Source organism: Anopheles darlingi, chromosome 2 (assembly GCF_943734745.1).
Source record: "Anopheles darlingi chromosome 2, idAnoDarlMG_H_01, whole genome shotgun sequence".
Classification (NCBI taxonomy): domain Eukaryota; kingdom Metazoa; phylum Arthropoda; class Insecta; order Diptera; family Culicidae; genus Anopheles; species Anopheles darlingi.
In genome coordinates this window covers 10,999,272-11,054,271 of record NC_064874.1, presented here as the reverse complement: position 1 = coordinate 11,054,271, position 55,000 = coordinate 10,999,272, and the positions used below count along the sequence as shown (strand labels likewise).

Below are 55,000 nucleotides of genomic sequence, written 5' to 3'. Positions count from 1 at the left end.
GGCCTTTTTCCTTCTCTTCGATGCCAGCTACCTTGATGAGCCACTGACCGATGTGCCGCGTGATGATGATGCTGATGATGGCGGCGGCCGCTATGCTGCTGGGGCTACCGTTGCCTCTGCTGTTACTTCACCGTTGCCGCTTTGACCCCGGCGGCGATGCGAGGGCTTCTACTTCTCCACACCACCATCAATCAGCGGCTCCGACGATGGCCGCCGTGGCTGCTTGATGGCTTGCGTTTGGCTTTGTTTTTCCGAGCAAAATGGGATTGGATAATTGGTGTACGAGCGCCGGTTTCGATTGGCAGGATATTATCATTAGCCATGCAAATGAGTGGCGCGGATCTGAAGGAGAGATAATAAAATTAGAAAAATGATCGTTCGTTTCTGTAACCTTTGACATCGTGTCACGAAGTGAAGGCGGACATTTTTATTGCAACGGAAATGCAGTGCCGTGCTTTGTGACAGAAAAATGCACTTCGGGGAGCCAGCCCCCCTTCCAGTGCTGGAGCCAGCCCCCCTTCCAGTGCTGGAGTTGCGGCATGCAGGATTTACGAGCCTTGGCCTGGAGCACGCGAGGGGGTTTGAGGGATCATTGGCATGTCAGTTCACTTGGCTGATGGCCGCCAGTGCCAGCAACCGATTTCCACCCCGTTCCGAATCGACATTTTTATGGCGTTGGAAATCGATTTACTGCCCAGCGTCGTCGGTGCAGCTTTCCCATCGGCACATCGGCCTGGGCTCTGGTGGGTGGAAAGTGAATTTTTGATTTATTGGCTCGATGGTATGTGCGCCAGCAAATGGGAAGAAGAAGAGGAAGGGAAGGAAACAAAAGAGGAAGAAAACCATGCACGCGTGCCGCATTTCGCGGTCGCGCACGTGATGGAGGAGCAGCAGGCAGCATTTACCTCACCAACATACGTCGCGTCATGGAGGAACTCATAAATTAGATCATGCTTTCCACCTCGACGTCGTCGTCGTCGTCGTCGGTTTTCTTGGTTGGTTGCAGGCAGCGCAAAGCATCAACCGATCATTCGAAACACCGGTCCGATGCTTCGCATGCGTCGTGTGCCAGTTATCGTCCACGCAGTCGGAAAGGGAGAGGAGATGGTGGAACACAACAACAACGTGCAACATATCGTCCAAGACATCGCGGTCATCACAACACACACACACACGCTATATAGCGGTCAACGTCTCGCAACACCACCACTACCACCAGGTGCGTGCGTTTTTGTTATTGGTTACCGGTTGGTCAAAGACCTTGAGAGTTTGAGTTCGCGGTTTCGCGGTATGTTCGCCACAGAAACAGTTTCCAAAAAAAATCGGAGATTCACCTTTGTGTTGGTGGGATGCTGAAGAGATTGAACCGATCTGGTGGTTGGTTGCAGCATCTTGGGCAGGGGATCGAGCCTCCATTAAGGTGCTACTTCATTAACACAATTTCTTCACCAGCAGTGCCTCCGATCGAAGGTCACCGAAGGTGGTGAACAATCCAAACACTTCCTTGTCACTCAGCGGGCAATGCTGAGGGTTCTATTTCCTGAGGCGACGTTAACCTTACCAAATTCGTTCCATTCGGTGTGCTGGTGCTTGGTTTTCTGATGATTTTCCGAAGTTTAGTGTCGGAAGCGATGAAGAGAAGGGAAACGTCGCCATTTGAAGCATTGGGTTGGACTTAAGTAGAACATCGTGCGCCCCCGGGGATGCCAATTGTTGTTGATCAGTTAGCATTCCCGTATTGCAGATGAGTTTATGGACGATTAGATAGACAGGATGCCCTACGGCCTCTCGGTGTATCAAGGAATTGGAACATCAACTATCTTCTGCTCCGCTGCAATTCATTTGATTGACAAATTTGTCCCTGAAAGTTGGATTATAAAGTCGTTTTCTGAGTAGGAATATAGAAAAAATCAGCCAAAAATCAATAAAAAAAAAGAATATAAAAAAAACCTTTATTATCTTTAAAAAAATGATCTAAAATATCGTTTTTCGCCCCTTTAACGAAACAATATTGGTTTTATGATAAATGATCGAGAGCATGTTTTTCAATGATATATCCCGAGAGTTGTTGGCATAGCAATTTCATGGCATTCGGTTGTTTCAAAAATGTTCCAAAGCCCTAGGTTGTTAATTTCCAAAAAGTACAGACACCGCACGCTCATTCCCAATTGCACGTACATCATATCGTTTGCATTGTATTTTCTGCCTTTTATGTTATTGCTACCATGTCGATAGTTTTTTTTTTCGTAAGAATTAATAACGATATCGTTTAATTCCCCCCCGGCTGGGTGGATTTACTCCGTCCGTTTGTTTGATGTCCTAGTATCCAAACGGCCACATATTCCCGATGAGCATTGTAATACTGTACGGTATTAATACGAACGCACGCACAAATTTAGCTACGCAAAAACAGATTACATTCAGCAAAGCATGCCGATATTTATTACTATCGCGCGCACCAATCAAGGCTGCTGCAATGTGCATGCTTTGATGTTGCATTTGCACCGATACCTGGGCGGTTTCATGGTTCATTCATATGCGATTTGCGACAACACCGGACATGGAAAAACACGAGTAGGCTTTTGACTAGTCCTGGAAGCAGTGCAAACCATTAGCCGTGGCCACACGGAGCGAAAATTTGCGCGCAAATTTACAAATTAATGCCAAATCGTTTACGCTTCGATATGTTTACGTGGCCGGGTTGAGGAAATTAAAATCGTTTTGTGGAAGAAAAGGATTGAACACACTAGCAATGATCACTCACTGTCGATGTAAACCACAAAAAGAACATATTGTGAGCCCTACCGTTTGCAAAAATCTTTTACGCTAGGTTTTACGCTCCACGGACCTATAATCGTTTGACAGCATGTAAACGGCAAGCATAAATGTTTTGGCATTAATTTTTTCGTTTGCGCTAGAGTTTTCGCCCCGTGTGGCCACGGCTATTATCTTTCTGGCGAAAAAATACGCTTTTCCCTGAAATCGCGATACCTTTCACGTACCAGGATATTTGTGGGGATACATTTTTGTGAAATATAAGCTCGTTATTGTTCTCCTTTTCGCGCAGCAGCCACGAGTTCGAGTGTGCAACGCATTCGCGTGCGATGAGAGGATAAGGATCCGCTTGTTTGTTGTTGTTGTTGGGAACGCGCTTGTGAACCGCGACGTATCCCCCCTATCTCTGCATCCGCTTGCAAAACTCTACGACGAACGAAATCATCCGAGTCGGCCAACTGACATGCTCGCCATTCTCAATAGAATAATCAGCAGCAGCAGCAGCAGCATCAGCAGCACTAGTGCGTCCATCATGGCTTACTCTTCGAAGCCTGCCACACTGCGGGAGAAGTTGAGCGAACGAACTGCAGTGACCGATAGGACAGCAAGCACCAGCGAACCATCCCTTCCCGTTCCTCCGTTGGCGGTCTCCTGCTTATCATCGGTTGTCACAGCTGCCCAGAACGTGTTCGTCCGGTACACAACGGCAACAACAACCGCAGCCACTGCGCCCGGCTGCGAACGATCAATCTGCTGTATGTGTGTGTGTGTGTGTTTGGTGTTGCCCCTCGGTTCCCTTTTCTCGCTGTAACGTGACACACACACACATGGCGTAGGTGGCGAAAATAAATATGTTTATTATTAGTGCAAATCAGTGCAGCATAGCACGCTCTAGCGCTGGACCCCCGGCCGTGGAGTGTGTCCCTCGCGTGTCCCTGACACACTGAGGCTCTCTCACATGCCGGAGAGACAAAACGTGTCGCGAAGTTATGTGGCCATTAGCAGACCAACCAGAAGCAGGCCAGACCGGAAGTACCGGCGCGAGCGGGATTTATGTTGCAGTTCACACCCGCCCGGCCAGGCCGAAGAGGAGACCGTGTATCTAATACAGATGATGAAGTTGATAGCAGGACACGTCGGTCCGTTGGTCGTTCCGTCGTTCCGTCGTCGTCGTCATCGTCGTTGTGGCATATGCACCATTCAAGGCTTGTAGCAGGCGCTGGCGCTTACGCACACACACACACACACACGCTGCACGTGATGGTTCCCGGATCACTTTATGGAACAGCTTCACTCGTCCCATTCGCCCGTCTGACCGTCCAACCGAATTGATACGGCCGGCTAATAACTATAACGAACATTGGGCCGGCTGCTCTACACAACGGCACACCACCACTACTGCCACCAGCTGCAGCTCCAGCCCTGCGTGTGGTCATCGTGGCCAGATTCGTCTCTCGAGCGCATCATACCGGCCCGGCCCGGCGGCAACGGGCAACATGCAAATCAAATCAAATTGGAGGACTAGTTTCGCGGTGCGCTAGTCGCCGGGCGATCATCATCATCATCCTTCTTCCTCTGCTCCTCCTCGTCCTCGTCCTCGGCCGCCGCTACTTCTGAAGGAATTATTTGCGTGCGCGCCCCTCGCCCCGATGCCTGGAGCGACCCCTTCGTAATACAACCGGGAATGAATTGAGCTAATTCTGGGCCATGGACTCGTACACGATCACGAGAGAGTGAGCGCGGTAGCGAGAGACAGGAAGAGAGAAGGAGGAGACCGGAACGTTCTCGTGGCGTGAGAGAGTTCCGTAACGTGCGTTCTACGTGTCTACGCCCCCTGGCGAAGTGGGGGACCTCGAAACTCGGGGATTCGGAACGGAAATTGGGTTAGGAAGGTTCTGATTGCATATGTTTTGAGCGAACAAGCGGACGGCGGGAAGCCTGCGCCAGCAAGAAGCCCTCTCCCCGCACACCGAGAACTACAATTTGACCAACCGGAACATCCTCTCGTATGCGCAGTTAGTCGTGCATGTCAGAGGCATTAGTATTGGGTATGATTTGTATGAGCAGCAGCAACAGCAGCAACAGCACCTGGAACACAGATTTTTCGGGAAAGCTCCGCTCTTTTACACACACACACATCCCGTAACGAGATTTGAGGGCCTTACGGTAAACACTGCGGGCGGTCCGTTGGGAATGATGGAAATGCCGCCCCCCCCCCCCCCCCCCCCCCGCCAATAACGAGCACATCATTTATCAGTGTTCCTCCCTCTCTCTCTCTCTCACACACACACATCAAGAGGAATATCGAACGGATTGGATAGAACTGACCGACGGGTTAAACGATTTGCGGTCATCCCGGACCGGGGTTCCCACGAACTTCCATCGCTTCCCGGTGTGCCCCCTGGGTGGTTGCCCTTTCATTTTCGCGGGTGGATCGCGTACCCCACCTGGGAGGTTTGTGATTTAATAATTTCGAAAACCAACCGCGATGAAGTCACGCGCGGAAGCGCATTCGCTGGTGGTGGGACCATTACGCCAGGTTCTGCGGTTCTTGTTTAAAGCAGTAACAGTAGCAGCAACAGTAGTGGCAGTCTTTAATTAAACGATCGTTGCCGAGAGTGACCCAATGGTAATTGTAAGGTTGATTAATTGCCGCGATCTTCTTAATGCCCGGTGCAGCATTATCGCGTTACCGTTCGGCGTGGAATGGTGTTGTGAAAGCTAACGATGGGACAGAGCGGCGCTTGCCACACGTCTGCTGTCGTCCAAGCTGATGGATTTCCCCGCGTAGAGAGGGAATGTTATTGTGTAATTGATTTCTGTTTTTTGGTGTGGGTTCGCGACATAAAACGTCATTCTGGAACAGTCATCGTCAAGGATCGCCCAGGGTACCCCTAGCATCTCGGACAGGATCATCTTCGTCTCCTGCACCCTGGGTATTCAAATTTATTCAATCCAATTAGGCCAACCATTTAAGACGAGTTTAACGAGCGTTCCGCCATAAAGATGTCTCACGAGATGAAAAATGTGCCAGCATATACCGCGCGAGACACCACAGCAGCAGCAGCAGCAAGCGATGGCAATTGTCGCGCGTTTTAAGATGCCTAATTGATGCGCCCACGGTATGCCATGGCCCAGCACGGCCCGCCCGGTTTGTTGCAGTGGCCTGGTGCGTCTTTTTGTTCGCTTAATCCCGGAAACACCTTCGCGAGTCAACCCCGGTACGTGCCGTGCTCCTCATCACCAGAAGTAGCAATAACTCTTCGTTAGACACAAACGTCTTAGGTCTCGACCTAACGGGGGGCGCCCCTGGCCGACTGGCTTATGGATGGACCGATGGATCATAAAATGTTCATATGTGGTGCTCGCTCGTAAACCCGCACCGTTGTGCGGACACGAACTGGTGCGAAATTGTAACAATATTGCTAAAAAGAACTCGTCGTATGCGCACCGCGTGTCTGCACACGTCCGGGCACTTAGCTCTGGCTGGAAGACATGAGGAAAAAAAAGGGAATCATTTCTCTGGACCAGGTGAGGCAGACTGGCTGCAAGAGGAGGTGGTTGTGTTCATGAGCTTGCATTAACACTTCATCTTTACCGACAACCGACGGAAGCGCCATGCTGAATGTGGAACCGCGACTCGGCCATTTGTCTCGGTTATCTTCTTCCCGGCTGTCTTAACCTTGGGCATTGCTAGTTTACGCTGGTCACGTTGTGGCCAGCGATTTTGCGTGACAGTCGCGCCCGCCAACCAACCACCGCGGAGCCCCATTTCCCACGCCAGGTGTTCGGCCCGTGGCCACAAACGATGAAGAAGCAACGCGATAGATGCGAATCGATTTAAAAATGTACTCGATTCGTTTTCGGTTAGAACACAGCAAAGCCGCCGCCGCCTTCGCCGCCACAGCCTGCTGTTTTTGAATTTGAAAAGAATTTCGAATTCAGACTGCAGCCAGCCTACTCTGTTGTTACGCCCGATGTCCGTGACATTCGCAGTTGGATTTGCTTTGCTGCCTGCGCCGGCGCATACGTCAAACAGTTGTTTTACGTGATAACATGAGAGAAGTCACCTTGATCAGAATCGAGATAGATGGATATCATACGCGACGCCCATGTGTGCGCGTGTCTGTGTGTGTGGTTATTCATTCCACTAGACAGCGATACACCGTCCACTAGTACAGCGATACACCGATTTTTTGAAGGACGGAATACCCCTCTGCTGGTCGCTGGACGCTAATATTAGAAAACCGGTTATTATAAACACGCGGCGTCTGTTTGCATGCCACTAGCGCCCATACCGAGGCTATGGCCTGACTATCCGGAACTGGATTCTCCTTCCCTCCCTACTGCTGCTGCTGCTGCTGCTGCTACTACTACTGCTGTTGTTGCAGTGTTTGTAGTGGATACGTGCCTTTTACGCGCGGTAAGGCGCACACTACTCCAGTACCACTAACCATCACATCTTGAAGTGGCTTGTGGGTTCTGTACCGGTTATAACCGATTGGCTAGTGCCCGTCATCGAAGCAACAGGTTCGCTTTTGACGTTTTACGTCCTGCTGCTGGCGCATTGGAATGCACAGAATGCAGCCCAGGTAGTGCGCGGTGTCGGTTTCGTTCCCGGGTGCGTGCCCGGAAAGGTAATCGCGGACAAAGACGTAGCCGCTCGACGCTCGACCACTTCCCATTTGATGATGATGATGATGATGACATCAGCGGCACGCCATCGAGAACAAGCGATCCAGTGATTTGAATTGTGAATTGTGTTGGCTACTTTAATTTGCGCGCAATCCCGCACGCAATCAGCCGGCATCACGATCGGTCGCCCATTTAGTTTGTGTGTGCGTGTGTGAGTATTGATGAGACAGCATCCGAATCTACTGATAACGTGGCTGCCTGCTGGGTGCATCGAGTGAGTTTTTATCGTCGATCGTGTCGGTCGCGTTACATACTATACAACAACTCCAGTTCGTCTACCAGCGATAGCAATCAACCTCTGGGTATTCGAACCTAGAAAACATATTCCGAAACCATCGCAATCGCAGCATTTCCGCCACTCAGCGACAGTGTGATGACGTGCATTGAAGCACACCACAACAACAACATTGTTGCACGTCAGAGGACCGACCAATCGGAACCAAACATGGCCGCAGACAGAATAAGGCTCAGCAAAGATATGGCTGATTGGCTGACGGGCGAATCACAATGTTCATGCGATCAACATTCTATCTGCCCGGGTCCGGCCAGGCCATCGGTCGGTCGGTCGATCCCCCCGATAGTCCGTCCCGGTCCGGAAACCAAAACTCAATCAATCATGAAAATCCAATTATTTCGTACCAGGCCTGGCCAGGATTCGCGCGCGATTCACGGAACTGTGTCCACCGCGCCGCGCCTTGGGTATGATACGCCAATGATACGCGAATTAACGGAAAAATAGTTTGCTCGACGAGAGCGACGAGAGTCCCGGCCACTACTCGGCAGCTGGCTGGCGCGTTGGAATAGATTCACCTAATGCCAGCCTCGGGGAGACTCGGGTTGACTGGTGAGAGCAGCCTAGCTGAGCGGCGCTGGGGATTTTGCTGGATGCAAAAATGTGCCCCAAACCGCGCGCACTGGCGTGTGGCGTGGCGTAGTGATGTGCAAGCTAATGCAATCAGCTATGATCCGTCCTCCTATCCGGACCACCAGCCACCGATTCTCACGAGGAATTCCGACTCGGTTCCGACGTCGTCGTTGCAATCCGAATTTCAAACTGGCTCTTAATTAGCCTTTTCCGGAGCCTTTTCGCCTATTCCGGTTCCGGACGATTCTGCCGTCACCACCACCACCACGGACACCGCGGAGTGACAAGATTCGCTCGCACGCGAAACGTGACTGAACCGATGTACGCGCGGATTTGGTTCTCGGGAGGATTTGTGGTTCGCACTCTCCACACATGCACACAGTAGAGTGCAGGTAACAGAGGAATGGATCAAGGACCCTGGGTGGGGACCCTTATCAGCCTTGAGAGTTGGCTACAGTTGCTGCGTTCGCGTTTGTTGATTTGTTCCTGGGGTTCCTGGGGGGCTTTCGCGCATCGGCCGCGACACGGTACACACGTGTCGGACCATAATCGGGGACGACCCTGGACCACAGACTCCGAGCATCGACGGCAATGGCGCGGTGTTATTGTTTATTCTGTGGCCAGTGACCACCGCTGCCTCCGGGAGTCAGGAAGGGAGGGATGTTCTGAGGTAATGACATTCCAATCTTCTCCGTTACCTACGTCCACACATTGGGTCGCTCGGGGCGAGGTGGTGGTGGTGGTGGTGGCGGTGCAAATAGTTCACCGAGAGTTGATTATGTCAATACGCGTGGCCGGTGTGGTGTGAGTGCCACGCGAGGACACTGCTGGCTTCTGGCTTCTCTGGAGATCATCGTGACCACGTGACGTGGAAGAGGTCCGAGTACGAAGGGTGCTGACAGGATCTGGTTGCGTTCGCGGTGCATATCCGTCCCCCAAACGATGGGGACGAAGTAAATTTGATTGGGCCTATTTGATTTGTAGATTGAGGCGAACGCGCGCGCAATGCAATGGCGGCTCCAATTTACTGGACTCTGGCGTCTGTGATGGCCGTTTGCGGGTTTTGCGGATCCTCTCGCGTGCCCGAGTGCCCGAGTGCCCGAGTGCGATTTAATTAGCGTCCTTTCGGGACAGCAGCGTGACCGGTGCGGTCTTGTTTGGTCATTGATTTAGCTCCGTCGTAGGGGATTTGCTACATGGCAGTTAGCATCTGGTTTGGTGTGACGGTGGCGGTGACGATACCGAAGCCCCCCGAGGGCGATATATTTGTTTTGAAATGCGTTTGCTTTGGATTTAACGCAATGACTAGGTTGCTGGTTGGTGTTTTTGGGAGGGGAACCATCTTCGAAATGGAGTGTGACAGGATGACTATTAATTTTCATTCTCCAAATTTGCTGCCCGGAAGCAACTGGGGAAGGAGGGGGTTTTGGGAGCCCGAGGACAAATCCATTTCAATTCAGTCACCAACCCGGCCCGGTAACAGTAGCAATAAGTCGCGACGAAGACAAATTGCGTTCGTAAACCATGTCTCTGGCTGTACTCTATCGTCATATCTCTTCCTCAAAAATTGCGTCATCGTGGTAGGAAGCATTTTTCCACCAATTTATACTCCATGCAACTACCGTCTCATGATCTCTTCGGTCAATGAATTGGTGCGATCCAGCGTCCAGTATGTGTCGGGGGGTGCGTCCAGTTTTTGGTACAACGTAACCTCGTGATTATGCCTCTGCGTGGTAGTTCGCTCTCTCCATTGTTTACATTCAGAGATAGTCGAATGAGTTACCAAAGCGAAGCATTAACGATGAATAGAGGATTTATAGTTTTGGGAGTGGATTATGTAGGGCGATTGTTGCGAAGATCGTAAATGCCCGGTTTCACTTTTAATTGGCGAAAATATCTCAAATGCTAAAAGTAGTTCCTTCATCTTTTTTTCCTTTGCAGATCTCGAGGCACGTGCTCTGATAACAAGCTACTGCTAATGACTTTGGCCAAATCGAGCTATTAAAAGGTGAGTAAAGTTTCATTCTCTAACTTTATGCACTGTTCGTTTATGTTTCTCATTAAAAATTATAATTAATAATAATTTGAGAAAGGGTAATCATACAGAGAATATTCTGGAACCATTTTAAATTTGCTGGATGCATAAAAACGATGCCAGAATGTGTATCACCTAGAAGATCCCTTAAAATAAACATATTTTGACTGAATTGACGTAAGCTATTCTTAGCTTCAATCTCAATCATTGTAACACACTGCCATGACCTTATACCGGACTTGAGGAAGTACAGCCACGACCTCCGGCGGCGTGAAGCCAATGTAACCTCCAAAAATTTCTCCACCCAGAATATGTACCAAAAACTCATGTGTCAATCGACAAAGCGTTACACTTCACGCTACTAACCTTGCTTCGCAGCGAAGCGCGATGCGATTCCCTGCAACAGAAGCGAGTGCGTGTGCGTGTGTGTCAGCTCGTGTTGCGCCCGAGCGATAACCTTGATCCGTTCGAATTCGAATCGACATCCATCGTTCCGGAACGATCGCTCCGCTTTGCGCTTTGCATGTTTCCCTCCCGCCCCCGGTCGTCGTGTGTCACGTGTCACAAGGGCAACCGAGCGTGCACCGTTTGCATGCGGTATTCCTCCCTATATTGCCAGCAGAAGCATCCATCATCCATCCTAACACCGATGGCACGCAACCCCCGCTAGAAACGGAAGTACCTGTTTAACCCTCATGCAGCAACAGCAGCAACAACAAACGATTTGAAGAGTTACATTATTATTCGCTTCAGGGTGGAGATCAAGTGCATTGCAAGGGGAAGGTGGATGGCGACGAGGAGGAGAAGCCGCGGCGTGTAGTGGGCGCCACGAGCTCCCTGAGTATGCTGGTGTGTGTGTGTGTAGGACGCTGAACACGATGTAAAACATCAGCCACGGGTCGTTGGCGTGGACTAACGTAGCAGAAACATGAGCCTCGCGCCCTGCAGCTCATGGCTGGATGACACTAATGCCCGGTGACACACTGTGTGTGCGCTGTGCCGTGGAACATTTTTCGGCCATTTGCATCGGCCGTGAGTGATTAGTGGTGGTGGTGGTGGCGTGGGTGTTCCGTTAGAATGTGGTTGATTGGTGGTGATGTAGCGACACGGTAATCATGTTGGACAGCCTGTTAGAATGACACGTGGCCGCGGTCTGAACCCGGAGGTGGTTATGGTCGCACTATGGTGGCATGCCAACTCCGGGGAAACAAGTTCCACGGAAAGCACTGCACTTCACAGTGCGACTTTCGTCAAATACGTACGTAGCCCGCACGCAGTCGATTGCAAGTTCTTGAGAAACAGGTTTCGTTGCACATGGGAAGCAGTACACTTCTGGTCAAAGGCCTATGAGTCCTGAACAGGTTTTGGGTTCTGTTCTCCAAATTATGACCAGCCTCTCGGCAGCTGGTTAAACAGGGTTTCTGCAACATATTCTCCTGGCCTGGAATGTTATCTGTAAATGCATGTCAATGACATCCAGGAAGACAGACATTCTACTCCGTCTTCGGGGCAGCAAAAATCTCCCTCCGAGAATACAGAATGAAAGTGAAGTACGTGGCACGAGGTGTCCAAAACCACGTTTTCCACGGGAAAACGGTCTGTTTGTGAAAACCAAAAATGATCATCCGGAATGATTTGTTACTGATCCAACCGCTGAACCGCCGCCACACGATTGGCACCCAATTTGTTGAACCGCGTGGCGAAAAAAAAGCGGGGGAAATGCTTTCCCTACCGGTTCCCCATGTGCCGGATGTCGGTGTCTGTATCCGCTACCGAATTATGGCGGACCTAATTTTACTGTCACCACAAACACTGACACGCCCTAGCCCTAAACTCGCTTCGCACCTGCAGACCACCGTATCGAAATCGTTGTTCGATTTCGGGCATACCGGAACACCTCCTCCCGGCTAGTCCAATTAAGCGATCCATTTTGCAACACTCTGCACAGAGAGAGAGGCAAGGGGATCGCGCGATCACTCAACCACGATTTTCGGTGGTTTTTCGGCGCATTACGCCATTTACGGTCAGATTGACAAAACGCAAAAGCCCCTAAAAACCAGTGTTTGAAGCCAGTGGTGGTTGAACGCGAATTTTCACTCGGGGTTTTCCCCCGGTGGTTTTTTCTTTTCACCCCCTCCAATCAGCACACGGCCACACGGGAATATATGGGGTAATTTGAGGGGTTGGGGGGTTGAGGGTGTGGCCCCAAGCTGATAAGCCACATTAAAGGTGCCCTGGTGCTGCAACAAGTTGCTGCTGGGCTGGCAGACGGAGATACTATCGCGAAATATGAATTTCTGCTGCCAAATATTGCGCCATAATGAGCAGCAGTGAGCCGAGCTGTGAATGGAATCCCGAAATGAGATGCAATATTGCACCGCCGCAATAAATCAAACTTAAAATGTTAATCAACGCGAACGCACTCGAGCGTGTCAAGTGTTATCATGGGGGGGAGGGTAACCCCACATCCATTGGTAGTGTTCTGGAGTATGTTCGCGGCCATACTCAACACACACGCGCGTGGTGCGATGCATACGGTGAGACGCCGTTATGGTTTCGATAATTAATTCTGATTTTTCTCATTTTCGACGGATCTGGCTCTGAACGGAGCAACAGAAACAGTTACATGGCGTAGTGGTGGTGGCGGCGGCGGCGGCGGCGGCATGGCCACGGATTGTTGGTACAGTTGGACCCCACGCGGGGTGGCCCGGGCGGGTTGGATGAAAGTTTTAATTGCATACTTTTTGATTGATATTATGGCACCTTCCCTCTGGTGGGTTCCCCGGCTAGCTCACCCGGGAATATAATGCACGATGGCTGGACGGATGGACGGCGGCAGTGTTCCCGTTGTGTTCTGCGCGAATGAAAATTACTTTTTTTTTCTCCTCACCTTTGCCGCGCGAGAAGTGTAGTGGTGCGTTGATGATACCAATTTGCCATTTGGACTGGTGATGATGGTGGTAACGTTGGTGGTAACCAGTTGTTCAACGAGCCGTACCAGCCGTACGGATGGAACCAGACGGAGGAGTTCAAGGTATTTAATTCGGAACAATTACCGCTGGTCCATATTCGTCCGTATTGCCGACGGTATTTACTCTCGATCTCCGTAGGATGAAACGAGTCGCACCATATAGGTTGCAACATATTGTTCGCATCTCTTGGGCGCCGGTACGACATCGAGACATAGAGACGACCCCTTCAATGCAGTTCAATTGTTGTCTTTACGGAGCACGTGGCCGAGGTGGGGTTCATCTTCAACCGTCAACGGTTTCACACCAACTTGCGATGGCGCTCAAGTGTTCGTAATCGTTACATAAACGAAGCCCTCTTCGGTCTTTGGGAACCGGCAACGCGATGTCCGTAGTGGCGCACTTGTGCCACTTGGTTTGACGGTAAACGGTTTATTTGTAATTGAAACATTAAAACCGATACTAGAAGTAGCTAGCAGCTCGCACCTGCAACTAGGTGGACCCACTATGCGTTGTGTAAGCTCTCACCGTTGGCATCATCGATTTCGTTAATGAAGCACACTCCTTCGTGACCATCGAGGTGAGGATCGTGGAGTTGGACTCATCCGGGGAGAGCCTTAAGAGTTGCGTCGATAAGTATGCACTCACCTTGAGATTGAGGAGCAGATCAGACCGACTGACCAGAGTCTGCGGCCTCAGAGCATCTTCCTCGCTAAGACTTCCCGTGTAGAGCCCAACTGACGCATCCGTGTGTGTGTGTGGCCACACAATATGGTCACAATGGCGTCGATCGTACCGCACATCTCGCTCACCACCGACGTCACTTTCTCCTTTCTTTTGCTTGCTTTTGGAGTAGCCGTTGCTTTTCCTCATTCGATGGCGGACCCTTTCTTGATGTGAGATACCGGTTTTTCGGGAGTTTGTTTTTGTTGTTGCCTCCCAGACCGAGCCCATCAGCTTTGACTAGACAACTCGGAAACCCACGACTTCCGGGGCAGGGTCTTCTTCCAGTTTTTCGATGGATCTTTCGTAATGCTGGGCCTCTTCGTTCAAACTGCGCAGCGCCTGGGTTTTGGGGTTGTTTCGACAGACACAAAACAATCGTATCGAATGCGGAATGAGGGACAGAAGAGGAGAAGGATGAGCAGCTTTCCGAGGTTGGCAGATTGGCGCGTAACACTTTCCCAGACCGCATTTTCCACACACACACAGACTTTTCCGCCTATTACTCTTGTGCGAAGTTCTGTTTTCCCATCATCTCCATAGTAGTAGTAATAACGCGTTGGTTACCATCCAAAAGACGCCTCTTCTTCCTTTCTTTATGCTGCGCTGCCGGTACGTGTGGTGTGTGGTGCGCGCGAATATGTGGTGCCGATGGAAACGATGAATCTCGTTGAGATAAATGGCAGACTTTCCAAATCTTCAGGCCTCTAACCTCTTCCTCTTCGACGTAGCGATGGATTTGGAGATGGTTTTGCATAGAGGCGATGCAGCATGGAGATTGAGCTCGACTGTGCCTACTTGTGCCAATTGTCTTAGTTTCGCTTCGGTTGTTCCAGCTTTTTCTACCGTTCGAGATGATGAGACCTCTATGATTCCCCATAACTGTCTCGATTCCCGGTTTTCATCGATTGTCAACTCGTAACAGTGCCACGTTTTGTGGCCTGGTGAGTAAGCCTCATATTCGGCCTAAATGTGGAGGAATAAGAGTATCTTTATGAACGTATTGCTTACCTAGTTCCCTGGAACAGTTGAATGATTGTTCATCGATAGTAGTCGATGCCGACTTGATCAACTCAACACAACACTTGACAGCTGTGCTGACACACGTTGCACCGTTGATCGGTGTAAACAGCTTTCTGTTTGTTTCCCCACCAATGTTAATAAGTTCAACGTTTTCCCAAACTCTGCTCTGCTCTGTTTGACCATATTTTTTTATGAATAAACGGGGTGTTAAAATTTGTGCGAAGCCACAAATTGAACGTCTACAATTTTGATCGCAAATACCGTGAACTAAATGCAATTTCAATCTGTTGTCAGTTTCTATCAAAACCACTAACAGCAACAGCAGCAGTAGCAGCAGCAGCAGCAACAGCGATGGTTTCCATGCAAATTCCCAACAATATATACATCCCTATGGCCACAGCAATCATGAATAAAATATTTTCCAGCCTTCGGTGCTGCATCACAGCATCACCGGTTCGGTTTTATAGTGCAAAAACAGCCAGTGGCCGTACCGGAATAGCAAACAAATTAATCATATTTCCTCACGAAGTGGATGGGATGGTAGTACGCGCATCTACGGGGACTAGATGGACCGGACGCAGTAAGTGCACATTCCTCCTGATCGATGGTGTGTGTGGGTGTGTGTTCTGTTTTGGCATGCATGGATTGGTGGGGCTTCGGTGGTGCTCTCTAATAAAATGGGGAAAATATTTTTGACGAAATATATTACACAAAACTACCACCGCGATCAACCTCTCTGTCCACGGGTGCGCCAGGTGAACCGGAAGCGGGCACTTTCCGGGCACTCCGATTGCCAGAACGGGAACGCGGGGACTTTTGAAAAATCAATTATTATCAATGTTTGTTCATGACGAAAGTCAAAATCTAGCTAGCGATCGAAGTGAGCGAGTCACCACTCAAACACCACTTCACTTCACGGGAAGCAAAAACCAACCCAAAACCCGGTGCACTGGTGCAGTGTGTTTTGCAAACGCAAAAGGCCAACATACAATTCACTACTGCATAGTGCTGCGTTTGGTCGAGGAAAAAATAGCTAATCCAGGACTTTCGTTCGAGCGAGTTTTTTTTTTGTATTTGCTGCGGATAGGCCGGATAGCGCCACGGATCTAAGCTGCGGTACTTCCCGGTACTCCAAATAAATGGACAAAAGAACGCAAAATCCAAAACGCGAATCCGGTCCGCAACACTTCACATCACGCAGGTGCGCCATGAAATCAAATCTAGCGTGTGTTTCACCCATGTTTCCTCTCTCTCTCCCTCTCCTTTTGCTAGCCCTAATCAAAAGGAACGATAACGAAATGGAAAATTGCGGAAAAGCCGGGAGAAACTTAAACACTTAAGTGAAACAGAGTGTACCACGAACAATATTGAAACCTCCTTCTCCTCCTCCTCCTCGGGTGCCCTTGCTGGTGCTGTTGTGGTGGCACGACGGAAACATATTTCAGGTTATGTGACTAACCGGCCTACTTCATTCTAATCTCCTCGTCAACGCACCGAGACGGCGTAGCGGCGATGCGGCCGCTAGAAACAATGGAGCGTCCTAGCCGACGATGAATTGCTTCGGAAAATGCGTCAATCAGTTCGCGCGACGTCAAGGGCAACCGGTCGGTTGTAGGGCCCCTAGTAGTAGTGCCACACATTGATAGTGAAAGCCCATTGTCGGTTTCGCACATCCGAGAATCCATCAGCAGCTTGTGTGGCGAGATGAAGAATTTATTGGGGAGGAAGCAAGTGCGAAAAGATGCTTCGCGGCACCATTCCTCCGTTCAAGGCGAGGGGAGGAGGCGGCACCAGAAGGAGGAGCAGAGCAAGTCTCCGATACAAGGGCGTCGTCTCGCTGTGGCCGTCTGTGAAGTCATTTTAGACGATCCAAGCTACCCGTTTTGGGGTGCGAACACACATGCGAAGAGAGTGAAACTGAGTCAGCAGCAGCAGCAGCAGCAGCAGCAGCAGTGGTAGTGTGTGCGCGGTAGTAGGCTAGGGACACCAGGCCGCAGCCTAGCAGGCCTTCACCTTGACAGCAACCATAAATCCGTTCGGTGGCGGGTTGATTGATTTATGCGAACGATTTTTTTTTTGCTTGGTTTTTGTTTTCGATTCTCGCACTTTTTTGCGTTTTCTTTTTCCAAAGCCATCGATTCTAAGGCCGGCCGACAGTTTGCCGCCATGCTTCATTTGCACACGAGCAAACGACGAGCGCAAACACCGAGGATCCCTCGAGCACGAGGCGCGGACCCCAGCGGGTATGCTACGCGACGGCGGCGACGACGACACACAGCTGGCTACAAAAAACATGCAAATTCTATTGCCATTTGCTGGAACCGGAACGACACCAAAATGCAGCTGTACAACCCGGTGTGTGCGTGCGTGTGTTTGCTGTGAAAAATGCATCACACAATGCAAAAGCAACACATGACGGCATGACGACAGGTTGCTGTGGTTGGGTTGGTGCGTTGGGTTTGGTTTCTTGTTTCCGCTTTTCCGTAGCCAAGTGTTTTCATCCGACCGACGACATCGAGACAGCCGGTTTACTACATTTTTGGCTGGCTCATCGTACGAACGCATCCGTTTCGATCCCTTAGTAGGCAGTGTTGCTACGCTCCGCGTCATCGATTACGACACCTTACAACACGATGCGCTACTTGATGGTAGTTGTCAGGCTATTTGTCGAGCGCCAACAGCGCCGTGTGTGGGTTGGATTGGGAGCACTTTGCTCAATTTCACCTGCAATACGGTTTGACATCTTTGGAGATTTGTTGTTTGTGACGCAAGTGCAGAGCGGCACCACACGGTGGCACGCATCTGGTGTATTCAGCTGTATCGGAATCGAATGGAACTACTACACCTTTCTTCGACGCAAAGGCAAGAAGGTTTCGTGCGGTTCGCTGAGGTGCTTCCATAAAGTTGGAGTCTTCCAGCTGATTCAACATGCAGCTGACATGGGGCAGCTTAACGTGACATTTATGATACTTACACGTTGATTTTTGGGTTTGGGCAATGTATGCTACTGAAGAGACTGTTTTTCTATCACAACAGCTGACCTGCGGTCTTTGCCCCGCGAAGAAAAACTGTCCCTGACTTGATGAAGATAGGTCAGAAGCTGCCAATTTTAGAGTCACGAATGGAGCAATCAAGGGTCGGACAATAGAATGGTACACAAACAGTAGCAGTTGGATACTTGAGCTCTTTGGTAGCAATCTAGAAAGCAATTTATAAACAATGTCCTTACATCAATTCGTCCTTCATAGACCAACGTTACAGTTGTAGGTGAAACTTATCGACATCATCATCATCATCGATTGCATTGACGAGTAAAACTAGCCGGTAATGACACCAATCGCTCGGATCGTCGCAGTTGAAGACACAAGCAACTCAATGAGCATAATGTCACCTGCAATACTCACCCATTGCATGTAGTCACTTCTTACCATTCGCGACCATGCGGCCCTCGCCGGGTGTGGCTAAGTAGCGGAAAAGCGGTGCGCAATTGATCGCGTGTTTGTTGCAGTTTCCCTTTTTTTGCTTCTATTTCTTCTTCTTTTTCTTACGTTGTCCGCCGTTTTCACTCGGCTTCACGTCGCGTCGTCGTCGCCATCGTCGGGGGATATGCGATGGATGGATGTTCACTTTTTAATGAGCTGCATTTTCCCAACCCGATGAATCGCAAACGGTGCGTAACCGACATCCGTGACTCCGCCATCACCCCCTCCGCCATCCTGGGAAGGGGCGCAGGGCTCATGTTTGATCCATTTATTTATGCCTTTTATTTTTTGCTCTCCGTCGTCCCCCTCAGTCTCTCATTTTATCTAAAAACCAAAATCACTCCAGAAGGCGGCCATCATCATGTTTCGGGTTCCGTGTGCCCACCGTCCCCTCTAGGGGCGCGCCCGCTTCAGATTCGCTTTCTCTATCATCGCAGCCTATAAATGGCCGCCTTTCCGTTTCCCTTTAGTTATGTGTACCTGCTGTGCGTGTATATGTGTGTGTGTGTGTATGTGCGTTTGGGGCGGCCAGATTGCCAGATTTCATTCATGCCAGCGTGCCATGTTGTGGTACCGGAACCATCGCTCCGTCGAGTTGCTTGGCTTGGTTCGCTTGATTTTCCATGGCGGGAAAATTTGCGCCGAAATCTCGCCACCAGCAGCGCGCCGCTCTCCGCCACATTAACACCTTCCATCGAGCCTCGCCTTCCAGCGATGGTTCCGTCGGAGTCCACAAGCAGTGTGTTTGTGTGTGTGCTTGTGTATAGAGGTCACAAATTATCACAAAACTCGGCCATTTACCGCCGAGCGAGTGCGATCTCAGCTTCCTTTTTGGGTCACCACATTTCCCGCGGAAAAGAGCGTTTCTCTCTCTCTCGGGCCACCTCTTTCGTCACTCGGTTCGTTTGTTTTCGCTCGTCTTGTCTTGAGGCTCACCGGGGCCCCTCTGTCTTTGAGCCACTTGTTGCCGGCGCCATTTCTATTTTTGACGTTCTATCCATAACCACAGCTGGTTGCCAGCACGCGTACGCCAGTGTTGTTGTTGTCGTTGTTGTTGAGTGATATTGATTGCAACGAGGAGCCGCGCAGTTGAGACACGCGCACGTCAGAGAATGTCCACGACGAAGATGATGTAGCGGTAGTGATAATGAAGCGTTTTGACTGGGTTCGGACTACCGTCGCCGCGCGGCGCCGCAGAGGATTGACGTTAAGTACGCCGCTCGGTTGGAAAATAAGAAACGATCCATTCACTCGCACTTCTAGCGGTAGCCAAAACCTAGACGCACTCGGGTAGGGAGGCGTGTAATTGCCTCACGATACCGCGTGCGCGATCTGGACTTGGCTCGACCAGCCGGCTCGATGGTTGTTCTCGTAAGTTAGCACGACCGACGCGGCGGGGCACAGTATTCGGAAATGTTTGGGAAGCGTGTTAATGGCCGGCCGGCCAGCTAATCGTACGCTCGCGAAACAGGGCCAAACCCCCGCGTGAGATGGCGAGGTCTCGCGAAGAGGAAGTAAAATGCGCCGCGACTGACGACCAAGTGTCGTCTCTTCAGGTCGGCTTCCAATGCTCGGAAAAGGTAATAGGCGTTGAATCCGTGTCGCTCCGTGATATTTGGATTTGGAAGCGCAAACTAGCGCTACCGCCGCCGCCCCTTGTCAACTTAACCCCCGCTCCGGATCCGGTGGCCTTACACCTGCAGTTAACCCACAAAACCGGGACGTCAGCCGTTCTTCTGCTGGACCTTCCGCAACTACTAAGTTGCGAAGCATAAGCGAAAAGGGGCAGTAGGATCGTGGAGGTTGGGTCAATTATGTGGAACGCATCTCACGCACAGCAGCTTCTGGGGAGAGGGCGGTTGGCGGTGGGAACTACTCGCTATTCCATCGCGATAACCATCCCTGGGAGGGGGGAGGAGAATCCGGAGTACCCGCCACGGAAAGGAGGTCTCCAATTGCAGAGGCAGCGGCGCTTGTTGGCGATTCGTAATTGAATGTCGCTTCTTGGAAAGTGCAGAGTATAGCCCGTGGCCACTGCGGCCATTTCGTAACCGTTACCGGCCGCGAACCTGGTGAAATCCCTCTGCCTCTCCCGCCTTCCACGGCACAGGGAATAGGTCACTAGGCAGCGTTCGCAGAAGTCAGGTGCTGTCAGCTTTTTTGGAAAGGGAATTCGGACATAACCTTTGAGGTTGTCAAAAGTGAAGCTTGCTTGGATTCTGCATTTGTTTTTTTTTTTGTCAAACCCACTGCTGTCACTAGTACACCACGACTACTGCGATCCATGATTTCGATTGTGGAAAAGCCGCCTGTCCGCCAGGGGGGGAGAACGACCGCATCAACAATGGCACCGCGCACCTAAGTTGGCTAATCAAACATTTGCTCAATTTGATTCAATTAATGATCTCCTACGCTCCCTCCTGCTCCCTCTCCCCCCAAAAACCGGTGGCGGTTGCAGCAGCAATGCTTTAAATTAAATCTAATCGCTGCTGCTGCTGTAACCCCACTCCCCAATAGGATTACCGTAACAATTGTAACCGAGTCGGATCGAAGCGCTGCCGCCTTGGGGCCGGGCCCGCGTGATTCAATCAATCTCCCGGACGCGCGGCCTGGCCCCGGGAGCAGCACTGCTTTATCAGATTTCCATCAGAGCGCGATCATTGGCCTCCGCGATTGGCGCGGGTACTGCCACTGCCACTGGAAGGTTAAAGCAAAGCCGAAGAAGCAATAAATAAATAAATGCGAACCCAGCGGCAGCCACCGTTCCACCGTCCTCCCCGGTCGAGGCGGGCGCGTTACATTGAACCTTTTCGTAATGGAATCCCGCGATCCATAATATGCGAGCAGCTCGCTCGCGGGGCGCTATAAAGCACGTTGTTATCAGCGAAACGGTTCTCCAGCAGCAGCAGCAGCAGCAGCAGCAGCAGCAGCAGCAGCCAGCCATCACAGAGCCACCTTGAGGGCACCAGCTCGAAGTGATTCAATGATTGATTTGTGATTCGATTCCAGACCTTGTAGAAGGGGGATGAGGAGGAGGGGAGGAAACCTACATCTTGCGCGTGCACCATCACCACCACCACGCTCTGGGTTGGCATGTTTATGCGTCAACCTTCTTCGAGCCTGTTCGAGATGCCTGTCTATTCCTTGCCGAACACTTCGAAAGGTTCAAGGATTAGGAGCGCGGAATATCCCGGAACAAGCAGTGGCGGAGGAGGAGGGGGGGGGGGATCCCGTTTATCGGAACCCAACCGTCAATGAGTCACGTAGCGCGGATCAGCGGATCCCCTGGTATCGCGCATAAATTGGTGGCAATAAATATTGTGGCCCAACCGCCCCCACCCCGGGCAACGACGATAGGAGGCGACGACAAAATGGCGGCGGCTGCGACCAAGATTAGCGGCTAGAAAGGTCCGTTTGTTTGGCAAGTTTTACGCCGTTGGATTTTCGTCCAATGAAATCGTCTAGACATCATCGCCCCCAACCCGAGGAGAGAAGGGGTTTCTATTTTCGTTCTCCATTCCGTCGGGAGTCGGAGAACGTATTATCGCGACGCGATGTGAAGCACAGGATCGATCGTTTGAACGGGACCGAACCGAGCTAATCTGGCGTCCCTCTCAACTGTCGACGAACTTCAGAAGTGAGTCGAGCTTCTTTCTCGGAAGCTCCTGGGCGCTTATCAGCAGCTGCAGCTCTCCCCCCGCCGCATCCTACTATCAGGGGGCACTTTGTTGTGGCGAGCGCAATGTGCGGCGCTTGTTGGTTGGCGCTTGGAGCCCTGGGATCGGCGATACTGTCAGCAGCAGCAATTGCAGCTTGTTTTGCAATTTTGCAATTTCGTCCGCTGCAACTGACCGCGGCCAGAGCGGATGACAGCGTCCCTCCGTCTTGTATCGCGTCGGTGCGCCGGTTTCGGCCTTTCACTGGCCTCGTCCAGAAGCCCAGAAGGCTGGCCGCAGCGGCAAGGGTCGTGACCAATCTCGGTAAGCGGCTTCAATGTAAGTTAACAATTTGAAGGCTCATTTCTTCACCCTCCTCAACATGGATGACCACTTAGGAGAGAAGGGGGACGAAGTGTGGTGGCGACCTCCACACCGCCCACTTGTGGTGTTGTTTAGACTTTGGCCACAGTACCGCGTCAGCAGACCCTCAAAAGTGTAACGGTGCAAAGTGGTGTCATAGAGAGACGGAGTGAGAGAGAGAGAGAAAAAGAGAGAAGTAGAAGTAGTATGTTGCCACTCATACCTGTGGGCGGCTTTCAAAAGGAAAAACGCTTTCCCAACACATCACGGTTCCATCACGTTCATCGGAAATGGAGTTTAAATGTTGCCGGTAGAACAACATAACCATTGCCGCCTGGTCCGCTACTGCCGGCCTTTGCCGACAAACAAGTCGACCCCTTCGAAAAGACCTTCACTACCGACTGAGTAACTGACTGGCTGACTGTATGGCTCACGCTCGAATTCCCGCTATCCCGGCCCGGCTCAACACCGGAAAGGCGGTCCATTCAACGTTCAAAGCGTTCTACGAAAAAAAAAAGACCCTGTGAACCCCTTTTCCCGATCGACAACCAGAGAATTACGTGTGTATGTGTGCGGGTGTCTGAGAGGTGCAGAGTTGTGGAGAAAATTGAATCAAAACACTACCCCGCTTATAATTGGCTCACAAAAACATGGCGAGAAAAGCGCTGGGGTGGCTGGGTGGAACTACCATTTAACTGCGGACCTCCCCCACCCCGTCACCCCGGTCAGACTCTGACACTGTAAACGAGATCGTTTTCCCCGCATCCGGTTTAGTCTGGGTGGTTGTTTTTTTTTTTTTGCTTAAACTCCCTATCCTTCCTCTAATGGTCTCGTGTTGCGTTGCTGCTCTTGCTGCTGCTCCGTCGGGTTCACAAGTGCCGGCTTCCGGAATCGAGCGACCCAAAAACGGGAACCATCGTTGCGCTCGGTTTGTAATAATTAGAAGTCATTTCTTTCTCCGCCTTTTTTTCTGGGTCATCCTGCGCACGACGGTGCAGCAAAAACGTTGCTGGTCGAAGGAAGCTGCTTCTTGGTCTGAGTAGAATACGGTTTCACAATATCGTGATAATGGTTTGTATTCATTAATCTCCAACAGCTTGGTGTTGGATTGACGATCTCGATCTAGAGCACTCTGGTTGACATCTTGATTCAGGTTTCTCTTTTTTCTACGTATCTAGTAGGTCAACATGACATTTGTCATGTCAACGCGTGCAGTCAAGCAATTTAAGCGAGTGTTGGATTCGAACTTCCAGATACAGTAAGCATTTCGTTTGATGTAGTCGAACAAGAGAATTCTTAGAAATATAATTGAGGACGGTGAAGAAGCCAGCATTTCTACGCGTGGTTTATGCAGTGCATAAAGTTCTCAGTTGAAATGGAATGGCGACGACACAGCCCATAATGTCTTCTTAGATCTTCCTGGGGGAAAGAAAGATCACAATAGCTCCAAGGAGCAAAATCTTCAAGAATAGTGCCTGATAAGCATAGAACTTAAGTACTAAAAAATATGGTTCATATGCTCTGATGTCCGTATTTCCAACGAAATTCAAGTGCAAGTTTAACAGAACTTGAGAAACAGGGTTGCTATGATCAACTAAATGTTGACAACCAATTTGCTTCTTGTATTTCGGACGTCATACTCGAGGAACGCTTTCTTCGAAGTCGTGCGACGAAAATGAAATACTGATTATACTACATGCAAATAAAGAAAAAAATCATTCTGGCTGGCCATTCCCATGAGCACTGTTTGAAAGGTTTCCCATCACAAATGGACAGTTCAGCGTACAGTCCACCATCCAAAAAGGCCCCCCAAAAAGGGCCTCTCTTCCATGGCTTCGATGCACCGCTTCTAACCCGAAAAGCCGAAATCAAAGCGTACCCCTCTTACGTCAGTGCGCTTCTGACTGCCCCAATGGCGCTCATTCGCGGTCGCGGCCACACAACGGGAGCTCGCTGCATGTTGCGCACCGATAGCCAATCTCGTAACGAGCCGGGCCAGCCACGGCCGCCCAACAGTAAATTAGCAGCGGGATACCTTCAGTTCCACCTCCCAAAAAGCAGCAGCAGGGATCACTTTGCGCCTTCCCACCCCCCCACCCCCCCCCCCCCCCCCCCCGTTCGGAGCTGCATACATTAGCCCGTTTGCTTGCTGGCTGGCTGGCTTGTAAAAAGCGACGATAAAGTTTACATCCGAACACGGTGATCGGTATCGGTAACGGCTGGCTAATTGTTTCGCTCTTGCCCCGTCTGGCTGACTGTCTGGCTGGCTGGCTGGCTGGCTCTCGTGGAGAATGGCCCCGTTTGGATTCTAAATCGGAACCTCCCCACTCCCGAAACGGCGATCGGATCGCGGCCATTCCTTGAGACTTGAGGCCATTAGATCCCATCAGCAATTAGACATTGTGCTTGCAACTCGAGCAACTGTGCTTTTTGATGTGGTCCGGTACCGCGTACCCGGTGCCTTTCGCCCGTCGAAATAAAGATGTAAGTCCCGCCGAAAGGAGGGGACCCATGTTCCTCCTATTCCTGTTTTCGGTCAGAGCGTGTCGGTGTGTTCTCCTCAGTCTTCCTCGTCTGCTTACACAGTGCTCATTACAAGCACCTGGGCTCCACGGAGTCTATAGGATTCCGAAAACATGAAACACATGTGTGTGGGAACTCGCACACTCTTTCGCTCTCTTGTCCGTTTAATCCGTTAATGAATGGTTAAAGCGGCTTCATTACTCCCAGGTTTTGAGGCTTGCGGCCATTCTCTAGAACGCGTGTTAGCCGACCCTCCGGGGGGCCCGTTATTACGACCCGAAATCAACGCGCGCCATCGCCGGCGCACCATCCATGCCCGATGTCGATGCAATAAAGATGAATCGATTGCGATTGTGTGTGAACTTGAACTCGGGCAACTGACACAAGTCCCTTATGATGCCCGCACATCCCTGACACCGTGCGGCAAGGAAAAGGGCTAAGAAGCGCGCGCACCGTCTCTACCTTTCCCGGAGAAGTCCCGATTAATTATCGCTTAGCATTCCCGGGCTGCCGGCCCGCCGGACAATGGCGCTGATGGTTTGATCGTTTCGTCAAGGGACCGCTCGAGTTGGTTTGTGTCTCACGCCACGCCACGGAAAATGGACCACTTTCCGCGCGCGCGGACGGAGATGAACCACATTAACCCGGGGGAAGGAGGCAATACTTTGCAAGCGGCTACATTTGGCGTTACCCCCCTCCCCACCACCACACTCCTAGAACCGTTCGCTTTCCTTGCCACAAATGTAAGATTATTTATGTTTTTTATAAGGTTTAATTTTTCATTCTCTCCGGCCCCCTTCCTTGTGCCGTTCGAGCGTTTGGCCTACTGTTCGGCTGTGTGTGTGTGTGTGTGTGTGTGTCGGCATGATCATCGTGTGCTGTTTGATGTGCGCTCGCGGGGTTTCGGTTCAGTGTTGATTCACCAACAGCAAAGCAGGCGGCTAGCGGTGCGCGTACCTGGGCTAACGGCGCCTACTGTGGCTCAGCAATCTCTTCTGATTCCCAATCTCTCCTCGGACAGTGTGGCAGACCCCCTCCCCCCGTAAAGGGGTCCGTTAGCTAGAATGAAGAGAGGGAACCGGCACATGGTGGTTGAGATGCAGTTTTCGATAATGCGGACAGAGCAGCGGACCCACCAAAGCACGACGGTTGACCGACCAGTGGAGAAACGCGAATCAAAATATTGTCTACTCGCTCGCTATTCCCGTTTCCCAGTGGACAGTGAAGTTCATAGAAATGAAACGCCAGCTTCAGGCCATGACCATCCTCTTCCCCGTTGTTTCCCGTGGTGTGAACCATCGTCGTCGCTTGTCTCGTCGTTGCCACACTCCAGTAACTCTTTCTTGAATGTAGCCTCGCCAAGTAGGCGAGGGAACAACCATATAGTTACACAGCAGCTGATCTGCTACAGCTCCAAGCTCCAACAGCCGAACCGGACATCATCAAAATGCAAAGTTGACAGCGATCCGTTTACGGCACGTCGTGGTCTGGGACCCCCAAATACTATCCCCGCCTCTCTTCTCACCTGGCACGCTGTGGCCCGGGGGCGAGCAAACAAAAAATGTGATCTAATTTGCGCCAAGCAACGCAACGGAATCACATCGCCAGCGGGCACTGCCGGCGAGAGAAGGACGCATAAACGTTTATGGCGCTCAAAGATCGTTCAGTTTCGTTTTGTTTGCCGCTTCCGGTGAGGTGTACGTTCGCTACGGTGGGTTTCCGTTACAGTTTAAATGACTTGCAACAACCCTAAACCACGTGGCCGCTCGCACACGCTTGTGTGTTGAAGCGCCTTTCTATGAACGCATACGTCCAATTGGAACGGAATTGGAGGTCGATTTATCGGTGTGTCACCGCTTTTTGTGGTTCCCTGTCAATAGGAGGGGGGAAATGCACCTCGGAAGACCAGAGCAGAGAAGATGAAGCAGAAAGGGAGAAAAAGTCCGAAAATGATGCGTCTGCACTGCGTCTGGGACTGCCGACTAGCCACACGGGACTGACAGACACAGACCCGTTAGCCCTTCATTCGAATGTCATTTGGTGAACGATTTGGTGGCCGCAAACGGAACCGTGCCATGTCAGTGTTTGGCGCGGAGGGGTGGGGGAATTGGTTGTAAATGGTCTGGCCTGCCGGCAGGTGGCCACGGCACGGCATGAGGCCTCCGAACGGGCTGCCGTTTCCCAGGATTCCCACAGTGTAAGGTGTTCAGTTCGACGCTCGAATTTGCCTGGATTTCCTTTCCTAAAGCCACGCGCACCACTAGCTGGCCCCATTTTTGGAGGGCAGCTTCAGCTGCGGAATATGTGAGCGCCACAATCGCGGAAGCCGCGAAAGCAAACACTCATCTTTTTCTTCCCCGATGTTAATAACTCCCTTTCCGAGCGATCAATCTGCAGAAGCAGACAGACAGACAGAGGGGCGCGCGAACACTCGGAGTGATAAATAGGGTTTTGATTTGTTTTGGCTCCAAGGGGCCCCTCCAGAAGAAGCAAAAAAAAACATGGGGCCCCACAAACTGGGAATTGAAGGCATAATATGGGTCAAACCGTAATTATCCGACAAACGCATAATGTAACGCAGCAGCGCAACGGTTTACAAAGTGTTTGCGTGCGTGCGTGTGCGAATGGCGGGAGCGCAGGGAGAGGGCGCATGTACAACAACAAGCCGGTACCCTTCCGGCCCCGTACCGTCATCACTCAATCCGGGGCCGGAATATGATCGATATGATCTGTCGGAGGCAAATACAGACCGAGATCCGAGCTTGTGGAGCTTTTGCGCATCGTATCGCGCACACTGAAGTGCGATCGTGTTGGTGCGTGTTGGCCGTGGCCTTGTTCTACTAATCATAATTTCCATCCTCATTATCACACCCTTTCCCTCTCTTTCTCTCTCTAGTGCACCCTCTCTTTTTCTCTCTCTCCTCTCCGTTAAGCTCACTTTCGTGCACCACAATCGGATGTGTGTGTGTGTGTGCGAATTGATGCGGGAAAGTGAGGTTAGAGTGAATGCTCCCCAGTAGTAGTAGTAGTAGTAGTCGTAGCAGGCTGGTATAATCCATCCAAAACCGACTCTTAATTTGGTTCTTATCTTCGTTCCATTGCAGCCTAATCGTCTTATAGCACTCCGGACAACACTCACTACTACCCACGGGCCCAACGGAAAACAAAATCCGTCAAAAACCAGAACGAACCAGCGATCGAGCGATCGACGACGAAGACGAGCACGAATTTCACTGATCGGCTTTTTTTTTTGGGGGGAGTGAACCAAAAGAGAGATACTCCAACTTCATCATCATCACCTGTTGTGCTGTCCGCGCTGTACAGCTGTGCGTGTGCGAGGCTGTAGCATCCCGTACCATCCGCAGCAGCAACAGCAGCACCACCAGCGATACGCACATCGCATCTCCCCTCGCTTGGCGGCTTCTTCGGCGCCTTCAGCACCATCGACACACCAACACGACCACGCGAGAGACAAACCAACGAAGCCTCCTCACCATCATCATCCGCCTGGTGTAAGCGGGTTGCGCATGCTGGTGCTGTGCCTTCCCTTCGGTGGTCGGTGGTAGCGGTCGCCCCATCATCGCCATCATCATCTTCGCATCGCATCGCATCTCTCTCCGTCGTAGACGTCGCGGTGCGTCTTCTTCCGCCAAGTAGTAAAGCGTGTTGTGCGGTTCTCGCTCGCACAGCAAACAGAGAGAGAGAGAGAGAGCGAGCGAGAGGCTCTCCGGTCCCGGGCTTATAGTGTATCCAACAGTAACAACAGACCGTGCCAGGCCGTGTGGCGCGACTTTGGGCATCATCGCGCATCGCATCGCATCGCATCGCTCGTTAGCACAGAGAGCTCTAGGGGGAGCTAGGGAGCATCGCAGCCACCGAGCGGCGTGCCAGTATCGGATCGGGTTTTGCCCGAAACGCGTCGTGTCGCGCGGAGATCGAGCGATCGAAAAGCCAATTCCCAGCCAGACCAGCCATCGTCCAGAGCCGTCGTCGTCATCGGTGTCGTCGTCGAAACTTTTGGATTCCAATTTTCGGTTCGTCGCTTTCGCGTGACTGTGCGCGTGTGTGTGCGCGTGTTTGTGTGTCGAATCGAATCACTAAAGGTCAACACGACGACGCAGCGGTGATCGGCACGGGATGATCCGTGCCACCAGTAGTGTACACACCAGATCACCGCCGGTGAACGTTATGTAAATTGGACCATCGGTCGCGTCGTCAGCGGTTAGGCAGCGTCGGTCCGCGCCTAACTCGGTTCCCTTATCGCATCCGAACACGAGCCACAACCCTCCCCTCACGAGCAGTGGGGGAAGAAGATGAGTAGCGCGGCGGGCTAATTGAAACGATCATCAAGAGAACCAGCAGCAACAGCCGGCCGGCCGTTTCGGTGTGGCTCGTGTTTGCGAATCGAATGACGACAGAGCACTCAACGACAACGACGACAACAGGAACAGTGTCCAAGCGTGCGGTACGGTGTGTTGGTGCTGGTGCGCTCTGAAATGCTGACTCGCGCAGAAAACAATCGGCAGCAGCACGGCACTTGGCCAGTTTTGTAAACAGCGAACGTAAGCACAGCAACAACACCAAAGCAAGCAAGCAAGCGAGCGAGCCAGCCAGTCAGCGAGGCAGCACCTACAAGTGGCCTGCTTGGACGTCAGTTCGTTGGTGAAGTCGTTGGCGACAGCGCTCTCTCGTTGTCGTGGTCGCCGTCGTCATCGTCGTCGCTCGGTCGTCGCCTGCTGCGCGAAGCGTGTTCAGCGAAGGGTGCAAGGGAAGGGCAAGCGATCCGATCTGATCTGATCAGATCAGAGAACTTATCAGTCGCGGCCAATCAACCTTCCCGTTTCGATCACACTTCGATCAGTGATTTGCCCATTTGTTAGTGATTCGCTGGCCGCGATAGTGTGGAGCAGCAGTTCTGCGTTAGCACCCGTTAGCAGGACTTGTGTGTTGTGTGTTGTGCGACTGGTGAGTGGTCTAGTAACCGTGGCGAACAGTGGAGGAACCTCTTTTAGGACGTTGCGCAGTGGCCAACAAGTGGCCAACAGCAGCAGCAGCAACAGCAACATCATCATGTACTGGTTTCGATCGAAAAAGCTGAAAGAGCGGTTAGCGCTCGGTTTCGGGGCTTCGCTCGTCCTCTTCACGCTCCTGCTCGTGATCGATCTACAGATGGATCTGGGGGTATCCCGGGGCGAGTTCACACCATCGCACGCCCGGATACGGTACGCGAACCAGGAGGATAAGAGTGGCATCTACAACGAGTTCCATCGGAGGTACCTCGCGAAAAGTAATGCATCCGGTTCGAAGGAGTACCTTACGACGAACCCGCACACACACCGTGGCCACACGGATACGTCCGGGCCGGGGTATCCGGCGAAGGCGGCCACAACGGCACCACCACCGCACGATCGGTTCAAGGATCTGACGACGCTAGTGGTGGCCCCACGGAACCGGCGTCACCCGGAACCGCACGAAAAGATCATCGTAAAGGAGGATCTGCTGCAGGACGACATCGACGAATCGAATCCGACGCTGGCCGATCTGCTCGACCTAGCGCCCGGTCCGAACGCGTCCAATCTCGAGCGCTTCCAGCTACGCATCTCGAAGCGTGAGCTGTACCGGAAGGGTGACCACCTCGTCAATGCCGTCGTCGACGATATGGTACGGTTACCGATCATGCACGTGGTACAGAAGGAAGGTGGCACTCAGCTGAAGCTGATCATCGACTATCCGAACGATATCCACGCCCTGTTCAAACCGATGCGCTTCCCCCGGGAACAGCAGACACTTCCGAATCATTTCTACTTCACCGATTACGAGCGGCATACGGCCGAGATTGCGGCCTTCCATCTCGATCGGTTGCTCGATTTCCGGCGAGCGATGCCAGTGACGGGCCGCATTTTGAACATAACGACCGAAATCTATCAGATCGGTGATGAGGGTCTACTGAAGACGTTCTTCGTGTCACCGTCGAACAATCTGTGCTTCCACGGGAAGTGTTCGTACTACTGCGATACGTCGCACGCGATCTGCGGCAATCCGGACACGCTCGAGGGTTCATTCGCCGCGTTCCTGCCAACGCAACCCGACACACAACGGAAGGTGTGGCGGCATCCGTGGCGCCGTTCGTACCACAAACGCAGGAAGGCCCAATGGGAGACGGATGCGGACTACTGCACGATGGTACGGGACATTCCACCGTACGACGAGGGTCGCCGGTTGCTCGATCTGATGGATATGGCCGTGTTCGATTTCCTGACCGGCAACATGGATCGGCATCACTACGAAACGTTCAAAATCTTCGGCAACGAAACGTTCCCGATCCATCTGGATCATGGGCGAGGCTTTGGGCGACCGTTCCACGATGAACTGTCGATCCTGGCGCCGGTACTGCAGTGCTGCCTGATACGGAGCAGCACCCTCGAGACGCTACTCAAGTATCACAACGGACCGAAGCCACTGTCGGAGGCGATGAGGGAATCGATGGGCACCGATCCGATTGCACCGGTCCTGTGGGAACCACATCTGGTGGCGCTCGATCGGCGTGTCGCGATCGTCCTGCAGGCCATCCGGGATTGTGTCCGGAAGGCACGGGATGAGGAAGATGGACAGCAGCTCGTCGGTGATGATGCCGTCGTCGGTGACGGTAGCTCGAACACACTCGATCGTGACAATGGCAAACAGCAGCCACCGGGCAATGGGTTCTACCGAGGATCCTAGCGGCGACTGGTTGAGATCGAGCGTCGACGACGGGTCGGTGGGTATAGGCGGCCACCAGCACCACCACCACCACCACCGCGTAGGACGCTCTACAAGCGGCGGGCGGCGGCCTTCCGCACAAACCCGATAGGCCCGGCGCTGGGCCGGCTACGGCGTGGTAGCCACACCCTGTACATAGTCTAGAGGGGGGGACGAAGCAGTCCCAACACCCCCTCCCCCCCCCTTCCAAAGCGCGAGTAGCTGCTGGACACCACACCACATCGGTGTGCGATACGATGCGAGTGTGAGAATGTGATCTTCATCATCGAGTGGCGGCGGATCGAGTGATCATGGGGAATAATCCCCGTGGATTTAGCATTAATATTATGACGACGACGCGACGTTGTGACCGCGGCTGGCGGCGCACTAGGTTCCTAATTCTGTCTCATGGTTAGCGTATGTAAACGGAAAGCAACGAAAAGCACCAAGCCAGATTATGTTGTGAGCCACAAAGGCAGGCAGGCAGGCAGCGAGTGGACGAGAGAACAGAGACACTGTGAAAGGGTTTGGTCTGTAAGATCCCGTGGAGCATCATTCATTTCATGTAGACGCAAAAGACTTCTAATCATATCGATGACGGTGAGACGCGAGAGAAGGTTGTTGAAAAGAGGGTGGATGTAAACGTTAAACTTAAAAACAAACCCCCTAAACTGACGAGCTCATGCCAAACACGCTGTTTGTCACTCTGCCGTTATCTCTCATCTCTGCGGATAGGATAGGAAGTGTCCGCGAGTGTGTGTGTGTGTGTGTGTGCGTGTGTACAGTGACGGAGAGCGGCGCAAAGGAGCGCAAATAGGATTACGAATATGTTAATGCGAGCGCGAAAGCGATCCTCTAGTGGTAGAGGATCACCGAACACCACACACACACACACACCGCACACACACCGAACACGCTGTGTGAGGCCAAAGTTTCCCTGTTTATAGACACACGCTGTTAAGAATGAAGTCCCCCGGGACAGTGGTTGCCACACTGCTTGGCACATCCTTCACATCTGTACTGTTCCCTCTGTTTTCCTCCCGTCATTCCCCGTCCTTTTCGGTGTTGTGTATGTATGTGTGTCGTTGTCTGCGTGTGTGTGTGTGTGTGTGTGTGTATTTAGGAGATGTGTTAAGCTGGTGGACCCCGAGAGTCCCGGAAACCGAACGATCGAATTTATTGCGCAACTTTCCCGCCTCTCCCACCGAGGGAGGTGGTACTGTTCCGTTGTTTTCCCTTTACCATGAGCCCCCTCCCTGTCTCTGTTGTTAAGTTTGAGTTTGATCGCGTGATGATCCGTAAAACGTTTTAAGATTGTCGGAATGTGACGACGCTTCGAAGATATGGTGTGGTCCGTCTTGGATAAATAATTCGCCAAAAAAACCTCCCACTCCCCACTTCGAATAGGATACCCTTACCTGCGCCCTAAAATGGATGATTATTGTTGGTTTTTGCCTCTCGTAATCAATGGGATGTAACAGTTTGATCGATCATCGAACTGGTCAGCATAAATTGTAAAAGAAAAAAATCTGTGTAACGAGAGGATACGATAAACGCTTAACATTCGGTACGTAACCAGAGACTGCTGAAGAGCGAGAAAGAGAGCGAGAGATGGTCCCGTACAGGTGATAAAGGGTTGTTGAAGGTGCGTGAACATGAAGAGTAATAAATCGCTAATAGAAATCGCATTGAAAGCACACTTAGCGAGAGAGTCTCGTTTAACGCCGGCGCCAGCATCGATGGTGAGGTGCCAGTGGGGGAGAGGGCCCCACAAATTAATCGATCCGCAGCATAAACATTGGCCCCAAACCACCAAGTAAGCACTGTGCAAGTGCAAGGAATTAATTGAAATCAAAGAGCCAACCAATAAATGCTGCTAAATGCGGTGCTGTTGCTGGTGTTGCTGCTCCGGTGAAACAAGGGCATTTGCGAAGGGGAAATCGGCGGGGCGCTAGCAGTGAACGCACCACCGTCGAGGCGTCGAGGGTCGAATTGTCCCGTGGTTTCACTTTAAAAGTCGTTGTACGCTCCGTGAAACTGGCGGAATGTAGCGCGAGAAAGAGAGAAAGAGACGAGTCATCAACGAGCACATAGAATTGGGATAATCACGGTGACGGTGACGCAGCCCAAAGGGGGCGCGCAGGTGTCGCGTTTAAATGCGGTATAACGATAAGCGCGCTAATCTTATCATCACGCTCGTGCGACCGCGAGCTTCTCTCCTGTCCATTCCTACTCATGTGTTGTTGGCTACAAGCCACACGATTCCCCAACGAATGCTTGACGAAGATGGTGATGATGATGACGACGAGATGCCAAAAACGCCACGTCCCAACAATGTGCGCCGCACAGAAAAAAAAAACAACAACATAACCACCATCGGAGTGGTTCACCTGTTCTCCTGTGTTGATGTGTGAGAACTGTCGGGCCAAGCGCACATGATGGCGCACAAACAAAACAATGGGCTAGAGAGGGCGATCGATTACCCCGAAATTACGTATCCGATCCGTTTGCTCCTTGCCCCAGGGATCGGTAATCCCACGATCGGGCGTTTGTAATGTTAGTTCGCGATCGAGAAGCGCGCGCGCGCACGTCATCAGTCGGTGCCAAAAAAACAAACACGCCGTGGTTCCATCGAGCGTTTGTTGTGCGATCAAGTGATCCGTGAGAGAGAGAGCGAGAAAATTGCAGAGGTGAAAGAGGCCAATTCACACGACTCATCATCGGAACCACCCTTTATGTTGAACCTTTGAAGAAGAAAAAAAACGGCGAAGAACTGAACTGATGGACCTGTTTTTGAATGTTATCCTTTTGTTGTGCGTATTGACTTGATATTGTTGTTATATTGGGTGTGCGCTTGCCTAAGCTGTAACTCCTGTTACCCCAGACCCCTTTCCCTGTTTTGTATACACTTTCCACGCTAGACCAATACGTATGTCGCGGGGACCGTCTGTTGTGGCCAAAAAGAAGCATAAAGTTTAGGAGCAAGAAGGTAGACGAACCGAAGCATGCGCGCAACGCAATAGCTCTTCTTATCTGTAGACACCCACTGGGCATGGCGGGGTTCGTGTATCGCGCCGGTGGAGAACACTTCTGTGAAAAGTCTGTTTGTTACTGTTAGCTAAGGCGAGAAGGAGTGGCGAAGAGATCATTAACTTTGAAAAGGGGATAATGTGCAGAACTGTAGTGAAGCGGTGAAGTGTTAGATCGTCGATGGAGTGGACTTGTAGCAGCAACTACCATAGGTAATGAATACAAAGATAAGCAAACTGATCAGCTGTGGTATCGATTATGATAATATTGATATGAAAACAATGAATAAAACCATGAAATTTGAAATTTAAAAAATCGTATGACGCATGTCGCAATCGCCGAACCTAGCCACGAGATGAAGCTGAACTGAAGGTAAGATCATTGATCCCGGTGTTATGTGGGGTGCAGCACACTTAGCACCTCGGAACCAGTGCTAGCAAGCTGCTAATAGCCCAATCCAAGCTCATATCGAAACTGAAGAAGAATGAGGTCACAATTGACAAGAGCAACTCGCAGCTATCTTGTTTTTGGTGCTAATTCTGGTGGTGCTGGAATGTTGGGGGCAACGGAGTTTGTGTGTCATTGTGCCCCTATTGTTGTTGTTGCCATGTCAGCGAGTCGGGGAATGGCCCTCGGTAGCACCGGTTGCAAGAGGAAAGAAAAAGATGGCGGAATATTTTTTTTTTCCTCATCACCATCAAGGCCCCTCGCCAGCTGAACGTGCTTTACGAGAGCCATGATGGAGTGACATTCGCGCAAGGACACGCCGCCCGGTGTGAGGGGGTCCCCGGGTCCGTGAGGATGGCCGTATTGCGCTAGGTTAGGGTTTAATGCTTTGGGTTCGCGTAATAGCTGGCCGCTGGTTGGTTGGGTGGTTGGTTGGTAGTGGCCACGTTGCTTATCTTCCTCAGAGCAGCACAGAGCATCAACCGGAACGGCGGTGGGGGGGGGGGGGGGAGGGGGACTGTTCCCGTCCCTTTGTCCCGGTGGAAAAGTCTTATTAATGGAACTTCTTTATCAGGTCCCGGGTCCCGTCAGCCCCAGAGGGAATCGTCGTCGCTCCGTCGACGCAATTTCCATTTCCACTGCACTCTTGGATGGCGGAATGTTGCCCGAGCAGCCGCAGCAGCAGCAGCAACATCACTCGCGCGCGTCTTGGTTCTTGTCAGATACTCAGAGTCAACGCCAACTTGTCCAACGCTCAGACCCCGAGATACACCCTGTGCGTTGGATTGCGCTTGCCATTTGTCCGGCTTTTACGTGTTTCGTTTGGGGGAGGGGGGAGGAAGAGAAATTCTCAAATACACGTCGGGTCAAGCCGGGATCTAAAAAGGTGGCATCCAGAAAACCCGCTCCGCATTCGACTGCAAAGGTCCATTGTGGACTTCTCTCCTATTGTTTATTTATGTAAAACTGCGACAACGAGCTGGGATGGCCAGTATGGTGCAGTTTGGCGTGGGAACGAGAGGCGCAACTCGAATTATCTTCATTACAGCCGCGCAGTAGTAGTTGTTGTTGCTGTTGTCCACCGGTCGCCGCTTTTTTGGGGCCAGTTGGTTTTATTATTTGTCATTCCGTTGCGAAATCCCTGATAACAACAACTAGTAGTAGTAGTAGTTGTTGTTGTGCTACTACTTCCCACCAACTCCCTCCCACATGCTACCGCCCCCTTTCCTCGCGCGACGACCAAACTGGACCGGACGAGAGTGGTTGGACAACCACTCTTACCACGTTACAAAACTTTTACGAGGAATTGCCGCGGTGCACTGTTTGCTGTGGCTGCGGCTCGTCAGGAATTCAGGAACAACCGAAAAGCAACGTGGTCGTCAGTACTGTGCTACAGACACACACATACACACACACACACAATTTCCCAGCACCAAACTTTCTGCAATTCCTCATTCCAGAACGTGCCATCCCGAGTGTACCCTTCCGCCATGCCCTCCCGCCTCCCGGGTAGCATCAAAAGTTTGTTGTTCACTGTTCGCGGGCGCTGGAAGCCCCATCCCGTGGTGTCCCGTGGTGGACCCCCAAAAAATAGGGTGGGTTGAATGAGAACTGTGAACGAGTTGTTTTATCTGTGATTTATTTCCCATCCAACTGGCCTGGCCTGGTCTGGCCCGGTCTGGTCTCTAAACGCCACCTAGCAGCTCGCAAAACCGGAGCGAAGGAATAAATTATAATACATTCATTTCATTTTGTGATCTGAACACAGAATGAGAGGTTTGCCATCGTGCGCCAATCCGATCGATTGTGCGGCGTAATACCCGGGGTTAGAGGAGTCGTGGTACCATAGCAACCACCGCTGGTGACTGTCATTTTATGGCGTTGGGTTACCAGCTCAACGCGGCCTACTAATTACAACGGTTTGCACTGTGCACCAAGCGTTTTCGCCGGTTTGAGACCCCAAAAATTGGGGAGGGCCTCCGGTGAGGGAAATTGAGCACCAACAGCACCAACGGCAGCAGCAGGAGGAGGAACACAACAATTCGGATCCCACCTAGTGAAATACGACGACGACGAAACGCTTATCAGCCGCGCGCCAATCTTATTTACGTGCATCCATCCATGTCACGACGGTGCGCTCCGACCTGGCGTTCTCCTAGACCAGGGTGACAATGGTGTCCGCGTCCGCGCGAGCCACGTTCTTTCCCGAGTCGAGAAGCCGACCGGTGCTAAACAATGCCAGCGACAGTTTCATATTACGTTTCCAGTTCGTCGCAGCGCAGCTCCTAAATTTTGCCTTTCAGCATTGCTTCGACGCCGACCATTCCATCCCACAGAAAAACGCGCGCTGCATTTTCGTCACTAACTTGCGCGCGCGGGGTGCTGCTGAGCGTACTTTCTGGTCTTCCATCTTACTGATTTTTATTTTTTTGCTTTTTGTTTTATTCTTCCTAACAACTTCTTCACGCCCGGATCGGATGTTGCGAAACTTTTGGCCAGCAGCAGCAGCAGCAGCATCAGCTGCACCCATGGACGGGCGTGTTCGTTGGTCGTGCAATTAACCTAAAACTACTTTCCTTCGGCGGTTCCCGCCGCTCGCTATCGGCGTGCAAACAGCATAAAAGATTATTCGCGAGCTGATGGTTTGCGAGAAGCGCGCGCTAGCAGCGCTTCGTTCTTTCTTTCTGCCTCTTTTCTGTTTGATGGAAATGCAAACACCGGCAGCAGTAGCAGCAGCAGCTGCTGCTGCTGGCTTTGAGGGAAACTTTCTGGCCACCCCTTTTCGGCCATTCGGACGGAGAAATGACAAACAACATAAACCTCTCCTCGCACCGGGCGGGGCTGGTTTGATTCGTGTTTCGTCGGGCAGAAGTATGACGCTAATTACTTCCGCTTCAACTTGCAACTAATTGAAATCATTGCCGGAGTCATGACGACTTAATGGGATGCGGCGGGGAGGGGCGAAGAGGAAGATGCTGAACAAATACGATAACTACCGGTGCAGCAGAACATCTTCATCTCGCCGTGCGTTCTCTTCGGTGATATCATACCGCAGCTAGAGAGTCGATTTGTGATGGCTAATAAGGAGGATAATTGAAAATGATTGTGCAAGATGGATCAGACTGGAACTGTCCTCGCTGTTGATGTTGAGCAAACATGCTTATGTCCGTTGAAGATCGCCAAAAATTCAAAATCTTCACCGCCATACTGAGAATCGTTTCTCGCGCGAGTGTGAAGTGAGTAAAGGTATGCAAAAATTGCATAAATTCAGGAAAAATCGCGAAACAACGCGCGGATCGGTGGTCAAAATCAAAAGTAGAAATATTGGGGTAATATTCATTGTTTCATTTCATTTTCTCGAAAGTCCTTACCCTTTTAAAAGTACTCTCTACAATTTTTACATCATCCGAGGCAGAATTCATAAAGATACAGATTGTTAGAAAATCTTGTTTGATTGATTTATACAGTGCGTGCCATAATAACAGCCTGACAAAGGATTTCACGAATCTCTTGTACCCTGGTTAGCGAGTTTTGAACTGGTGTAAGTGTTGCAACATGGTTCAAAAGCAATTGACGGCCATTCACTCGTGATAACGAATCCACGAGCAAAACTAAAAACCAGACAACTGAGTCCCGGCCAGACAATTTGGCGATTGGCAAGCAAAAATTGCACAAAGCAACAGAAAATCGATTTATGCAGCACCGAACATGCTGGCTCTCAGACCGGGTATGTAGAAAGATTGTCGGAACCTTGGGGTCATTCTTCTTCGGCAAACGATCGCCGGTGCTACTACTCGCTATGGGAACGGTAGTCGCTCGCACGTCGCTCGGAGGCCCATCGCGGTGCGGCCAACTAAATCTTTTAAATCACCCTTCCTGTCGGCCATAATCGTTCAAAGTCCGACGTCCGACCGCGCGAATAATCCTCGCCACCTTTCGCTTTCCCTTGCCTCAGATACACCTTGCACACCCCTTTTGGTCCTTCCTTCCTCACGAAGGCTCCCCTGGTAATCGGTTAGCATTGCGCGTTGAGAAAATTATGAAAATTTATTGCTCTGGCCCTCTCTCTCTCACTCGCTCTCTCTCTCGCTTTTTCTCTCGCCATTTTCTACGCCTGGTGCGCACCACCATGTACCTCCGGGGGAGCCTTGGGCACCGCGAAGATATAGCGACCGCACCGAGATCACATCCCGACCGTAATTTATTTATTCCCCACTCATCGACAACGAGGTCCGGGCAATGGATGGCCACGAACTTCAACTCGAACTCGAAGATTCCTTCGCAGGGCCAAAGAGAAGGGGGCCCCCCTTTCTCGGTTCCCACTCTATGCAAACTCTGGGTCTCAGACTACCTCAGACGGACACAGACACTGCCTCGATGGCTAAACTTTAGCCGCATACTAACGGTCACTAACCGAAACGGAAGTAGGCACGCCACCGCGAGCAAATTACCCAACCTCTCGGTATCTTGGCCACTTGAGCCCTTGCGTCGTCGTCGTCGCACGTAGATGGCATCTCTCTGTCTCTGTCTACCGCGGACGCACCGGACGCAATGGTTTATGGACTTTCGAATAAAAATAGCATAAATCTTGGGCGAGCTGCTGATAAAATTACTAAACTTCGTACCTAATCAATTTGCGGTCCGCCCAGCCAGCCACGCAGCCAGCCACCCAACCGCTAGTTGCGTTGGAACATTTAGCACCGAAGCACGGCCTGGTCATGACCACTCACAGGGACGGAGGCCTGTGCCTTCACCACGCAGCCGTTCCACTGGTTGTTGTCGTTGTCGTGGCCACAGGACGGGGCAGGCAGGATTAATAAAATGTGGCTCCACTTGATACGATCTCGTCGGTTCGTCGAGAGACTTGAAAGAAGAGAAAGAGAGAGACGATTCCAGGCGCACGTCTAATACGTCTTCGTATAGTTGGCCGGCACCGGCAAGTGGAAGACGGTTCCAACAAACATTCACCCAGGGAACCATTAAAAGAGAAGGCCAACTCACAAATGGTAGGACCGTGCCGTGGAGCGAAGAACCACTAAAGAACTTTCGGGCCGAAGTAGGCCGAAGTCCGGGCGAGGACATAAGTTATGAGTGCACGTTTGGACCAAGTCACTGGAACGTGTCCTGCCCGGGCCTATGGTTTACCGTATAATTATTGAACTACTCCATCTTCTGGCCCCAAAAACCACGATCGATGGTTGATGTTCCAAGTGACTGACGATTTATGATGGCATCGTTCTACATCGTTCTGGCTCCACCCCAAAAAAAAAAATAGTTCGTTCTGGATCCCTGGTAATCGCTTATTAAAACGTCACTTCCGTGTTCCGTGTTCACCCGTGCAATCAACAGCTACGGTTCGGATGCGCCATCGATTTCCGCCTATCAACGCTCTCAGTGAGCCGCGTAATTTACATAATTGACTTATCATTTGTGGTATTTAGTGGCACGACACGCCAGACACCCCCCCCCCTCCCCCCACCCTGGGAGTCCAACACTAGGCCTAGCCCAATCGCGCACAATCGGAATTGGAGCCATTTGAATAATTTGTTTCACTCCCGGACCAAGCAGGTTGTTGGTCACCGACGGGCCAGCTCCTTCTGTGCCCTCGAGCGAGCACACTGAGCTCAGTGTCAAGCGCTATTTAGAGGAAAGGGGCCATTTTGGATGCCTTGGATTGTCATAATGACCAAAATGGGGTCACGCATTCCATTCCCATTCCCTGGGCCCCTAAAGTGGTTCGGTGCTTTCGGCGTGCTGTGGACGAGGATTGAGGCACGCGGTTTGCCATTAATAAATGATGTGTCACATACCATTTGCCAAACGTTTTGGGTTCGCTTCGGATCGCTCGGTGATGCATGATTTATTAGCCACGTACACAGCCAGCTAGGAATGTGGAAACTGTGCTTGTGGGGAGTGGGTGAATTAAAAGAAGCGAGCCAGAAGCGCGATAGAATTGCAACACTTCTACCCGTGCATCGTGGCAGAGGCAAGGACGATTGCTCATTTGCACTGGCGGGGTGGAAGGGAGCCGGCGGGAGCGCTTGTTAAGATGCGGTTATGACACGCAAACAGCAAAGATAAATTACCATCCAGGAGCCCATTGTTTGCCAACCTGTCACGTATACCGCTGCATTCCTTAATCCAAGGAGGCAGCATGCAGCTGCCCTTTGACAGTTCAGCTTAGCTCGCCACTCACACCAACCACCGACAGCACAACAACAGCAACTGTGGCGTTGAAGGATTCGGTTCGGGGATTGAAATCCATCACGTGTTACTGTGTGCTGTTGGAGTGTCGCTTGTGGATCTCAAAACCGCATCGAAATGATTGGTGCCAGAGCTTCTTCAACCGTTCAGTACACTCGTTAGTAGCACTGCAAGCATCGATCGTTCGTGCCACCGCTGACGCTACCTTAATTGAATGCAATTTCGCTTCCAGCGGAAGAAGTGAAGCACTGCTAATTGATTCGCTCGATCGCCTGTTTCGTCTACTCGACCCCCACGACGACCGCCATTACTGTCTCCGGTAGAATGCGACAAGACAACAAGCGGCGGGTCGTGGTCGTTGCATGCCTGTTAACCGACGCCAATACATCATGGTTCCTTTGCTCTGCAGTCTTAGACCACCGATCCGATGCTACTCACGTGGCCACGGGTGCGAGAAATTGAATTCATCTCAATTAGCGTTAATTACGACCGTTCCACCGAGTGAGGCTAGGGGGCTGCGGGGTTTTACTAAATTTAATTCATTTTCCCTGTAACGCCCTTGTTGTGCTGTTGGTGCTACGGTTGTTCAATCGGTTCGCCCAAATGGCCACTGGCTGTTGTGTAGCCCGTTGCCCGGACAATAAAAACGCATTACGAGAAAGGGACCGACCGACAGTTCCGAGTGTGGTTCTCTCTCTGTGTGTTTTGCGTTGTTCTTCGTCCTGAAAGTTGCTGAATGCTGGGTTTTCTCTCTATTCAGAATCACTTGAACTGTCTGTACGTCTATTCCAAAGTAGTACCAATTACCGCATACAGAAACAGGTAGAGGGTGTAGGAAAAGCTTTGAAATGATTATGGAGGATTACTGTAGTTTCGATGTGTTTGCTGTTTATAGGAATTAAAGAAAGCGAGATTCCAGTGGATGGATTGTCAATCAATTGAATACAGTATATACTTCAAGTAATCGCGAACGCAAAAAGTTTTATTTTCCCCTTAGCAGCGGCTTAAAACCGACAGTAACACGAAGAGCATGAATAATGAAAAGGTATCGAAGAGAATAAATAATGAAAAGTAAGCATCTATATTAAATACGGACCAAACATTCTCATGTCCATTCATCAGATAGTTTTATGGTTTTTTAAAGCACACTTTGCATGCGGTTATAATTTCAAAAACTGAAATTCTTCTAAATATGCCGTTGAATTCCGAGCACAGCATTCCCACAACCCGATCCACTATCGATGAATACACCGTTCCAAAACCCTCCTGGCCCGGAGCCCATTCTATCGAGTTCGTTTATTTTATTGCGGCCTCATAAAATACTCATCCACCATCATCAACACCGAACACCAAGGGCACCATTTCGCGGATCATTTCACCAGCGTATAAAGAGAGAACCATTAGGAAAGCGAACGCTCCACTGAACGCAGTGCAGACCAATGTAACAGATCCGCGATCCGCGTTTTATGGATACCGATGCACCGCGATATCCATCCTTGTGGCGCGGGATGCATGATGATGGTCCTTCAAAAAGCTTTGCTTTTTTTTTGTTTCCGCGTAACGAGCACCCAGCTGCAATGGTTGCCAGTTTATTTAAATACTCCTCTAGAGACTCAGGTTGAGTGAGTTCGTCTCTCTCTAGCTTTCCCGCTCGATGGGCTCTCGATATGTTTGTAGCAAATCTGACTCTGAAGCACGCAGTTGGCAGTGGCCCATTCAATGGTCAATGCAAATCGTTCGTTTTCAACAAACGCGGTTCGAGTGGAACTCGCACAAAAACCACTTCACCTTTCAAAGCACTAACCACAAAGCGATCAAATCACTGACGGGCATGTAAATGAGAGGTAACGATCCGACATCGCATAAAAAATCGTATTGATCGTCACCTCTTCACCAATCTTTGCTTCCATTTTTGCCATTCGATGGACTCGTTGATGAAGCTCGAGAGAAAAGCAAGCAAAATACCCGGGATAATCTTCATAACTACGCTTCGGCAGGTTATACTACCCCTGCCAGAAACTAGCGCATCGCTGACCAACACAAACACATACACATATTCACCCCGTATGTTGCAGCAGAAATAATTAACGCTGTAGTTTCCCTTCTTTGCTGGCCAACCTGATACCTGATACCGAATCCGCTAGACGCTGCTCGCACTCTCGTCCTTCTTCGGTGTGAGCCAGTACGCGTACCAGACGCTGGCCGGTCGGTCAGAAGCCCGTCTAATGAGCTACGAGACGAAACGACTGTATCGGGAGTAATTTATTTTGCTCGAGGAAAATTCCAGGTGACCATTAAACTAATTAAACGGACCAACTCCGCTACACACGATGCTGCACCGCCACCATCACAACCGTGGCCACTACTGCATCGTGGCTGCTCCGCAGGGCATACCATACTCAGTAACACCGTCTGCATTTCAAGAAGAAGCGGGGCTTCTGCTCCTATGGGCGGTCCCGGGGATAAGCTGCAGCAGTAGCCATCGCGCAACAGCACAGCACATCCAATGCACATCCTGTTGATGACCACCGTTGCACCGTTCCTTCCCCGGGCCGGGCCGGACAGGATCGTGCAACGGTTGCTCTGGACTTTTTGATAAAAAATATTGCTCCGCATGAAACCATTAAGGATGCTGCTGCTGCTGCTGCTGCTGCTGCTACACGGTGCACTGGTGTAGGAGATGCAGCCGGGCATGAAGCGAAGAACGATGGCAATCTTCACTAACGGGAGCACAAGAAAAAGCTCACTCGCTCGCTCGCCCCCAAAGGAAGATCCTTCGTCTCTGCCTTTCAGAAACGTCAGGATTGTTGCTACCTTGGTTCTGGTATGTCCCGTATCTTCTTATGATATTTCTATGAACCACCCAACAGCAGACACGCAACAAAGTCGCCAACCGCCGCACAGGTTTTCCTGTGTCGTGTTTTCTTCTTCGGTAATCTTTTCCATTTCCTTTTTAACTCCTGGTGCGTCCTGACGCTGGCAAACACTTGCACACAGATGCACACAAGTACGCTTATCCAGGCGCCACTTCAACACACACATACAGCGGCACAAAACAAACCACTTCCCAACTTCGGTTCCCAGTGGCCACTTCACATGGCGTCACAGCCCAGGGCCGCCATCGGTCCTTGCGCCTGGACTTCCCCGTAAACGAAGTGGACGGACTCGAGAGCGCCAACCGAACTTGACGGAAGAATTATGACCGCGTCTGCCAAGGTGGGAACGTAAAGCGAGAGAGAAAGGGGCACACAAACCGTAAACACACGGAATTGGCCAAAAGCAACAGCAGCAGCAGGAACGGCAACAAAAAATCTGAAATAAATAAAGAAAGCCAGTACGCGCCAGTTACTTGATTTACTGCAACCACCGACCACCGCAGTCGCGGCCAATCCGGGCGCAAGGTACACAGCAGCCACAGGCCAGCAACAGCAGCAGCAGCAACGTTGCAGCGCAGTAGGCCCTTGGCCCTCGCCGGCGACGGCGAGTATCATTCGCTGTATTAATAATTTGCTATCGCGCTCCCTGGCACAGACACATAAATTATGGTGCAGCTTTACAATTTTTGCAGCCACAACACATACACCACCTTGTACCAAAGGCGGGGGGATCGAGGTCCGTGGAATTAATCAAAGGACGTCCGCTATCAATTAACACCCAACAGCGCCAGCACAGGTGATGGTGAGTACGGGTATAAGTGGGCGATAAAACGTACTTTATCAAGTGTAACTCTTTCTCTCTCTCTCTATCTCTCTCGGTGACCTGCGCACGTATTTGAATGTTTCCGGTAGCGGGAATAATTGTTGGCTTTTGGAGATGATTTCATTCCGAATGAGCAGATCAATTTATGGGGTTTTATTCGGAAATTCGTGTGAAATTTTCATCCGACAAATTTCAGGTGAAACGCTGGAATGTATCAAAAAAACAGCACCTAGCGCTTAATTTACCCTTTTCGAAACAAGTGAATTCGTAGTAGGCTATCGCACGCAGAAATGAAAGCAGCAACAGCTTGTATTTTTTCACAATTTCTACGATTAATCGTGAACCATCAGCTGGAAACATGTTTCCAATATGTTCTTTTCACAAATATGTTCTTTTCGGTTTACTTTTTTCGAATAAACCTTTTGAAATGAACACAATCGGGCTTGTACAACCCGTTGCTTCGTTTTTTTAATCGTGTATACTGTTTCGATGTAATAAAACATATCCACTGTAGAGCGATCTACTGCCAATTCATTATAATGGTTTACTATGAAACGCCAAATCAAATATCAAATTGAATGCAAGCCTTACATATGCTGCCACATATTGACCCCTCTATGCTACGTGTTACATTTTTTATTTAACATTGGTTGTCATAACAGCCATAGAAATCAAAAACATCATCTCCATAGTTTCAATAGACTTGAAATGGAGACGCATGGTACCTCGTACTTTTTTCTCATTTTCTCGCGTAACAAACGGTCTACGGCCTAGTCATTAGCCGTGGCCACACGGGGCGAAAATTTGCGCGCAAATTTGCACATTAATGCCAAAATGTTTTCGCTTCGTGTGGCAGGGGTAAAAACCCGAAAATTTATGCCGAAATGTCAAACGTATTGTTTTCATCTGTGTTTTGGCCGCTGAAGTTGATTTCCGAATAAATTTTGCAGTTTTTAACGATTTTGTTGCTGTTGCTGTTATATTTATATTAAAAATGCAAAAACAATACGAAAACAACCTACATTTTCGTAAATAAAGCGTTCGATAGCGTCAAGGGTTCAGCGAAAAAGTCCGCGGACGTATAAAAGTTTGACAGCGTGTAAGGGTTAAGCGAAACCGTTTTGGCATTAATTTTTTCGTTTGCGCTAGGGTTTTCGCCCCGTGTGGCCACGGCTATTCGGTAAGTTATGCCAGTGGCAGAAAAGGGCACAGACCTTTCCCTGCATACGAACAACATAAATGAAATGTTTGCTCAAACAATTGCAATAACAAAACAACAATTAGGCGAGCAATAATCAAACATTAAGCCGTGGCCACACGGGGCGAAAACCCTAGCGCAAACGAAAAAATTAATGCCAAAACGGTTTCGCTTAACCCTTACACGCTGTCAAACTTTTATACGTCCGCGGACTTTTTCGCTGAACCCTTGACGCTATCGAACGCTTTATTTACGAAAATGTAGGTTCTTTTCGTATTGTTTTTGCATTTTTAATATAAATATAACAGCAACAGCAACAAAATCGTTAAAAACTGCAAAATTTATTCGGAAATCAACTTCAGCGGCCAAAACACAGATGAAAACAATACGTTTGACATTTCGGCATAAATTTTCGGGGTTTTACGCCTGCCACACGAAGCGAAAACATTTTGGCATTAATGTGCAAATTTGCGCGCAAATTTTCGCCCCGTGTGGCCACGGCTTTACACATTCGTGGCCCGTCATCGCCCGAGGTGCACGGGACGGAAACACAAATTTATCGTTCTCGTAACCTACATCTCAGCCTGTGCGAGCGTGTACCATCGTGCCATTTTGATATGAATTTATGTTTTCGTTCCACAATCGGGCCTTGTTACAGTTGCCGTGCTTATGCTCTCCGTGCACGACAAAGCATGAAAGCAGAGGAAAGAATTTCACGATCTTAACCGGCACCAACACCACGAGACCGCATTTCATTCCTAGCTGATTACACGACCCTACAACACACCTAGCTTTGGGAGGAAATTAAAACATTGAAACATAACAGCCCGCCTGCCAGTCCGAGTGTGTGTGTGTTCGTTGGTGTTTGGCGCATTCAAACTATTCCGCACAAGCTGGCCATGCTGGTGGTAGACCTAATGCGCAAAAAATGAACGCGATCCTGGCTCCGATCCTTCCTCCTTCGCCAGCTGAACGTAAAGAACGGATGAAATCGCCTTCCAGGGTTAACACCAACCTACGCGGGTGTTTCGGAACGGAAGCAATTTCGTTCCTGTTCGGGCTAGCTCTAGCCCGCCTTCTGCATCACAAGCAAAGGCAAACGAAGCGAGCGACAGTTTTCAATTTCATACCAAACCAGCCTACCAGGCCTACTACGCCTTCCCCTAGAACGGTTGCCTCGAATTGGCGCCTTCGTGTGCAAGCATTATTAAAGGATGTCAGGAAAAACGGAAGGGTGGGGAGCAACTGCGGGTGCAACAGCAGCAGTAATAACGAGGAAACAAAGAATCAGCGTCTGGAACGTGCGATGGCCAAATATTGGTACTAAAATGCACGCTGTGCCTGCCCTCGGTGCTCGGCGATGGAGGATGCGCCCGGAACCGTCGTCGACTGTCTACACTGGTTGCACAACCACCACACCATCATGCAGCTGTAGCGGGCTTAGGCGCACCGAGGCGATTAGGTGGAAGCGCAGGTGAAGACACCCAAGGAAGAAGAGAAAAGCTCTGGAAAGGGTGTTTGAGGAAGCGAAGAAACTGTAGAACCCATTCCGCAGCTCCATTGTAATGATAATAAAATTACAGTAAATATTTCAATTTCCGCATCACGAGTCCCTCTCTCCCGGACCCGGGTCAGCGGTCCCGGCAACCCAGCCCGCCGGGGTGGGAAGGGGCTTTATTGTCGCCTTTTGGTGTGCACCAGATGTTGGCATGGCGTTTGCAGGCATCTGTATCGCCTGTCGTAGCGTACCTCGCCGAAGGTGGTGCTGGTCGATGCAGAAGGTCCGCTCCTGAGGTTATGCTGCGAGTGGTCAGTTATGACGTTCAGTGCTTTTGTATGCCATCGTGTTTTTGGGGTGTGTTGGCATGGATTTATGGTGCCAAATTGAGGCCACTGCTGCCCCTGGTGCTGCGCGCGTTAGCTTGAACATGACATCGGGAATGGCGATTGTTTTTTTTTTTTGAGAATTCGCTTTGTTTTAATTACTTCTATGTTATGATATGAGAATTACGGCAACATGAATAATGCTATGGACAGACAGAATCCGTAATACCGAGGTGCTTAAACAACTTTTTTGATGGAAACTTCTTTCGATATGGAAACGTCAGTAGAGCAACTGTCAGAGAAGAAGCGTGGAACTGTTAAAGAATCAATTCGAGGGTCCTCAAATCTCCTTAAACACTTTTCTTCCTAAGGATCTTCATTCAAAATTGAACAGCAAACAATATTCTTCGTTTTAAAAACCGTTTGAAAGAAAAATGAATGTGAAAAATTGAAACTGAGACGCTCGTTTTAGCATTTCAGAGTCAGTCCAACTGAGCCGTTACTACATTCAATTTCCTTCCTTCTCAACACTCCTAACAGTGCAGATGCAAACGATCCGGAATGAATTCATAATTCATCGTCCAACTTTTGCTCTCGAGCTCAGCATCAACAGATAGTAATTGCAAGACAAATTCCTTCCATTTAACAGCCACCCTCATGCAGCTGTTCAAGATACTCTCCGATAGTCCTGCCATCATCATTTCAACATGTCGCGCCACGGGATGAACAAAAAACTATAACACACACCTGTCCCATTTCTCAGCGACGCAATTAGTCATTCCAATCTTTAGTTTGAAGAGAATTGCCCGAGCTTCCCAACTTCGCTTGTCCGCAAGTTCCCTAGAACACGGTCCAGTTTGTCCCGGGCGAACAACTTCCGTTGGATAATGTGCCCAAAAGCTCCGGCCAGCGGAAGTTCCGAACTGCCGTAGGACACAGAAAAAAAAAGAAGTCTCCCGATATGCTGATGCCGTGGCCATGCTGTGTGCACGAAAAGTTTTACTCCAATTTCCCAAGAACCGAAGTCCGGGTGCCCGATGTCGAAAGAAATGAAAAGAAGCGAATGCAGCCGCTCCCAAGCTGGTCCAAACGTAAATGAAATGCGACGTAATAAGATACAAACAAGGCAAGCCATGAACACGAACATTTGACTACCGTGGTGGAGAGTAGCGGGTCCACCATTCCGGGCTACTGCGATTCTCCGTCAGAAGCGCTTCTCACCAGTGGGAACAGCTTTGGCCAACGACGACACTTCCGAACGACGAAAATAGTTTTATTTACATTCCAAACTTTTCCATTTCCATTCTCACGAACTGTCCACCATTTTCCACCGTGGTTTCGTCGTCCCGTTTTGGAGTGGAAAATCCCAGGCTCAGCCGCCACCACTAGAGCGCCCATAAGTCGCAGCGAAAAGCGGAAGCGAGAAGAAGCTCCTCGCGAACCTCAACCATTCGCTAAACGTTATGTCCCCCACCGTAAACGGAAAATGTCCGTTCCATTCGCTGTTTTCCTTCCTTATTCCTCAGTTCTATACCTACCGACCGTGGTGACCACAACCGGCATCCCGCAGAATACATTCTCGGTGCTTAATGATACTTGTGTCTCGATCGGCCCCAAGGACTACAAGGCCAAAAGTATCAAAATACAATTTTCCACCTTCCATACACACACACACACACTCTCACACAAACCAGGGAGTATTATTCCTTTTCGCCGTGGCCATTGCAATGAAACAAATAAGCGGCTTTTTACACCGCCACCGGTAACGATACAAGGCGCAAAGAAAGAAGGACAACTTCGAACGCGAGTGGCGCAAAGGAAGCAAATCAAACTTACCACCACTACCACCCCGATGACGCATCAGGTGTAGGGGGGAGGGGGTAGGTAGTGGTGTCTTGTCGCTTCGCCTCGCCGTCGGGCTCGTTACGCGCACGGGGGAGAATGAAAATGCTTCGCCAGCGCCGGCGTGCCAAAGTTTTCCAATAAATTTTCCTTTTTAATTAATTTTAAATTCAGTGGTAATTTTTGTGGCATTAATTTTACTGATTTTCACAGATGTTCGCGCGCGCGCTCCGCGGTCGGCGGCCATGGCGGCATGGGGGCGACACCGGCCCCGGCAGCTCTGCGCTTCGGAGCAGAAAAGTCGGTCCAGCGCCATCGCGGAAGCCATCATCTTGCCATCGCTTTGCACCGCGGGGAGAGAGAGAGGGTTCTAGAGAAAAGATAGGAAATGGTTTTGGAGGGGAAGAAGGAGAGAATGGTTCGTCTTGAGCACTGGCCACTAATTGCGGGGAAAGCACCCCAACCGAAGGATGCGAGGTAGGACGATGAGAGGAGACACTCGGCGTCTTAGCCACAAGGAATCGATTTTCTCGTTCGAAGGCTGTGCAGGTGATGGTGGTGGTGGAGGAGGAGTCATCTCCCTTTTTGATAAAAATCCATCCAAACATCCTTGAGAGGCATGAAGAAGGCATGCAGACGGTTCAGGATAAGGAGGGGGAGGAGTAGGAGGAAGCATAATGGGTGTCAAAATGGTTCGCGGAATAGGGCACGCGGGGAACCGAAGCCCCCGCCCTGATGCCGCGAAATGACGTATCTTTACTTTTGTTTCTTTTACGCGGGAAGTGAAAGTAAAACCACCAACGGAGGAGGGAGGATGAAAAACAGGAAGACTTGAAGGTGGGGGAGTAAAATGATGTTATGACCTCCTGAAGCAAGCAAGACACCGGCACCAACAGGGAACGAAGGCTCGAAACAATGCTCGCCGTGGCAGCGGGAAACAGCATGTAATAACATCGGACCGATCGCGTTGCTTCTACTGTAAATGACGGAACGGGGACGGGGACGGGGATAAATGAAAACAAAACGAAAACGAGCCGGGGGAGGACGCGCGTTGTGGTGGACTGTTACCACCCGCGACGCGTTAACTTCAATTTCATGATATCATTAAACTCGTGTTTTTCCTCGTCCGCCACCAACCGGTGCACCGGTGAGCTTGACATTAACGCCGAGCAACGACGCCAGCAACGACTGCTCGAACGAACCAGCAGGAGCTCTGGGCAAGTACAAATAAGGGCGTAAAGTTGTGCGCGTGAATTGCCGGTGATGTGGCCATAATTTTACGATTCGTTACTACAGGCTACACCGGGGGTATCGCTCGGTGGATGATGGATTGGCTTGAGCGCTTTGGATTTTCACCATTTGTCACCATTTTTTTTTTGGATTGGTGTCCTTTTGCTGCGATTTATGTACCGCTGCTCCTTGTGGTAGCATTTTTGTCGCTTAAGAATATTGTAGTACATTGTAGAATTTCGGATAAACGAGCTTACAGTGGAACCTCCCTCGGGAGAGCGGATGAATTATTTGAGGTTAAGTGTGCCAGTGCATCCGCTCCACAGACTTTAATTACGCTTTTTTCGCGATTGTTTCTATCTACGTTATTGCCTTCGCTTTTAATTATTATCGTCACAATTCGTTTTGCCATTCCATTCCCGGTTCTAGTTGGCTGCCAAAACGACATGCTCCGACATCGAGTTTCTGTTTTCATCGCCTACTTTTCGGACACGCTATCCATCATAGGTGGAACGATACGGGACCACCGCAGCCTACTGCAGCAAAACACTGCAACCAGGGTGGCCAAGAAATGCAAGCGAGCGCCGCTCGAAGACACCGCTTGTTTGTTGAGACGCCATAAAACTGTCATATTAGAGAGGATATTAAATCGCTCATGGAGCGGTCTGGTGGCATCAGTTGCAGCAGTAGCAACAACAGAATCCTTCCTTCGCAATTAGATAAGTGGTACGAAACGTGCAGCTGGCATTGCAACAATGCATGATGCAAGGTGATCTAAAGGAAAGGAGAGAAAAAACAAACCTTCTCGCTACTGGTAATGCTATAAAAGATGCTTAAGATGGGGGACATTTTGTTGTTGTCTTTATAAAGCAAAAGAGAGAAACATCGAGACCCACACCATGTATATCGTTTTGTGTACATTTTCGCTTTTATTTATCTTATCGTTCGCCACTGCTGCTGCTGCTGCTGCTGATGCTCCTCTATCCTACGCATTATGTACGCCATCTTAAATTATTACAATACAATAAAAGTATACGATTTTACGGACACGAAGGAAAAAAAAACCAAAATGAAAAAGGATGCGGGAGGTTTGGGGGATTATTAATTTCAAACAAAAGCTACGCGGGTAATGGAATGCGTTAATGAGTTTTGCTGGTTTCACCACCCCCCCGAGGGGGGGAGGGGGAGAGGGCCAAGGGAAATGGGTTTTCCGCGCGAAACAATAAATGCACGACCAGCACCAAAGCAACCGATGGCGCCAGCGGGCCAGCGGTTGGCAAGGTTTGCGTTCGCTTCATTCAATTCAACTCTCGGACAATGTGTAGGATAAATTAAAATCGAACATTTCTTAGAACGCCTCTGCCTCTGCCTCTGCCTTTGCTTGCCGATCCGGTCCGGTCTGTCTATCACACGTCGGTAAGAGTGCCATTCCATCGAACCCGAGATTGTCCTGTCAACCGCAATCGGCTTCGGAAGTGTTTACAAGAGATGTCGAGTTTACTGTACGTAGCTGCGCGCGTGTGTGTGTGTGTGTGTGTGTGTGTGTGTGTGGTCCGTTCCGTTTAACACTGTGCTGGACAGGTGTGCTGTGGTGCGGTGGAAAACCACAGCACACACGCACACACACTTCGCAGCTCATGCACAAAGTCAAAGCAACCATTTACTTTACAAATCCCAGTGTTCGTTTTTTTATCCTCTCTATATCTAACTCTCTGTCTCAGTTGGCGTTGGTGTAAAGTTGTCGGAAAAATGGGGTCCCGCTGTGCTGGCGGTGTTCTATCGGGCCGGCATCTGTGGAAACTCTTGTCCGCTCTTCTTCGAAGTCCTTCGTGTCCTCCGGATGATACTGATGGCGAGAGTTAGATCGGGTTGAAAAAGGCACCAACAAATCAGAGCAGAGTGATGCTGGATCCATCCCCAAAGTGGGAGGGAAGGCTACGGTCGCTTCTCGGAGTTGAATGTTCTGGATGGGTTGGGTGGTGGTCAGTTCGTTACCGGAGATGGACAGATCCCTTGCTGCGCGATTGTTCTGCTACTGCTGCTGCTGGTGCTGCTGCTGACAATTGTGTATTTTGTGTGGTGTCTCTGTTAATGTGTTTGTGTACTTGTGATTGTGTCGAATGTGCGATTGTAGAGGTTGCGCTTAGTTTTTGTTTCGACCGCCAGATTGAAGCTTCCCGCCCTGCTGACCACCGCCGATGCCGTTGGATTGGTAAATTGCATTAGGATTTCCCTAGAATAAATAGAGCGAGCAATGAGATAGAGAAAAAGAAAGAAAAAACGAAAGAGAAAGAAGCAGAGAACGGGACATAAAGTGAGAAACAAGTTTAAACGATCTCGCTATTGACGTCACACCGTTCGTGCGGAGCATTTATGATATCGCCTCCTCGATAGCACAGAACAACCAAAAGCACTCAAAAGGAAGGATTTTTATCTAATGCTCCAACGTCTCTGCACTTCGGGAAGCGAAGCATTAATTGAGAACTAACTCCTAACGCAGTTGCAGTGGCGGAGTGTGCTAGCTGTGTCCATAACCTCAACTACGGCTACGGCTACGTACCTTGCCCGATTGCTGTTGCTGCTGCTGCTGCTGTTGCTGTTCCGGTTCGTACTCGAGCGGCTGGGGCGTGGTGGGAATATCGCAGTCCTCGGTCGGTGGCACAACGCAACGGAGGCTACGCCGATCAAACACGAGCATGGCGGGGCAACGTTGCAGCCGCGGATAGCCACCTTGGCACTGCCAGTAGCGATTGCACGATTTGCCCAGCGGCACGTTACCATTCGCATCCTCATTGCAGAGCGCTATCCGATGCGGATCCGGAACCGAAAACAATAGAAAATAGAAGGAAACGACGAGTGAATGAGCAGAAACTGGAGGATGTCGATGTTGTAGTAGTCTGCTGCAGCCTCCTCAACAATGAAGCACAATGCGCTCCGCTCCGGTTAGCTCGTAGCAGGCCGAGGAAAATGCAAACAAATTAATGAGAAACGATTTGCTGGAACGCCAACCCCTCGTGGCAGCCATCGTGGTTGCTACGATGGAATGTGTGCTTGAAGGTTGAAGGCAAACCTAACCTCACATCGAGGGAACGCACGAGCAGCACGCTACGATCAACTGACCACAACGCCAATCGCTGGCGATCGTTTTCCGGACCTTCCGGAGGACCGGACGACAGGTTGAAGTTGATCTACTTACGGTGCTTCTGACATCCGTCAACGTTCTCCGGCCAGTCGCAGCTGTGCGCGTTCTCGTTGTACAGCAGTCCGCCGATGCAGAGCTGCTCGGTGGCGGTACCATTCCAGCAGGTCCAGTAGCGCGTACAGGACGTCTCGTGCCCGAAGATACCGTACAGCCAGTCACAGTGCTCCGTCGAAATCGGTCCGTCTGATGATCGCCATCGCCAGAACGAGAAGCATGACACGACAGAGAGAGAGAGAGAAAAAGGAGAGTAAGGGAAAATGGAGGGAAATTAGAATTAAACAAATGTTTGGCGCTCACGAGAGCAGGGTAGAAGAGGTGAGGAAAGGGGAGGGGGGGGGGAACGCTCCTCTCCGCACTTGACACAACTCCCGGACTCACACAGTACACTCGACTCGATTCGGTTCGTAGGAGGAGGGGCAAAACTTTTTACCGGTCATTACCGTCCAGCAAAACGACGAAACAAAGCGAAACAACCAC

The 55,000-nt window shown here is 50.6% G+C and overlaps 2 protein-coding genes across 4 annotated transcripts in view; one reads left to right on the top strand and one right to left on the bottom strand.

The window, feature by feature from the left end:
* The first annotated feature begins 29,909 nt into the window (after window positions 1–29,909).
* On the top strand, window positions 29,910–35,192 carry LOC125950357 (extracellular serine/threonine protein CG31145). The gene has a single exon (XM_049678287.1). The coding sequence runs from the start codon at window positions 30,180–30,182 to the stop codon at window positions 31,827–31,829; it is 1,650 nt and encodes a 549-aa protein (XP_049534244.1). The 5' UTR covers window positions 29,910–30,179; the 3' UTR covers window positions 31,830–35,192.
* Window positions 35,193–52,257: 17,065 nt separating this feature from the next.
* Window positions 52,258–55,000, bottom strand: part of LOC125950373 (protein obstructor-E-like) — a 37,497-nt gene continuing 34,754 nt past the window's right edge. For 2 of the 3 annotated variants that reach the window (XM_049678311.1, XM_049678312.1), the window contains exons 4-6: window positions 54,518–54,706; window positions 53,882–54,123; window positions 52,258–53,554 (exon numbers count right to left, since the gene is read on the bottom strand). In XM_049678311.1, the coding sequence (XP_049534268.1) occupies window positions 53,465–53,554; window positions 53,882–54,123; window positions 54,518–54,706 (521 nt within the window). In that variant the 3' untranslated portion in view covers window positions 52,258–53,464. The remainder of the gene's footprint in view (window positions 53,555–53,881; window positions 54,124–54,517; window positions 54,707–55,000) is intronic. The other variant, XM_049678313.1, reaches the window with a different exon arrangement.

Coding starts and splice junctions, on each gene's coding strand:
- LOC125950357 (XM_049678287.1), top strand. CDS start 30,180: ATGTACTGGTTTCGATCGAAAAAGCTGAAAGAGCGGTTAGCGCTCGGT.